A 72,089-nucleotide genomic window follows, 5' to 3' on the forward strand; every position below is an offset into this window, starting at 1 on the left:
ATCACTGACATGTGGGACCGGAGTGTGAGCAAACCGATCTCAATTGACGGCAAAATGGCCAACCCGCCGTTCCTTGAGAGAGACGAGGAGCGAGAACACACAGACGGGCTCGCACGGAGGCCAAGATATATTCGAGCGTGGTTGATCGACATCATCATTACATGTTCGATGTTTTTTAATAATACTATTGGGCCACCTTTTTTTGCACTTCTCCCAAATAAATGTGTACTTTATCAGAGATTAAAATAAAATAAGAGTGCATACGCTCCACCATGCGGTTCCAGTAGTAGTACTACTCGTACTACTAAACCTTGCGCTTGGCTCTTCACCTCTTCATGAAGTCGAACAATGATGGTACTACGGTGTATGCCTTTGGCAATCTGACATCGAATGAACTACTGCATGTCCACTGCCTGGGTGAGGGTAGTGTCGGTGTCAAAACCGGCGGATCTCGGGTAGGGGGTCCCGAACTGTGAGTCTAAGGCAGATGGTAACAGGAGGCGGGGGACACAATGTTTACCCAGGTTCGGGCCCTCTCGATGGAGGTAATACCCTACTTCCTGCTTGATTGATCTTGATGATATGAGTATTACAAGAGTTCATCTACCACGAGATCGTAGAGGCCAAACCCTAGAAGCTAGCCTATGGTTATGATTGTTGTTGTCCTACGGACTAAACCCTCCGGTTTATATAGGCACCAGAGGGGGCTAGGGTTACACAGAGTCGGTTACAAGGGAGGAGATCTACATATCCGAATTCCCAAGCTTGCCTTCCACGCAAAGGAGAGTCCCACCCGGACATGGGACGAAGTCTTCAATCTTGTATCTTCATAGTCCAACAGTCCGGCCAAAGGATATAGTCCGGCTGTCCGAGGACCCCCTAATCCAGGACTCCCTCAGTAGCCCCTGAACCAGGCTTCAATGATGATGAGTCCGGCGCGCAGATTGTCTTTGGCATTGCAAGGCGCGTTCTTCCTCCGAATACTCCATAGAAAATTTCGAACACAAGGATAGTGTCCGGCTCTGCAAAACAAATTCCACATACCCCCGTAGAGAGTATAATATTTCCACAAATCTAATCTGCTGACAACTTTTCATAACGTGACATCACGCCACGGCCCGGTCATTATTCGAACCGTTTTTCTCAACCAGCTACTGCACATATTGCGAGGCGGTTTTCTTGGCACGTCTTGTCGAAGCAGAGATCGTGTCCCCTTATCACGGGATTCTCATCAATACGGGTGTGGGTAACCCAACCGTGCCATCAATTACGGTGCTTGGGGAATAAGCGAGTTTACCAGGCACGTGAGGAGGCGCACAGTTTGCTCCGCCCTTATAAAGGGACAAGGACTCCTCCTTTTTACCCACGCATTCTTCTTCCCTGCCCATCCATTCTCGCGCACTCGAGCTCCAGCGCCCAAGTTCAGATTTTCTCCGCAAAACCACTCCAAACATGTCCGGAGCGGGAGGCAAGTGGATGGTCTCCGGTGTAAGGTCGTGTCGGACTCATCGTCCGATAACACCGAAGCGCCCTCCTCCCACGAAAACGAGGAGGAGGAAGAGGAAAGTTCTCCCCCCCAGCAGGGGGAGACAAGAAAAGGAAGGCCGCCCCGTCAGGGGAGGCCGAAGGGTCCAAAAAGGGAAGGACTCTCCTTCCGGACTGCTCCACGGCGGCCGCTTTTAGCGACAAGGAGTGGTTACCCAGGGACAAGCCCCTGGCGAAGTCGTAAGTATTCGGATACCATAATAGTTCTTGTTATGTTTTATTTTATTGCTTCTTATCATGCCGAACATGATCACGCAGTCCGTCCAAAGTCCATATCGACGTATCCTCTTCGGAGGAGTCTTTGAGCTCATCGGAGATGAAGAGCGATTCACTCCCGACCGCCTCCTCCCCCTGCCCTACGGACGACGTCGAGGTGTTGTCTCAAGGGGCACTGAACCAAGGGGAGACAGTTCCGGAGGCGCCCCAAGGCGACATTCCAGACGCTGGGCGCATGGGGAGCAAGATTCCCATGGGCTCCAATGACGAGGGCAGCAAGTTTGGCCCCGAGCCGAATACTGCGCCGGAACCTCCAGTGGTTCCGGACTCTGTCAGGCGACCCCTCGCTAAGAGGGGCAAGCCGTCCGTGCCGATGACCTCTGTCCATCCAGAGGCATCGGGCAACTTGCTGGAAGCGCTTCGCGGCGCTTCCATCGAAGAAGAGCACCGCACTATCATGAGTGCGGTGGTCGAGAAGGTTCAGTCCGCCAAAAGCAGGCTGACTGAAGCCTGTGCCGGCCTCCTAACAGGCTTTGAGGTAAGTAATCGAATTATAAGAAAATGTTACAGCATAGACAGTAGCCCCTGATGCTCTGTTTGGCGTTCGCAAAGAAAGGCCGGACAGAGGATCAAATAATAATCACAGGAGTCTAATTAGAGTATGTCTATGTGCATGAGCAGGCTTCGCTACTGGCCGCTGTCGCACGTACTGCGGAGGTCTCCGTACTGAAGCGGGACCTTGAGCGGTCCAAGGAAGAGCTCGGCCTTGCCAAGAGGCAGCTCGAGGAGAACAAAGGTAAGTGATACCCCGTCTGTGTATCGATAAAAAAAGAAGATGGTTGTTAAATCATAGGATCGTCATGAATTTTGCTAGGGGCCAGGACCGAAGTGGCGGCCCTGAAGAAGGCGTTGTCCGAGGCCAAAAGGCAAAGCGGCCAAGGAGCGCATCGAGCGCGAGAAGCATGAGACCCGAGTCGGCGAGGTTCAGCAAGAGCTCCAGGATTTCGTCAAAAAATACGAGTCCTTGGAGCATGACTCTAAGACGCAAGGGTCCGAGCTTGCGAAGGCCCTCGAGAACGCACAAAATGCCAAGTCCGAAGCCCAAAAGGCCCTTCAGGATATTAAGGCGGTCAAGAAGATAGCAGCGGGTAAGGCATTCATTATGCAAAGCAAGCATGTGAAGGAAACTTTCCTTTTACTTACCCGAATTCGGAGCTCTCCAGGAGCGTTCGCAGATCTGCCCAGCAGTGTGTCGGATGCCGCGGAGTTCTACCTGGCCGAGGAAGGGAGCTCGACGGAGAAGTTGGTCTGGTCTCAGTATACTGGGACCGAACATTCGATGCCCTTGAGCGACCAGTTGAAGCAACTGGTCGAGCTTCACAAGGCGGCCGAACTGGCCATCAGGGGCCTCATAGTCCGGATGTGGCCTGATGAGCCCCTGCCTGGCAGCTATTTCGGCCTGGTAAGGCGACTTGTGAATGCCTGCCCACGGCTTGAAGTCATAAAGCGGTCCGTCTGCATTGAGGGTGCGCGCAGGGCTTTTGCCCGGACGAAAGTGCACTGGGCTAAGATGGACGCCGAAAAGCTGATGAAGGAGGGGCCGCCGGAGGGCAAGGAGCATCGCCATCCCCAAAATTATTATGACAGTGTCCTGAAGGGTGCTCGCCTTGTGGCGGAGGAATGCACTAAGGATGTAATATTTGAATGAATGTACTCATGTGATCCTGTAATATGAAACTAGTTCATGTGCGCTATATAACGCTTGCTAATTTAAAATATTACCTTCTGTGCGGTCGTTTATAAAATTTGAGAGTTGGCGAGTCGTCGGCTTCTGCCCCCATGTAACTAGTACTGAGGTGTTCGGGATAAACCTGATCACTCTTTATCCCAATATTGGGTCCTTCGAAGGAGGTGTTCAGCACAACGAACCAGGCAATCGGACTATAAAGCTTTATCACTCTCACTTAGCCTAGAAGTCTACAATTTTAAATTTTGGCGAAGCCCCTAGTGTTCGGAAGGCCGAACTTGGGGCGCTATGCACGCCTAAATCGGACAAGGCCGATTCTTCGCCCGAAGCGGAAAAAATCTTTAAGGATTTGAGACCTCTCGAATAGCGACCAGCTCTCGCCGCATCATGACAGGCAGTTTACGGCTTTCTCTACTGAGGTGCTCGTCCAGAAGAACCGGGACACAATCGCAGTAGTTCTCCCAGTGCTACCTTAGCCGATATAGCGGAATGTAAGGTACCAAAACATGGGAGCCGGGCAAACCCAACTATTGACCCAAGACATGATTCGGAGCTGATGCATATAATGTTATAAGTTCGGGGTGCCGCACTGTCGAAAGTGTTCGGACTTTTCATGCCGTGGGGTACACTAAAGCCCCTGGCGCACTGGACGTATCAGGATGTACGGGTGCCATTTGTCGTAAATAAGCAGACAGGGAAAAAAGATAAAGAAATACAGTAATGAGCTAATGCTATTCTTTGTTATTTAAATGATACGTCAAAGCGTATGCATACATTTAGTGCAATAAGTAAGAAATAGGACTATTTGACATGTCCTATCCAAGGGCAAGCTGTGTGTGGGTATGCAAAACAGGTATATCGATCATTATCAGAGACCACCTGACGATTCCCTTATACGTCAAAGCTTCTTGCTTCCTTGGTGTGCCCTTCCCGTGACGGGTCCGATAATCTGCCGACCGGAGAGGGCCTTCAGAGAATATGGGCCTGAAAGGAAGAAAATGTTAAAGGTATACGGGTCCTGAAGCGGTTGAGCCGCATTGTGGGCCGTGCCATGGCCGTGCCTCCGTCTATGCCCATGGTATCTTGAGTGCGTAATTATGTACGCGCGGCGCAAATTTCGCCGCTTGGCTGGGACTAGGACGGAGGCCGAATTGCTAGGCGAGCTCTAAACGTGCCTGGCGATCCTCATGCAGGGTACTCCGGACTCGCTTGAAGGTGTCCAGGGTCTTTTTCGCCGAATTGGCGGTTTGCCTCATAAGGCTGCTTTCCGCTTCTGCTGCAAGGGCCGCAGTGTGCTCCTCCATGCGGAGCGAGCGCTCTGTGTTTCCATTAACTGTTATAACCCCGCGAGGTCCTGGCATTTTGAGCTTGAGGTATGCATAATGCGGGACCGCATTGAATCTAGCAAATGCGGTTCGACCGAGCAGTGCGTGATAGCCACTGCGGAAGGGGACGATATCGAAGATTAACTCCTCACTTCGGAAGTTGTCCAGGGATCCGAAGACCACTTCCAGTGTGATTGAGCCCGTGCAATAGGCCTCTACATCTGGGATGACACCTTTAAAGGTGGTTTTGGTGGGTTTGATCCTTGAGGGGTCTATACCCATTTTGCGCATTGTATCCTAATAGAGCAGGTTCAAGCTACTGCCACTATCCATAAGGACTCGAGTGAGGTGAAATCCGTTAATGATAGGGTCAAGGACCAATGCGGCGGAACCGCCATGACGGATACTGGTGGGGTGGTCCCTGCGATCGAAGGTGATCGGACAAGAAGACCATGGGTTGAACTTTGGGGCGACTAGCTCCATCGCATAGACGTCCCTCAGTGCGCGCTTCTGTTCCCGTTTGGGAATATGGGTTGCGTATATCATGTTTACCGTTTTCACTCGGGGAGGAAATTTCTTCTGTCCTCCTGTGTTCGGCGGCCGGGGCTCCTCCTCGTCGTCGTTGTGCAGCCCCTTTTCCTTGTTTTCGGCATTCAACTTGCCGGCCTGTTTGAACACCCAGCATTCTCTGTTGGTGTGGTTGGCTGGTTTATCGGGGGTGCCGTGAATTTGACACGAGCAATCGAGTATGCGATCCAAACTGGACGGTCCCGGATTGCATCTTTTGAACGGCTTTTTCCGCTGACCGGATTTAGAGACACTCAATCCGGCATTAACTACCGTGTCTTCGGCGTTGTCGCCATTGTTGCGGCGCTTGTGTCTGTTGCGACGCGGCCTGCCGTTGCCATCTTTGGCATCTGAATTGCCAGGGTTTCTTGATGTGTTGTTGCTGCAAGCTAGCCAGCTGTCCTCGCCCGCACAAAAGCGGGTCATGAGTGTCATGAGGGCTGCCATGGATTTTGGCTTCGCTTGGCCGAGGTGTCAGGCGAGCCACTCGTCGCGGATGTTATGCTTAAATGCCGCTAAGGCCTCGGTATTCGGACAGTTGACAATTTGGTTCTTTTTAGTTAGGAACCGAGTCCAGAATTTCCTGGCTGATTCCCCTGGCTGTTGGGTTATGTGACTTAAGTCATCGGCATCCGATGGTCGCACGTAAGTGCCCTGGAAGTTGTCAAGGAATGCGTCCTCCAAATTCTCCCAACTGCCAATGGAGTTTGCCGGCAGGCTATTGAGCCAATGCCGAGCAGGTCCTTTGAGTTTTAACGGGAGGTACTTGATGGCATGTACATCGTCACCGCGGGCCATGTGGATGTGGAGGAGGAAATCTTCAATCCATACCGCGGGGTCTGTTGTACCATCATATGATTCAATGTTCACAGGTTTAAAACCATCCGGGAATTCGTGATCCATTACTTCGTCAGTAAAGCATAAGGGGTGTGCGGCGCCTCTGTGCCCGGCTATATCGCGACGCAGTTCATACGAGTCTTGTCTGCTGTATTCGGCCCAGCTGGATTTGCTTTTAGTATATCCGGCGTGACGGTCGTCGTCACGCATTGGGGCGCGCCTCCATGATCCGTAGATCGATCTTGCCTGTCCTGCTTTGTTTTCCAATACGTCTCGCAGGTCCTGCGTGTTACCCCGGGCCTTGGTATTTTTGTTTAACTGGCGACGAGGTGCGGGCTGGACTTTGGCCTGATATGCCGCTTTGTCTCGGCCACGAGGTGGCCGGTCAGCCGCATCATACGCTGGAAGCGTAGGTTTTAATGCTTCCTCCTCGAGCTGGGGTAGCAACCTGTGCTTTGGGTAACTTTTGGTTGGGCGCTCGAGTTCGTATTCCTCGGCCGCCAGGACCTCGGTCCATCTATCCGCTAGCAGATCTTGGTCAGCTTGAAGCTGTTGTTGCTTTTTCTTCAGGCTTTTTGTTGTGGCTATAAGCCGGCGCTTGAAGCGCCCCTGCTCGATGGGATCCTCAGGCATGATAAATTCTTCGTCGCCGAGGCTAACCTCGTCTTCGGAGAGAGGCATGTAATTTTCGTCCTCTGATTCTCCGTTTGCTGCCTGTTCCTTAGGGCTAGCTGGCCCATCCTCCCGCTCGGAGCCTGGCTGGAAGGGATTTTCTTCGTCTTCGGCACTATCTGCAGCGTTATTGTCTCTTGTGCCGGTATCACCGCTTTTTCTATGGCGGGGCTTAGAGCGGCGCCGTTGACGCCGGCGCTTAGATTTCTTCTCGAGGGGATTATCCTTTGTTGCCTTATTGCCGTCGCTTTCTTTGGGGGTGTCCACCATGTATATATCATATGATGAGGTGGCAGTCCAGCGTCCTGTGGGCGGTGGTTCCTGTTCTTCTCCTACAACGTCGTCCATACCGTAGATGTCTTCGGAGCCAAAATCAAGCATGTCGGTTAAGTCGTCGATAGTGGCTATTAAGTGGGTGGTGGGTGGGGGAAAAATTTCTTCGCCGTCCGTTTCCCACTCGAGTCGGACATAGTTCGGCCAAGGGCCTTCTGACAAGGAGAGAGACCTTAATGAATTCAGCACATCGCCCAGGCGTGAGTGCTGAAAGATATCCGCAGAGGAAAACTCCATAATCGGCGCCCAATCAGATTCGACAGGCACGGACGCAGGCGGTTCGGAGCCCGTGGCCGGGACGAATCCAAGAGTCCGGCAACACAGGTCTCGTAGGAGGTGAAGTCAGTATTCGGCTCTATCGCCGCTGAGTGTGCGGCCTCCGTGGCGGGGTCCATCCACCCGTCCTCGGACGGCGCGATCTACTCCGGATCGAGGGCCGGAGTTGCCACAGGGGTGATCTCCCGAACACTGTCCGGCGGGAGAGCTAAGTCATGCTTGTCGTGACTATGCGACGAACCTGAAACGGGCTCGAATCCATCGAAGATCAAGTCTCCGCGGATGTCGGCGGTATAGTTTAAGTTTCCAAACCTGACCTGACAGACAGGGGCGTAGCTCTCGATCTACTCCAGATGGCCAAGCGAGTTGGCCCGCAGTGTGAAGCCGCCGAATATGAAGATCTGTCCGGGGGGAAACCTCACCCTGGATCGCATCATTGCCGATGATCGAAGGAGCCATCAAGCCTTACGGTGACGGCACAGTGGAACTCTCAATGAAAGCACCAATGTCGGTGTCAAAACCGGCGGATCTCGGGTAGGGGGTCCCGAACTGTGCGTCTAAGGCGGATGGTAACAGGAGGCAGGGGACACAATGTTTACCCAGGTTCGGGCCCTCTCGATGGAGGTAATACCCTACTTCCTGCTTGATTGATCTTGATGATATGAGTATTACAAGAGTTGATCTACCACGAGATCGTAGATGCTAAACCCTAGAAGCTAGCCTATGGTTATGATTGTTGTTGTCCTACGGACTAAACCCTCCGGTTTATATAGACACCACAGAGGGCTAGGGTTACAGAGTCGGTTACAAGGGAGGAGATCAACATATCCGAATTGCCAAGCTTGCCTTCCACGCAAAGGAGAGTCCCACCCGGACACGGGACGAAGTCTTCAATCTTGTATCTTCATAGTCCAACAGTCCGGCCAAAGGATATAGTCCGGCTGTCCGAGGACCCCCTAATCCAGGACTCCCTCAGGTAGGTTGCATTAGTCAAAAGCTTCTCCTCATCCTGCGAGCCACCAAGCTTGAGGTAGACGGAGTGGGTGTCAGTGAGCTTCACCTTGTCCTGCAAGCTTTTCCTCGTTCTGTGAGTTGACGGGACACACCAAAAAGTAGTGCTAGTCCATACTCCCTCCTTTCCGGTTAATATGGCTTAATCTTTTTGCGGGTAAATGAGAGAGCTTTATTCATATATAAGCATTCTTAGGACGACCAGCCAAGAGACTGGTCACTAGGAAGCGAGGTACCCCGCAAAAAAAGAAGAAGGAAGCGAGGTGTTTCATCAAGCCAGCTCTCGGCCACATTCAAAGTGCAGCAAGCACGGTTGACACAAAGATGCGCCGTAAGGTTTGCTGACCTGTTTACATGCTGAATAACAAGAAAAGAGAAAATATTACCGAGCGCTCCTATTTGTAACAGGATATGAGCCAGAATTAAGTGAGAATTGTGGCGAGTGTTCCATGCAATCAACTTCCATTATCACATGCGAGAACCCTCGAAGAGAACCAAATGTGTTGAAGATTGCTTTATCACATTTTAAAATAAAATAAGAGTGCAGATGCTCCACCATCCGATTCCTAGTAGTAGTACATACATCTATAGTAGTAGTACTAGTACTAGTAAACTTTGCGCTTGGCTATTCGCCTCTTCGGGAAGTCGAACAATAATGGTACTAGTATAGTGTATGCTTCTGGCAATCTGACACCGAATTAACTGTTGCACATCCACCGCCTGAGTGAGGTAGAGCTTGCATTAGTCAAAAGTTTCTCCTTGTCCTGCGAGCCACCGCGCGCAAGCTTCTCCCATCCTGCAAGCTTCTCCTCGTTCGGCAAGTTGACGGGACACAACAAAGTAATGCTAGTCCATACTACCTCCTTTCCGGTTAATATGGCTTAATTTGAAACGAGATAAATACACTGTCTATCACTGTATATTTGTAAAAATACGGGCACTGGACTTCATAATATGCTCATTGCGCTCAATATATACATTTTCCGGTGTTTGTACGGTCACTAGCTCACCCTGGCTAAGTATGTGTGTGCATGCACGTGTAGGTTGAGCACTTGAGCGTGACCGTGTGTGTTCCGTCGTGTTCTTGGACATGCATGCATTAGGGAGTCGCGCGAGTTTTTGCGTCCATGTGTACCTATAACTGTTGCATGCATGCATGAGGTTGTAGTCCCTCACATTCACATGTTCATAAGTTGATGCTTTGTCAAAATGTTGCATGCAAGGTTTAATCATTCATTGTTCATGCATGCATTCCCGATATTAATACGTTGGTAAAGACAATTTCTCGAGGAAAACGAGCCCATGAATTGAGTACAAAGGGGACCAATAAGCCAGGACGGAGGGAGTACTAGTAGTGAACCGGAAGGAGGGAGTAGGTACTAGTAGTACTATGTAACAACGTGCAGCAACAAAATTCCTCTATGCGCATCATATCTACGTGTCATGCAAGAAAATAGAGATAAGTACAAGTGAGACTCAGGAACGGTCATACACGTAGGGGGAGTATGTGTAGGGGCCACTCAGGAGCAGTCAAATCACACAGTAAGTTAGTCGGAAGAAGCAACCATCATTTCACTCTTCAATGACACGTACGCAATATAAAATGGTTGATATGGAGAGAAAAACAAAACTGCTCCACTATATATACACTAGCAGGAGCCTAAGCTACAAGCCTGCTTGCTTGGTTGCTCTCTTCACAAGCATAGAACCACGATGGCCACATCGCTGGTCACAGATACGGCCTGATCCCGCCGCGGGTGGAAGGGGACGATGTTCTGCGTAGACGCGGTCGATAGCCGTGAGGGAGAAAACCCATTGTTGGTGCGTCCTGATGGGGGGTCACCGCGGTATGGGCTGATGCCGCCTCCCAACCGCCCTTCTAGCTACAGCCCGACTGTCAGGACCCCGATCCTAAGTCACACCGATCTAGCATGTAACACATCATATCACTTTGCGGCCTCATGCACGGTATTCCCACGGGTGCCACCTTACCTGGCCCGGGACCGTTTGCGCCTTTTGGCTCACGTATATGATAGTGTCGCTAGCATCCATATGACAAAGAACCCGAGCCTACATGACTAGTCGTAAACCCAAAGTGGCACTAACTTACAGGGACAGGCATACATGACCCAGCAACGAACGTGTCGGTCATCAGCGAGTGAATCCGGGCTGTAGAAGCTGGGCTAACAGGACTCCGGAGAATCCGGGCTGTAGCAAGCTAACAGGACTCCGGTAGACACCGCGTGACATTTCCTCGAAGGGACAGACACAGGAACGAAGAAGGACACATGCCGGCCAGCCTAAGTGTTCTGGAGCAGTAGCAAGCTACCATGGCTCAGTGGAAGCACTAGGAGACATTTCCCGGTAAGAGAGGCTACCAAGGATAAACAACTAGGTTGTCGGATCCCACACATACCAAGCATTTCAGATCATACACACAATATGCTCGATATGTGCAAATACAACATGGCATCATAGCAAAACTCTACAACTCAAAGTATTTATTCATTAGGCTCCGAGGAGCCAAGTATACAAACATGGGTCTCATGACCCAACATACAGAGCATACAAGCAACAAGCACATGCGGAAGCTTAACTTGTCTGAGTACAGACAACTACAAATGAAAAAGGCTGAGAAGCCTGACTATCTACAAGACCCTGCCGAGGGTACAAGATCGTAGCTGAGGTAACAAGCTAAACGTCGAAGTCCACGCGGAACTACTAGTGAGACTGAAGTCTCTCTTCAAAAACATAAATTAAGCAAACGTGAGTACAAATGTACTTAGCAAGACTTACATCAGAACTATCTACATATGCTTCAGTATCAACAAAGGGGGTGGTGGAGTTTAACAGCAGCAAGCCAACTTTGACTCAGTGGCTATCCTGAACTACGACTGCAAGTAACTCTTTTGAGGTGGCGCACATGAGTCCACATATTCACCATATCAATACACCACTATGGATCCGCTCCCATCTCCCTACGAGAAGGCCATCCATAGCACTCACGCTTATCTTGCGCATTTTAGAGTATCCACTTTCACTTGTCTATGAATTGTACAGGCAACCCAGAAGTCCATTACCACGGACGCGGCTATTCGAATAGATGATGTTAACCCTGCAGGGGTGTACTTCTTCACACATGCTCTCGCCACTTACCGCCATGTACACGTCATGTATCTCGACAACCTTCAAGCGGAAGCCTGGCGAGGGTGTCGGCCATGATCTGACTAACCACGCAAGTCTCTAGTCCAGGTTTATCGCCTATTCGGGTTCCATCCGCAAGCAGATCCGGCTGGGGTGTCGCTCACGGCCCCAAACGATGTGAGCAGGGTTCCCAAGTCCACCAAACGGGCGACGCTTGGTACACCGTGCCACTACACCTAGTCTGTCCCAAGCCCACCTGTACCGGATGACACTTGGTAGACTACTAGCACTACCTACAAACACCAGAAAGTAATTGCAACTCCTAGACAGAGATCAGGTTGATTAATAAGTCGAGAGGGGCCGAGTTACCGGAACCCAATGTGTGGTATAGCTGTTCATGGATCACAAACACAGAACTCAGTTCTTGAGGACGGTTTGAATGATACAACCCATCATGTACTCCTACATGGCCTCTCGCCGCTACCTTCACCAAATCGTGTTCACACACTTAGCTCTCAACAGTAGGACATGTTCACCACATTCCAATTCATCCCCGATGAATCAGACCTGACTCAACTCTAAGCAATAGCAGGCATGACAAACAAGCATGAATGAGTAGGCACATCATGGCTCAAACAACTCCTACTCATGCTAGTGGGTTTCAACTATTTACTATGGCAAAGACAGGTCATGCAGAGGAAAGGGGTTCAACTACCGCAACATGTAATAGTTGAATCGTTGTTGTCCTAATGCAGTAAAAGAGAGCAAGAAAGAGAGAGTGGGACTGTATCAGAATGTTCAATGGGGGGGTTGCTTGCCTGGCACTTCTGAAGATAGTATAGCTCTTCATCGGTGTATCGATCTCATCATCGGAACATACGTCTACTGAGAGGGAATAACCACCGGTAACAGAGAGGAAACACAATCAATGCAATGCAACAATATGATGCATGATCATGACATGGCAATATGCTGTGATTTGAGCTAATGCAACTAACAGCGATTTAACTGAAGTTGGTTTGATACAAGATTCAAATTCAAACTCCATATGTGATTATTCAAATGCCATTTAATTAATTTGACCTGATCAGCAGGCATAAGTTGCCCAAACATGCATGAAAAAGGTACAGATGGATAGATTGGATTTTTCTGATAATTTTTCATATATAATTTATTGCATTTGGAGTTACGGTTGAATTTCTAAGATTTTTAGAAGTTTGGGCATTTTCTGAAAATAAATAAATCATTTAGATTTATCAAAAATCCAGAAAAGTAATTACTGCATCAGCACTACGTCATGCTGACCTCAGCAGGTCAATAGACCAGGTCCAGGTCAAACCTGACGTGCGGGGTCCACTGTGGTTAGGTTAAAACTTAACAGGGGTTTACCCCGTGGTTAACTAGGGGGTGGGGCACATATGTAAGTGGGTGAGGGGTTTAATTAGCGGGTGATTAGTGCCTCACTAAGTGGCCATGTCGGTGGTTAACCGCCGGTGACATACAGACGCGGCGGCGGCGCTCGTTTCGGCAATTCCGGCGACGAGAGGAGGCGGGGTTGGTCTCTACGGGTGCTGCGTGACGAGGAACGTCGGTTGGTGGTCGTGGGCGGTGCCGGGGTGGACTGCAGCGGCCACGGCGATGACAACAGCGGCGGCCGGAGCACGGCTATGCGCGGGAGCGGTGCTCTGGTGGGGTTTTGGACAAGCTGAGCTATGCTTAGGCTTCCTGTGAGCTCCACGAGCTCGAGGCCGTGCTCGGACGCGAGGACGGAGACCTACAATGATGATGGCGACAGGCGCGACGGTGGCAAGCTTGCGGCCATGGCGGCTAGTCTAGCTAGAGCTCGAAATCAAGCACGGGAGTGGAGGGGAAAGACGAAGGAGCTCACTGCGGTTCGGTGGAGAAGCACGGCGCGGTCGGGGAGGAGCTGGAGCAAGCGAATCGACGGCGGCGGTCGTCGGTGCCGAAGCTTGAAAACGACAAAGATGCCGGCGATGAGGGGCTCCCGAGGTCGTGGCCGTTGGCTTGTCGACGTGTGGTGATGAGGCGGATCCGATGGGCATGCTAGCTAGGTGAGGAAGGCTCGGTGGGCGAGGCGACAGTGGACGGCGGCGACGAGCTTCGCTCGATGGTGCTCGGGGAAGGGGGACAGACGAGGGATATGCACGGGAGAGAGGGGGAGAGTGACCAGGGGGTTGCGGGCGTCTCCGTGGCGCTCGAGTGAGGACGGGGGAGGAAGCAGGAGGTGGCCGCGAGCGAGCGCGCGCGACAGCAGCTCCCTGCCTGCCTGGCAAGAGGTAGCAGGTGACTGGCAGGGGCCAGTGGGCTGGGCCTCTGCTGGCCACCAGGTGGGCTGCACAGGTAACTCTCTCTTCTGTCTTTTCTATTTTCTGTTTTTCTATTTTGATTTAATTATTTTGCCACTATTTGCAATTCAAAAGATTTCAAACCAGTGCCAAAAATTCCTCTGAGTAACTTTATGTTGCACATTGGACATTTCCAAATGCACATAAAATATTTCAGGGCTTTTGGGAAAATATCCTACATATTATGAATATAATTCCCAATGCAAATAAAATAATGATTTAAATTCAGTGCCCAAAATATTCCTCGAAAATGTTCATTACTTTTGGTTTGGTGCAAAAACCTTTGCCAAATATAACCAACATTATTTAAGGCCATTTTGGAAACATTGAATGCATTTTCCAGGGTTCTTTGCCCTGCTTTTAATTAAAGTTTTGAGGCTTCAACAATCCTCAATTCAAGTTTCAGAAATTTAAATATGTGCCTGGATGCAGATGCAACTAACTACAAACAAAATTCTAGGGCTGTGACACCGACGTCCCTAGTACAACTTCCTTTTGGAGCCGGCATGCTCCGCTGCCGCAGCTCCCCACATAGCTCCATCTCCATGTGGATCTTTCTCTACTTCTACCGGCTTCTATTTGTGATGAGTTTATGTCTCATGAACTAGTGTCAGTACTATTATTCTAATCACACTTCTTCAATATCTTTGCCAACGGGGATGCTCAGCTCGATTTTAGTGGAACTACACAAAAGCATCGTATGATCCGAGGGTGCCAGCCGTCTTTCCTTCGACAGGTTCTACCTAGCCGGGAAATTAAATCATGTTTAGGGTTCAGGGTTTACGTCGTAGGGATCCCATCAGTAGTTTTTTTTACGCACTGTAACATCCCAAATTTTCAATTTGGTATGTTATACATAGATCATCATTGCATATCATGTTTTATTGCATTTTGACAAATCCTCGATAAATCCTAAGCAACTCAAGGACCCTCGGAGAGAGTTGGGGATTTTTCTTAAATTTTCATATTTGATATTTCATCAAATAATAAGACGAGGATTTTTGGTTATAATTATTTTTCTCTCCGGAAAAATATTTCATTTTAAAATAAACGAGAGGAGAAAATATGACTTCTCCAAAACAATTGAAATACTGGAGGAAAAATGTTAAAATCATTATTTGGAATTTATTTGGATTTTATTTGCAATTTTTATTGCATTAAAAATATTGCATGTTTTCAAAATATTTATTTTGAATTAAAAAAATGTTCACCCTATTCTAGATTTTCTAACAAAACGGGGAAAATTTATTTCATATTTTTCTAATTTTTATTCATTTTTCTACGAATTATTTTCCGCGGAACTTATTTTAAAAAAAAACGAGCGACGCCCGCTGGGCCGAAGCCCAGCCGAGCACCGGCCCGCCCGCGCCTCTCCTTCCTCCGCACGGGACGCCGCCGCCGCCATGATAGTGTCCGGCCGCCGCACGCCTCGCCTCGCCGCCCCCTCCCCCAAGCCACCCCGGGACCCCCCCTCCTATATATACCCCCCCTCTCTCTTTCCTCTCAGAGCCGCCGCCGCCGCCCTCACCGCCGAGAGCCGCCGCCGCCCGCATCTCGCCACGCCGCCGCCGCTGTAGCCCGCGCCGCCGCCGCCGGGAGCCGCCGCCCTCGCCTCGCCGCACCCCCCCCCCCGAGCCCCGCACCCCGCGCCCGAGCCCGGAGCCCCGCCGGAGCCCTCGCTAGAGTAGCCCCGATGAGGTACTGCCGCTGCCCCGTTGACTTTGCCGGTTTTCGTTTTAAAAAAAACCCTTCGTTTTAAAAAAAACTCTAGATCGGTTTTTTTCGGTTTTATTATTTTGCGAGCGTTCACCGAACCGTTCGTTTAAACGAACGCGTTCGTCGGTTTTTCTCTGCTAACGAACGTCCGTTATTTAACCGTTCGTCCATTTTTCTTTTTCGTCGGATTTTTCTCGTTATTTTCTCAGATTCGATTTCTGATCGAATCTTCGATTCTGTTTAACTTCTCGCTCGTTTATCGGAATCAGGCGATTCAAACGTCTAGAGTTTCGTCTCAAAATTCTCTTTCCGTTTAACCTACTCAAACAAGTTTTTGCAACAGTAAAATTTGACCTAGATCCAGATTAGTAAACGAAGTTTCTTTCTTTCACCGTTTGACTTTCGTTGCTTCTTTCGAGTTGATTCTTTTTGCAAACCGGAGTTCTTAAGTTGAACTTTCTGGTTGGATCTTTCATTCGAGTTTTACCTGTGCATTAGATGAGTACTGATTGTATGCTTGTTTGTTTGCGATAGAGTACCCGGAGTGTGCCGCTTGTTACTTCGACTCGTTAGCTTTTGCGGATCATCAGCAAGGCAAGTAACACTTTGATCATATCCCGTTCATACCCAGTTTTACTGCATTAGATCTGTTTTCCTCAAACATTGCATGATTAGGATCTAATTAAATTGAGGGTATTGGGAAGTAGTTGAGGTAGTACCTATTACCTGTTTTTCTTAACAAACCCTTGGGAGTTACTTCTACGTTGCTTTTAATATATTGCCATGCTATGCTCGTAGACGTGGATTTGGGTTTGAGTGATATTCACGACAGATGTGAGATTGTTAATAATGGTTCAACTTAAGGTGGCAACTAAAACTCACATCTGGGTGGATTGAGGCACCTGGAGAACCCAGTGTTGTCTGTTTGTATAAGGTCCGCCACCCAGGCTCAAAGGGATCATAAGATTATTCATGCTGGAAACTTCCGTGTGCAGCCACAAGCTATTATGGGCTCTAGCATAGTTGAGTAGGTTACATGATCTCTTGAAGAGGTGGGCTAGCAGATGTAGGGGAAAGTAGGTGTACCGGTCCATCCAGAGTAAAGAGTGATTGTTTCTGAAAGACTGTGTCTCGGTCATCCGTTTCTCAAACATCATGTAGTGCGAGAATCAAGTGGAGGCGATCGAGTCTTGTGGGGAAAAGTGCGCAAACCTCTGCAGAGTGTACAAACTGATCATGATTAGCCGTGTCCCCGGTTATGGACAACTTGAGTATCTAGTACTTGGATTATCATTTGAATCTCATCACCATGTTACTTATAATTAATTTTTTTGGGTTAATGATGACACTTAATTGGGATTGAGTTGGAGGTACCTTCTCAATGTTTCACAACCACCATGATAGTTAAATAAAATTTATTCCTTTGAAGTAGGATAAAAATTGGCTTTTCGCAAAACTGTAACCATAGAGCTTTCCACCAGCCATATATGCATATAGTATAGCATTATTATTGTTCATTGCTCTCTATGTGTTACTTTGCCAGCATATTCTATGTGCTGACCCGTTTTCGGGCTGCAACGTTTCATGTTGCAGACTTTTCAGACGACGAGTAAGGTGCCTTAGGTCGTGGTCTTATACTCAGTGATGCCGCTGGAGTGATGGACTCACTTATCTTCCAAGTCTTCCGCTGTTATCGTTATTAGATGGCCATAAGCCATGTTTATCATACTTAATCTCTTCGGAGATATTCGATGTAATAAGTGTGTGATTGCTACTCTGTTATAAATCCTCCATTTGTACTGTGCGTGTCAGCATTACTGATCCAGGGATGACACTGGTGCACAGCAGCACAGGCCATTTGAGGTCTGGTCGCTACAAAGTTGGTATCAGAGCACACGCTGACTGTAGGACACGACCACTAAGCTTAAGCCCTAGAAAGCTTCTCTCTTCTCATTTCTGACCCTCTCCACCTTCTACTCTTTTAGGAATGGCAAATGCAAGGAGCAAGTTCATGCAACCAGATGAAGACACGCCGTTTGGTCGACACTTGAAGGAAGTCACCAAGTACTTGAACATAGGAATACCAAGCATCACCGGAACCTACAACGCCACATTACCTGAAGAGGAGAGCTGGAAGATTCAAGTTATCAGTCCAGGAAGGATGTTTAGTGCCATGAGATTGGTTTTCGAAGCACCAACTTGGAGTTTAGGGAAGAGCATGGCCGCACACATCGCCATGGGACGCATTGGAGAAGTCTATCACCAGGAGCTTAAGGATACAATTTATCAGATTTGTGGACGTCGAGACGCGCAATGGGAGATGATCAAGACCAAGAAGGATGGATCAATTGCAGCTTTCATCCAGGAGCAGAACCAACATATTCGTCGCCAGGAGAACCAGATGTGCACGGACAAGGAAGAACTGAAGAAGGCATTAACGAAGATCAAGGAGCTCCAAGAAGAACTCAAGGCTACACGCAAAGATTATTTGGAGGAAATCAACGCACTAGTAGGGAAGATTGACGACCTGGAGAAGAAGATTGGAGCATTCGTGGGAAATCCAGTGCCAAAAGCAGAAGTCGACGAATGCACTTGCCCGGATAACTACATCATCATCGACGACACCGACTCGGAACCAAGTGAAGATGACTGGGTTGATGAAGCTGGAGCAGACATCATGGAGTCTTCAACGGATCAGAATTTCTAGTAGACCACCATATCAGTAGTAGTTTTCCCCCATTTAATAGTATAGTTCAAGCACTTTGTAACGCTAGTTAGATCAATTGTTTTGCCTTGTTTGAATTGATTGAGTGATATTGATTGAATTTGTCTCATGAGAATATGGGTAGTGTTTTCTCTCTAGACCTCATTCTATTCTCAAATCTCATCTTTTCTAAACCTATCAGATGCCTCCGAGACGCGACACCGGATTTGTTTTCCCGCCAGAGATCACCCAGTTGATTCAGCAACAGAATGCCCTGATGCAAGTGTTAGTGCAGAACCAAGGCAACAACAACAACAACAACCCACCGCCGCCACCACCTGTTGATCACTTAGCCCGTTTCTTAAGGCTAAACCCGCCGGTGTTTTCCAGTAGCACCGAGCCGATTGTAGCAGATGATTGGCTCCGCAAAGTTGGAAGGGAGTTGACCACTGCAGGATGCACAGATGCGGAAAGAGTGCGTTTTGCCGCACATCAGCTTGATGGACCCGCAGCATCATGGTGGGAGAACTATACAGCCACGCACCCTATTGACACTGTCACATGGGACCAGTTTCAGCAAGCTTTCCGTACAGCTCATGTTTCAGCAGGAGCTATGGCTATGAAGAAGCGTGAGTTCCGTAACCTACGCCAAGGAGGACGCACCGTAGGCTAGTATGTGGAGGAATTCAGTAAGTTAGCACGTTATGCACCAGATGACGTTGCTACAGATGCTGCCAAGCAGGAGAAGTTTCTTGAAGGACTGAATGATGAACTGAGTATGTAGTTGATGGTAGCAACCTTCAACAACTACCAGGAGCTGGTAGATAGAGCTCTCATGATTGAAGGGAAGCAACAGCAGATTGAAAACCGTAAGAGGAAGTATGGACAAGGGAAGTACAATTCTGGAGCCCAGCAGAAGCCACGATTTACCCCGAAGCCGGGAGGACAGTTTCAGCATACCCATGGAGGAGGTAGTTCGCACAACCATAATGGCTCCAAGAATGGTAATGGGAATGGAGGAGGAAACGGACAGAACCGCACCAACCCATCTACCCCAACCAAGAGGGATCTAAGTCACATTACTTGTTTCAAGTGCCAGAAGACTGGACATTATGCTACTGATTGTCCCGAAGCCCAAAATGGAAATGGAAATGGAAGCTCTGGTAAGAAGCCGAACCCGTTCAACAAAGGACATGTGAACCACGTGAGCGTGGAGGAGATTGAAGCTCAGCCTGATGCAGTAATAGGTAAGTTTTTGGTTAAGTCATTTACTGCAACCGTTCTTTTTGATACTGGTGCATCGCATTCATACATATCAAGGGGATTCATGAATAAGTTTAAGATGTCCACCCAAGTTCTCAAAACCCCTATGTTAGTAACCTCGCCAGGAGCAGAGTATATGGCCACCCAAGGATGTTTTCAGATACCATTGGCCATTGGTAGGCATGTTTTCCCCTCAGACCTCATTGTTTTGGAATCGCAAGGTTTGGATGTGATTCTGGGAATGGATTGGCTATCGTTGTATGGAGGAAACATCGATTGTGCCAGCAAGACGATTTTGCTTACCACCCCGGAAGGAAAAAGGATCAAGTATGTATCCCGGCATATGCCGAAGAGGACTCAAGTCAATTGCTTATCAGGAGTTGTACAGGAGGAAGTACCAGTGGTGAAGGATTATCCGGATGTATTTCCAGAAGAGTTGCCAGGCATGCCCCCAGATAGAGACATTGAGTTCTTGATTGAACTTTTGCCAGGCACAGGGCCAATATCTAAGAGACCGTACAGGATGCCCGCAAAGGATTTGGAGGAAATTAAGAAGCAGATCAAGGAGTTACTGGATAAAGGCTATGTTCGCCCAAGTTCGTCACCTTGGGGATCCCCAGTACTTCTAGTGGAGAAGAAAGATGGATCACTGAGGATGGTTGTTGATTACCGAGGATTGAATGAAGTGACCATAAAAAACAAGTACCCAGTGCCGATGATCAATGATTTGTTTGACCGGTTACAAGGAGCTAAAGTATTTTCCAAGATCGATCTACGATCAGGGTACCATCAGTTAAAGATTCGAGAGCAGGATATACCCAAGACGGCATTTACCACCAGATATGGATTGTATGAGTATACCGTTATGTCATTTGGTCTGACTAACGCACCTGCCTATTTCATGAACCTGATGAACAAAGTGTTTATGGAGTTTTTGGATAAGTTCGTCGTGGTGTTCATTGATGATATTTTAATCTTTTCCAAGGATGAAGAAGAGCATGAGGAGCATTTACGATTGGTGCTTGAGAAGCTCAGAGAACATCAATTATATGCCAAGTTCAGCAAATGTGAGTTTTGGTTGAAGGAAGTTGGATTCCTTGGACATGTTATTTCTGGAGAAGGAATAGCAGTAGACCCTGCCAAGGTTGACACAGTGACAAGTTGGGAATCACCCACGACAGTTGGAGAAATCCGGAGTTTCCTTGGACTTGCAGGATACTATCGGAGATTTATCGAGAATTTCTCAAAGATTGCTAAGCCCATGACTGAGCTATTGAAGAAGGACACCAAATTCAATTGGACTGAGGAATGTGAAGCTAGTTTCCAAGAGTTGAAGAAACGATTGGTTACCTCACCAGTGTTGATTCTGCCCGATCAACGCAAGGATTATGAAGTTTATTGCGACGCTTCTCGTCGAGGACTTGGAGCAGTGCTAATGCAGGAAGGAAGAGTTGTGTCGTATGGTTCACGACAACTTAAACCCCATGAGAAGAATTATGCTACACATGATTTGGAATTAGCAGCCATGGTGCATGCATTGAAAACATGGAGACATTTTCTCATCGGAAACCATTGTGAGGTGTACACGGATCACAAGAGTTTGAAGTATATTTTCACGCAGAAGGAGTTAAATCTCAGACAGAGGAGATGGTTGGAGCTCATTAAAGATTATGATATGAGATTGCATTATCACCCTAGAAAGGCTAACGTAGTAGCAGACGCGTTGAGCCGCAAGAGTCATGTCAACACCCTCATGACAGGAGAGTTACCTCAGGAGTTAACCGAGGACCTTCGCGAGCTATGTTTGGAGATAGTCCCTAGAGGCTATTTAGCGACATTGGATATTCAGTCTACCTTGATGGAAAGGATCAGAGAAGCTCAGAAGACACACAAGGAGATTGAAGAGATAAAGGAGAAGATGAGCAAAGGAAAAGCCAAGGGATTTCGTGAGGATGAGCACGATACCTTATGGTTTGAGGACCGCGTATATGTGCCAAATGATCCGGAGATCAGGAAGTTGATTTTGCAAGAAGCCCATGATTCACCATACTCGATTCACCCAGGGAATACCAAGATGTATTTGGATTTGAAGAATACTTTCTGGTGGACCGGAATGAAGAAGGATATTGCGGAGTATGTAGCAGTTTGTGATGTATGTCAGAGACTGAAGGCAGAGCATCAGAAGCCAGCAGGATTGCTGCAACCATTGCCAATACCCGAATCGAAGTGGGATAAAATAGGCATGGATTTTATCACAGGATTACCCAGGACTCATTCAGGCTATGACTCGATATGGGTTGTAGTCGACCGTTTGACGAAAGTGGCTCATTTCATTCCAGTGAAGACCACTTACACCAGTGCTAAGTTGGCAAAGATATACATGACCAGGATCGTATGTTTGCATGGAGTTCCGAGGACCATTGTATCAGACAGAGGAACCCAATTTACCTCAAAGTTTTGGAAGCAGTTACATGAAACATTGGGAACCAGGCTGGAATTTAGTACAGCTTTCCACCCACAGACAGATGGACAGACTGAAAGAGTCAACCAGATTTTGGAGGACATGTTGAGAGCATGTGCACTAGATTATGGATCTAGTTGGGACGACAATTTGCTATATGCGGAGTTTTCGTATAACAACAGTTATCAAACCAGTTTGAAGATGGCCCCTTTCGAAGCCTTGTACGGAAGGAGGTGTAGAACACCGTTGTTATGGGACGAAGTTGGAGACCGTCAGTTGTTTGGACCAGATTTGATTAAGGAGTCTGAACAGAAAGTGAGGTTGATTCGCGATAGGCTCAAGGTAGCCCAGTCCAGGCAGAAGAGTTATGCCGATTCTAAACGAAAGGAGACCGTTCACGAAGTCGGAGACGGAGTGTATCTTCGAGTATCACCACTTCGAGGAGTGAAGCGCTTTGGAGTTAAGGGAAAGCTAGCGCCCCGTTTTATCGGACCATACAGAGTGTTGGAACGTATGGGAGAAGTTGCCTACAAGTTGGAATTGCCCGAAGGATTGTCTGGAGTACATGATGTATTTCACGTTTCGCAGTTAAAGAAGTGCCACGCAGAGATGGCTGAGATACCACTAAGAGATACCGTGCCACTGGAAGCGATACAGTTGGAAAGTGATTTGACTTATGAGGAGAAGCCAGTTAAGATTCTCGAGTATGCCAGCCGAGTTACCCGCAGCAAGGTTATCAAGTTTTGCAAAGTCCAGTGGAGTCACCACACGGAGGATGAAGCCACCTGGGAGCGAGAGGAAGATCTACGGAAAGACCACTCCCACCTGTTTTCTAGCCAACCCGAATCTCGAGGGCGAGATTCATCTTAAGGGGGGTAGGTTTGTAACATCCCAAATTTTCAATTTGGTATGTTATAGATAGATCATCATTGCATATCATGTTTTATTGCATTTTGACAAATCCTCGATAAATCCTAAGCAACTCAAGGACCCTCGGAGAGAGTTGGGGATTTTTCTTAAATTTTCATATTTGATTTTTCATCAAATAATAAGACGAAGATTTTTGGTTTTAATAATTTTTCTCTCCGAAAAAATATTTCATTTTAAAATAAACGAGAGGAGAAAATATGACTTCTCCAAAACAATTGAAATACTGGAGGAAAAATGTTAAAATCATTATTTGGAATTTATTTGGATTTTATTTGCAATTTTTATTGCATTAAAAATATTGTATGTTTTCAAAATATTTATTTTGATTTAAAACAATGTTCACCCTATTCTAGATTTTCTAACTAGATGGGGAAAATTTATTTCATATTTTTCTGATTTTCATTCATTTTTCTACGAATTATTTTCCGCGGAACTTATTTTAAAAAAAAGACGAGCGACGCCCGCTGGGCCGAAGCCCAGCCGAGCGCCGGCCCGCCGGCGCCTCTCCTTCCTCCGCACGGGACGCCGCCGCCGCCATGACCGAGTCCGGCCGCCGCACGCCTCGCCTCGCCGCCCCCTCCCCCAAGCCACCCCGGGACCCCCCTCCTATATATACCCCCCCTCTCTCTTTCCTCTCACAGCCGCCGCCGCCCTCACCGCCGAGCGCCGCCGCCGCCCGCATCTCACCGCGCCGCCGCCGCCGGGAGCCGCCGCCCTCGCCTCGCCGCACCCCCCCCCCCCCGAGCCCCGCACCCCGCGCCCGAGCCCGGAGCCCCGCCGAAGCCCTCGCCGGAGTAGCCCCGACGAGGTACTGCCGCTGCCCCGTTGACTTTGCCGGTTTTCGTTTTAAAAAAAACCCTTCGTTTAAAAAAAACCCTACATCGGTTGTTTTTTCGGTTTTATTATTTTGCGAGCGTTCACCGAACCGTTCGTTTAAACGAAGGCGTTCGTCGGTTTTTCTCTGCTAACGAACGTCCGTTATTTAACCGTTCGTCCGTTTTTCTTTTTCGTCGGATTTTTCTCGTTATTTTCTCAGATTCGATTTCTGATCGAATCTTCGGTTCTGTTTAACTTCTCGCTCGTTTATCGGAATCAGGCGATTCAAGCGTCTAGAGTTTCGTCTCGAAATTCTCTTTCCGTTTAACCTACTCAAACAAGTTTTTGCAACAGTAAAATTTGACCTAGATCCAGATTAGTAAACGAAGTTTCTTTCTTTCACCGTTTGACTTTCGTTGCTTCTTTCGAGTTGATTCTTTTTGCAAACCAGAGTTCTTAAGTTGAACTTTCTGGTTGGATCTTTCATTCGATTTTTACCTGTGCATTAGATGAGTACTGATTGTATACTTGTTTGTTTGCGATAGAGTACCCGGAGTGTGCCGCTTGTTACTTCGACTCGTTAGCTTTTGCGGATCATCAGCAAGGCAAGTAACACTTTGATCATATCCCGTTCATACCCAGTTTTACTGCATTAGATCTGTTTTCCTCAAACATTGCATGATTAGGATCTAATTAAATTGAGGGTATTGGGAAGTAGTTGAGGTAGTACCTATTACCTGTTTTTCTTAACAAACCCTTGGGAGTTACTTCTACGTTGCTTTTAATATATTGCCATGCTATGCTCGTAGACGTGGATTTGGGTTTGAGTGATATTCACGACAGATGTGAGATTGTTAATAATGGTTCAACTTAAGGTGGCAACTAAAACTCACATCTGGGTGGATTGAGGCACCTGGAGAACCCAGTGTTGTCTGTTTGTATAAGGTCCGCCACCCAGGCTCAAAGGGATCATAAGATTATTCATGCTGGAAACTTCCGTGTGCAGCCACAAGCTATTATGGGCTCTAGCATAGTTGAGTAGGTTACATGATCTCTTGAAGAGGTGGGCTAGCAGATGTAGGGGAAAGTAGGTGTACCGGTCCATCCAGAGTAAAGAGTGATTGTTTCTGAAAGACTGTGTCTCGGTCATCCGTTTCTCAAACATCATGTAGTGCGAGAATCAAGCGGAGGCGATCGAGTCTTGTGGGGAAAAGTGCGCAAACCTCTGCAGAGTGTACAAACTGATCATGATTAGCCGTGTCCCCGGTTATGGACAACTTGAGTATCTAGTACTTGGATTATCATTTGAATCTCATCACCATGTTACTTATAATTAATTTTTTTGGGTTAATGATGACACTTAATTGGGATTGAGTTGGAGGTACCTTCTCAATGTTTCACAACCACCATGATAGTTAAATAAAATTTATTCCTTTGAAGTAGGATAAAAATTGGCTTTTCGCAAAACTGTAACCATAGAGCTTTCCACCAGCCATATATGCATATAGTATAGCATTATTATTGTTCATTGCTCTCTATGTGTTACTTTGCCAGCATATTCTATGTGCTGACCCGTTTTCGGGCTGCAACGTTTCATGTTGCAGACTTTTCAGACGACGAGTAAGGTGCCTTAGGTCGTGGTCTTATACTCAGTGATGCCGCTGGAGTGATGGACTCACTTATCTTCCAAGTCTTCCGCTGTTATCGTTATTAGATGGCCATAAGCCATGTTTATCATACTTAATCTCTTTGGAGATATTCGATGTAATAAGTGTGTGATTGCTACTCTGTTATAAATCCTCCATTTGTACTGTGCGTGTCAGCATTACTGATCCAGGGATGACACTGGTGCACAGCAGCACAGGCCATTTGAGGTCTGGTCGCTACACGCACTCTCACAACTTTTGTCTTTACTTGTTGAGGGAGTCCTGGACTAAGGGGTCCTCGGGCGTCAGGCCTGTTATCCATGGGCCGGACTGGTGGGCTGTGAAGACATGAAGGCTGAAGACTGTACCCATGTCCGGATTGGACTCTCCTTGGCGTGGAAGGCAAGCTTGGCGACCAACTATGAAGATTCCTTCTTATGTAACCGACTCGATGTAACCCTAGATCCCCCCGGTGTATATATAAACAGGAGGGTGTAGTCCGGAAAGGATATACTCATTACCATAGTCATACAGGCTAGGCTTCTAGGGTTTAGAAATTACGATCTTGTGGTAGATCAACTCTTGTAATACTCATATTCATCAAGATCAATCAAGCAGGAAGTAGGGTATTACCTCCATAGAGAGGGCCCGAACCTGGGTAAACATCGTGTCCCCTGTCTCCTGTAGCCATCGACCCTAGACGCACAGTTCGGGACCCCCTACCCGAGATCCGCCGGTTTTGACACCGACATTGGTGCTTTCATTGAGAGTTCCACTGTGCCATCAACGAAAGGTTCGATGGCCCCTTCAATCGTCAATAGTGACGCCGTCTAAGGAGAAACCTTCCTCCCCGGAAAGATCTTTGTGTTCGGCGGCTTCGTACTGCGGGCCAACTCGCTTGGCCATCTGGAGCAGATCGGTAGCTACGCCCTTGGCCATCAGGTCAGATTTGGAAGCTTGAACTATGTCGCGGACGTCCGTGGAGACCTGATCTTCGACGGATTCGAGACCGCGGCGGTCGCTGCCCCTCGCTCCGATGAACATGACTTAAATCTGTCATCGGATCACATCCAGAAGATGGTTCCTGTTGCTGCAACGGCCTTAGGGCCGAAGCAGATCGTGCCATCCGAGGCCACAGAGTCCGCGGCGTTGGAGCCGCACACAGACTCCACACCCTGCAATATTTGCGTCAACGGAACTCCGGACTCGTCTCCGGCTATAAGTTCCGGACCACGTACGCCTGCGGACACCGAGCTGGATCGGTTATCGATTTTTGAATTCAGCGCCGCAGACATCTTCCAGCACTCACCTTTGGGTGATGTGCTAAACTCTTTAAAGAATTTGTCCTTGGAGAAGGACTCACAGCCGAACTATGTTCGGTTCGAGCTAGAGGCTGATGATGGAGAAGTTCGCTTCCCACCCGCCACCCACTTCATAGCCACTGTCGAGGACTTAACCGACGTGCTTGATTATGGCTCCGAAGACATCGACGGTATGGACGACGATGCCGACAAGGAGCAAGGCCAAGACCCTCCATTCACTGGATGTTGGATGGCCACCTCTTCGTACGATGTGTACATGGTTGACACACCTAAAAAAGCTAGCGACGATGACAAAGAAGACCCAGTTGCGAATAAACCTTTTGAGACACAGTCCAAGCGCCGACGCCCACTACAAAAAAAATACACTTCCGTGATGATACGTGTTTGTCACAGTAGGTCGCGTTTTTTGTCATGCATGTACATCCATGACAAATTTATGACAGAATCAAGATAGTCATACCTGTGCTGTCGTAGAAGTGTTCCATGACATTACCAAAATTATCATCACGAAAGTGTCCACTTCCATGACGATAAATCGCGCGTCACAGAAGTGCTTTCGTCAAGGGTGACCGACACGTGGCATCCACCGTAACGGAACGCTGTTAAGCTATCGGGTTGGGTTTTGGATCCGATAACCCGTTAACAGCCTCGACCAATGGGGATTTTCCACGTGTAAAATCATCATTGGCTGTAGGAAACACGTGTCGGCTCATCGTTGGGACAGATGTCATCCACTCATTGGACAGAAGGCGCCTATGATACGTCGACACGTGGCACGGCCCAACAGAGGCCCATTCCGGTGAAAAGGCCGGCCCGTTTGACTTGGTCAAAAGGTGGCGGGCCGACCCATGGAAAGCCTGTTAACGGCATGTTCGCATATGGCCCATTTACAGCCCGCTAACCCAAGGCCCGTTACGCCCTATTCGAATTAAGCCCAGTAGCGTCATCTGGGCCATCCAATATGATTCCAGCCCGTTTTCACTTCTGGCCCATGACGTCTTTCGGCCCATATGAGGCCCTATGTAACTCTTGGCCTATTAACGGCCCGTGGTGAAACTGGCCCGTAATGAACAGTGTATCACTTTACACCCATTAACGGCCTGTGGTGAAACTGGCCCGTAAAGAACAGTGTATCACTTTATACCCATTAACGGCCCGTTATTCCGTTGGGCCGTTTCCAGCCCATGTTATCTTTCGGCCTTCTCAGAGCCCATTTATTCTTGCGCTATTTTCCAGCATTCATTTACTTACGGCCCGTTACTGTCATTTTCTGCTTGTGGGCCAAATTCAGCCCGTGGTTACAGTCGGCCCGTTTGTGGTCCGTTAATACGTTGGGCCGTTTTCATAGCGTCATCAAATACGGCCTATTAATGATGGCCCGTTACGGTCGGCCCATGAACGGATGATTCCAACTCTAGCCCGTTTACGGCGAGAATGCGGTCTGTTTGGCCCATGTTTGGCCAATCGATCATATGGCCCGTATAAGGCCCATTGATGATACGGCCCGTAGAAGGCCCATTGTTTCTACGGCCCGTAGAAGGCCCACTGTTTCTACGGCCCGTAGAAGGCCCACTGTTTCTATGGCCCGTAGAAGGCCCACTGTTTCTACGGCCCGTAGAAGGCCCGCTGTTTCTACGGCCCGTAGGAGGCCCAGTGTCACTACAGTAAATATTAGCCCATGGTTATTGTGGCCTAGTTTTAAAAAATAGGTTATTGCGGCCACTAGCAAACCGCAGAAAAAGAACTGCACTGACTACAAGCAAACAAATAAACAAGACAAGGAAATAAATAAGCAAGCAACTTACACTAGGCTATCACGGCTATTACACATATTACATCCATTGGGCATCAAAGTTCGCCACCAGTGCAAATATAGGGAACACAGCAGCATATAAACGCCGCAGCAAAACAAGTCCAGAACTGAAACCACTTCAGAAGAGCTCAAGAAACAATATCCTGGGTACCCATAATGCTGGCAAGATGCTTAGCAAGCTTATTAACTTTATCTTGTTTGGCGCTTAAGTCCTCCAGCGCTTGTTGTTGCACCAGAAAGTATGCATCTGAATTCTGCAGGGACTTCCTCAGTCCTTCGGCTTCCTGTCGCATAACATCTGATCGATGTCTTTCAACTTGAAGTTGAGACTCAAGAAGCCGAACTGATTTAGGCAACGAGTTCGAAGAGCTGGTGCCAGCAGTGGTAGCCAGTAACTCGAACACTACATCAAGACAGGACTTTGGGGTTGTCTCAGTGTCTTCAATATAGTTTTTATCAGCTTTCTTGGAGACCAACAGGGATGTCTCACTATCTTGAACCTTATCTGCATTACTTCCTTTACCATTGCATAACAGGGTACTCTTCTCCAATATTTTATCCGCGTTCTAAAATAGAAACAAACAAACACATCTCAGGTTTACAATGTAGTATATGAAACTCATTTTGGTAAACCAGTTCAGTAGTAAGGTGGACAGGATAACAACATGAAACAAACATATATCTATGTAGTATGGTCACTGTATGGTCTATATCATTCTAGTTTATGTTGCCAAATCAAGATAGATACAGTTCGAATCATATCTATTTAAGACAAAGCAGCATAGACAGAATATAAGTGTGGGAAACTACACAGCAATAACAACACTTGTAATGTGCATGGCATGAGAACATAACTGTTTATTCAATTGAAACTGAAATCAACATAGAGCAAGTTACAACAGCAAACAGCCAAACACGTTGAAGAAACAGGTTTAAAACATACCTGTTGCGCCATTGGAGTTTCAATTGCATCCTTCAAATTTGAAATTAGTTGGTATTAGTAAATACAGTGATGCAAGAGCAAAGTAGTATGAACCATGGCTACGGAACCTGACCTGAGAACAATTCTTCTTCTGCTTTAAGTGTTGGCTTTGGGTTCGGAGTGGTGGTCCTCGTGATTTGAGCACTGCAGTTGCCTTACTAACTGCTCGTGTTTGCGTGCTCTGTGGTGGAGACGGTGTTGTGTCAACGGGGACTGGGTGTCTATCTGCTGGGGTTGGGGTTAGAAGGGGTGTAGCTGGTTCTCTGTCCAACTGGGTAGGGGTACAATCTGCATGAGTGTGGGTTATGTGTGGTGGGGCTGGTTCTTGGGCAAGTACAACCGTGGTTCTATCTGCATCGACAGGTAGCACGATCTTTTCTGAAGATCGTGTTTTTACTCCCACAGATACTGCCATCACTCCCTCCAATTGAAATGGCTGATAAACAAGAAAAGTAATTGAATGTACGGACATTGTAAGATAGACAGGTGCAATGGATAGTAGGGAAGAAAACAGGGCATGAAATAATTCACATTTATGTTGTCTAAGCAAACAGAATAGCAGGACATAATTTCACATATATGATGGCTAATTAAACAGGATAACATGACACAATTTCACATGTATATGGCTAACTAAACAGGATAGAATGACATACTTCAAAATATGATGACTATGTAAACAGGATGACATGATATAACTATACGATGTGTCTATTAAAGTGGTTGGCATGCCATAAATCACAAACATGCCGTCGATGGAAACATGATGGCATGATATAATTCACGGATAGAATGACATAATTTAAAATATGATGACTATGTAAACAGGATGAGATGATATAACTATATTATGTCTTTAGAAAATGGGTTGGCATGCCATAATTCAGATACATGCTGTCTATGTAAACATCATGGCATGACATAATTCAAATATATGATTTATATACTAAGGAAGTGAGCAGAGGGCAATCGCATATATGATGTGTCAACTAAGGAGATGGCATTCAATATTGTGTATATGATGTAAAAACTAAGCATTGCAATACAACATATGCATTATATGAGTAATATAACCCTGCCAAGTTTGAGCATACACCTCAGGGGGATAATAGGACTGGTCATCTGCCTCTGAATCCTCCTCTGAAGAGCTATCTGTAACCAGCAAGATATCTGCTTCAACAGGTAGCATTGTCTGCTCTGAAGACCTTGTTTTCACTCCAGATTTCTCCATCACCAATTCAAATGGCTGATGCACAGGAAGAGCAGTTGAATATACAAACATTGTCAACAAAAGCAATGAGAAATACAAAAAAAGGACGGCATGATATAATTCACATATATGACGCTTGCCTAAACAACATGTCATTGCATAATTCACATACATAATGCCTTGCAACAAGATAACATTGCATAATTCACATATATAATGTCTTGCAACAAGATGGCATTGCATAATTCACATATATGGTAATTAGACACTAAACAGGTGGCATTCACACAAAGCATGTCTAAACTAAGCAAATGACATAGCAATGCAAGATACCATACACACGATATGAGCAACATAACCCTGCCAAGTTAGGGCATGCACCTCGGGGGGAAATATGACTGGTCATCTGTCTCTGAATCCTCCTCTGAGGAGCTATCGGTAACCAGCAAGACATGCACTTCGTCAGATAGCATTGTCTGCTCTGAAGACCTTGTTTCCACTCCAGATTTTTCCATGACCATGCCGAATGGCTGATGCACAGGAAGAGTAATTGAATGTACTAAAATTGTTGACAAATTTAACACGTAATAAAAAAATGATGGCATGATATAATTCACATATAAGATGACTGGCTAACCAGGGTGGCATTGCAAAATTCACATATATGATGCCTGGCTAGACAAGATGGCATTGCATGATTCACATATACGATAAAGAAACTAAACAGATGGCATTGACACAAAGCATGTCTAAACTAAGCAGATGACATCTTTAATGTATACAGTAAGCAATGCAAGGCACCATATGCATGATATTACCAACATCAGCATGCCAAGTAGAGCGAGGACCTCATGGGGTAAATAGGAGTGGTCTTCTCCTTCTGAATCCCCCTCAGAACAGTTGTCTTCCTCTTGATTACGATCCGAAATGGGTGGAGGGGGGCTGCCTTTGTGCCCACCATGGAACGACGTCTGCATGAAATTTTATTGCCACGCAAGGCTCGTCTCTTTTGCTCTACATGATCAGTTCCATTGTGTACAATAACTGGCATGCATAGGAATAAAACATAGTGAGATTATGTAAGGAGTGCATGCACAAATCCAGAGTGATGGTAGCAAACTGTGGATAGACCCAAAACCAATGATAGCGGAAATTTCTAGTAAAAGGAAAATCCGTCGACTTTATAAGTTGTGAGGGTTCAAGTCCCTCTAATTTTGCCTGACAAACTTCGAAGGCAAAATCCTTCCAAAAAATTTCAGATAATAGCTTTAGTTAAAAAATACAGATAATGGCTCCTTTAATGTTTGTTTGCACCCAACATGAAACTCATAGTAGACACCGGAGATTAACCAGATAGTAGACAGATAGTACTGATTGCTGCCCCAATATGTACCCCACAACCATTTAAAAACTCAAGTTTCAGCATTAGTTTGGACCTGACTCGGAGTCTAATAGGTGAACACGACGATAATGTAGCATGTCATCATATTAAGCGACGCATAACGTAAGCAGACACGGAAGAGTGCGACCTCTCTTGCGGACTCGTGTAGTCCTCAAGGTCATCTGCTCAGTTGATGATGGTAATGCAGTTGTCGTGGCTGCCGGCGGCGGGGAAGAAGATCTGAGGCGGCGAAAGACAGTCTGGAGAGCGGATCCCTGCTGTGGTGAACCCTTCCGTCGTTGGAGCAGCTGAGCTGGGGCGGAACACAACGCCGCAAGAGCAGGACAAACCACACAAGGTTTTCTTTGACACATATCTGTAACAGAATTAATTGAGTAAGGGCTTGTTTGAATTTGAGGATTCTAACAATGCAGGGATAGAAAATAGACATGAATAGGATAGGAATGCACGTGCACAATAGAGAATTTAAAAACACAAGATTTCTGCCAATCTGGGTGTTTGATTCACAACAATTGGAAGATCACAGGATGCAAAAAAGCATGGTGAGATTAAGTCAAACCACAAGAAAATGTACGGTTATAATGCTATTATGCTACTATCTCTTACTCTTGTGCTTGATGAATAGGAATATGAAAAGGAGGAGAAGTGGAAATTAGAATTCCTACGATTTTTCTTTCAAGGAGACACTAAAGGAACAAATCCTACAGTTTTCCTTTGCTCCATTCCTTTGCACCAAATTCATGAAAAGTACTACCATAAGAAACTTTCCAATTCCGATGTTTTTCATTCACTTTTCCTTTCAAGCACTGGCGATTCTAGTAGACAGGCTTGAGCAAGGAAAATCCTACACTAAAAAAATGTTTTTGTGCTACTTCTATTACTTTGGACCCAGGCCACTGCCATACTAGCTCAACTCCCAGGCCCATCGACAAATGCACAGCTCAAATGCGCAGAGATAAATAATGATGGCATTCAAGAGAGTCCATCACGGATAGCTAAGTTGCGTGGTACCTCACTGCTTGTCATATAGTAGGATAAAATAATCGTATTTCCCGTTACTACGAGTGCTCAGTGGACAATATATATAACATGTAGAGTAAAAAAGAGATGCAACAAGTGTACAACCTCTTTGGCGAAGCCATGTCGATCTCAGCGTGATTGGGTTGGCCGGTGAGGATGCTCCGGCTGACTTGGCTGTCGGAGGAGGGGAAGAAGATCTTAGGCGTCTGGAGATGGAGCCCGAGGTACTGCTCCGCTGTGATGGATGGTTTCGTCGTTGGAGCAGCTCCGGTGAGTTGTACGACGCCGAGGCTGAAGCAGAACAAGAGAGACAACGAACAACGTTAACCTGAGTGGAATTCTAATAGCATCTCCAATACATGACGTAAAATACATAAACACAAAGTGCTAGATCTAAAATACATCAGCCGCTCATCTCTGAACTTAACTGTCGAAACTGAATTAATTGTCGAAACTGAACTTAACTGTCGAAACTGAACTTAACTGTCGAAACTGAACTTAACTGTCGAAACTGAATTTTGCTGTCGAAACTGAACGCACTAGCAAGGTGAGGCTACATGTCGGTCGACTGACTTTTTCATCTCTAGTCAGTCGATTTTGCAGCCGTTGGATACGAAATCAAGGGCCTGCGGTTCATCTTCAACCTCCACTCCCCTGAGCCGCCAGCCACCACCGGCCAAATAGCAGCCCCCCGCCGCCCGAGGCCAGCGGTGCGCCGCCCCGCCCGCCCCGAAAACACTCCCCACCGCCGGTCCGCCGCCGCCCCGGCCATCCCTCTAGGCCCCCCCGTGCCGAGCTTTTTCTCCGGTGATCCCCACGCCACCGCCCCGCCAACGCCCCGCCACCGTCGGCGACCACCGCCCCCATCCTGAACCCTAAGATAGATAGTGGGGTACCTCTCCGGCGAGCCCCCCTCCCCGCTGCCGCTGGTTCTTCCTTCACCCCGGCGAGCCCCCCACCCCCTGAAAATCGACTGACCCAAAAGTCAATTCAGTCGACTGAAGTGTAGCTAAATTGGAGTAGCATCGCAAGCAAGAGCAAGAGTGAGAGCAGCAGCGCGAGCAAGAGCAATAGCAAGAGCAGACTAGGCAGGGGACCGAGAGCAAGAGCAGAGCAGCAGCGCGAGTGAGAGCTAAAGCAGCAGCAGCTCCTACTGATGTGGACATCGCCGCCGAGTGAGAGACATCATGGAGGAAGTGGCCGGCGACGCCGCCGTGGATGGAGCCGCGCCGTGTCGGCTCGGGACCGAGCGCCGGCAGCACCGTGAGATCGAATCAAGAATAAAATGCGGCGATTAGTGTACAACCTCTTTGGTGGCGCCGATTAGGCCGCAGCTTCATCCAAGGAAACGGTGATGATGATGCTCTTCCGGTGGTGCAGGTGAAGACGGCGGTGTGGGAATGGAGGTGGCGCGAAAGACGAGGGGAACATCGGGGCAGCTCCTTGGAGGTGGAGGACGGGGTGGCTGAACCGGCGGGACAATGAGATCGACGACGGATCCTCATCCGGTACGGTGGATGAGGGACGTCGAGGTGTTGCTGTGGACGACGTCGTCGGGGAAGAGGCTCCGGCTGGGTGGCGGACGGAGCAGGGTGTGGGGTTTCGTCGCGGGTTTTCGCGGCCTCGGTGTACGAATGGGTAGGCGGATGGGATGGCAGTGGGGAACCATGGCTTAGAGACGCGCTTGTCTGAAATGTGGGGTAAGTTACGAAAGTAACCCCACCGATTTGAGGCGGTTCTTTCGGTTCAGGGGTACCATGGGCATTTCGCGTGTCGGGATTTCACAGGAGGTGGGAGTTTTCGCGCGCGTTGTAATTTCAGAATAGCAAGGTGCGGGTTGAGATGGAGGGAGTTGTCGGAGCACAACGAGACAAAGATATATCTTAAATATTTCGGGCTAACAAGGCGCGGGTTGAAGAGGCGGGAGTTTCGCAGCACGATAGACATAGACGCTAGCTTGAATTTTCGGCATAACAAGGCGCGGCTTGAAATTTCGGAACAACAAGCTTAACGTGTACCCAAAAAAAGAAAATTTGCACCTCAACACGCACAACACACACACACAAACACCATTTAGACTAGAGTAAGGTACACGTGCATTGCACGCATGAGATTTGGCAACCAAATTATGAATAAATACCACATTATAGCATGCGAGCTTTGAGTCATATATGCATGATGTAGATGTTCGTTTAATTCTTATAGTTCATTTCATTCAAAATCATCTAGTTTTTATAAGAAAGCTAATCTATTTTAAGATTCATGGAATTGTGCATCGTAAGACATAAAGTAAAAAACAAATAATGGCAAATCATGTAGAAAAACATTTGGGCAATTCTGATACGGAAGATTCTAGAACAAATAAGAAGTGCTTGTGTTTTGATGTTTGTGCATTTTGCTTAAGTTCAACCATGGAGTCTTCTAGATTATACATGTGGTGAAATCTGGTGGAATCTAGATGATATCCAACGGCCAGTAGTGCTCAAATTTGCCATCTTTGGACCATCGGATTCGCCTCATCCAACGACCATCTTTCAAAGTTAAAGTTACCCGCACACAATATAAAAATATATATAATATATATAGGGGTATAGATATAGATATGTGATGCGAAAGCCGCCCATGATCTCCAATTAGAATAGTGTGTCCATGCACGGATGCGACGTGGCCAAATGATGTCTGCCATCGGTATCTCAAATTCAAATCAGTCTGACCTTGTTCAATGTGTATACATTACAACATGCTCGTTTCCAAACCACACCGCGCAGATCTCCGTTATATTCATGCATGCATGGGTTTCAAACATCAGGATCTCTTATTCAAATATTTGAATTCAACTTTACATTGATTATGACCTCACCTATTCTTTTACACCCACAAAGTAGTCTTCTATTTATAATTGTACCACTAACTTTCTCTCGTGCATGCATGCACACACATTACCAGTCGGCAATATCCATCGCACGCATAAATTCTTTTTCTTCAGGTCGGTCTCCCATGAAGGCACACACCCACACACATCCCCCTCTCCATCATATCGGGAATTCTTTATCTCTCACGCGTGCATGCACAACGATCGATGTTCCTCTATGTATGTGTGTATATAGCTAGGTCTTTCATAGTTTTCCACACAAACCGATCAATCGATATATCCAGTGAGGTCTCACCCTCTTTCCCACGTCCACATCGATCAATCTATACCTCTCTATATAGGATTAACATATATAGCTAATACACCCACATTAATTATATATATCCAACGTCCCCCTCTCATCATCCATGCCTTCCGCTTCATCTCTTAGACGCGTGCACAATGGCGAAGACAAGGGGCAGTAAGGGCCCTGCCCCCTCCCCCCCAACATCACTATATATCGAGGCTAATATGAATGTGATCATTAGACAATTGCTGCTAAAAATGGTTTAAGTTCATGAATTGACCCTCCTCGTAAAGGATTAGCAATGCTTGGCCCCCTAGCTCATTTATTTTTCACGGCTCCGCCACTGCGCGCAACAGCGCACGTGTTCACCCCTTCTCTCTAAATATCAATCCCGCACTTGTGCATTCCTTCATAGTCTCCCTCCACTTGGCCCCTCGCACCATCTTCTAGCCCCCACCGGATTTTGCCACATGTACAATCTAGCAGACTCCATGGTTGAACTTAAGCATAATGCACAAACCTGAAAACAACAGTGATTCTCTTTTGTTCTAGAATCTTCCGTATCATAACTGCCCAAACTTTTTTTCTAGTTGAATTGCCTTTTTTTTACTTTATGCTTTACAACGCACAATTCCATGAATCATAAAATAGAGTAAGGGCTTCTTTGATTCAAAGGATTCTCAATGGAATTTTGGAGGATTCTAATCATTAGGAATTTTTCCTATCTTGGTTGTTTGATTCATAGGATTGTAAACCATAGGAATTTTTCCATATGATTCATTTGCACTAGATTTCATAGGAAACATCCCATCCACTCAAACCTCTTTGAAAGAATTTTGCGTTACTTCTATGCACAATCAAACACTCGTACAATCCTGTAGGATTCAAGACAACATTCCACTATAATCCCATGTTTTTCCTATTCCCGCGTTCTTAGCTTTTTTATAAAAACTAATTGATTTTGAATGAGATGAACTATAAGAATTAAACGAAGGGCTACATCAGGCATATATGACTCAGAGCTTACATGCTATAGTGTGGTATTTATTCATAATTTGGTTGCAAAATCTGATGCGTGCAATGCACGTGTACCTTACTAGTACTTCGAGTATGTGCAAAACACGTAAATTAGAATACCAATGGCACGCTATACAGTGTCTCTCTTACAGTTCATGAAGCCACGTGGCACATGTGGAGGCGTTGTCGCGACCTCCTTGCGTGGATTGATCACAGTGGCGTGCTGTTGGTTCCAGAAGAATGTACTCGTCCTCCCTGAGCCATACTGGCAGTACATGCACGAAGCGAAGATGTGCACGCACGCCACGCACGCACGCACTCATTCCCTCGCACCCATACGCGGGTACACGGGCGGACGCAATTTTGTACCAAGATCCACCCCATGTGATAATTTGACGCGTGTAAAGTCGTTCACTTCATTGATGGTCAATTAATACAGCGCATGCAAATTGAGTGGACGTGAGGGCGGAAGAAAGACATTATTACTCCACTGCACGCATGCGAGTAGTTAAATCGTGGGTTGCTAGTAGTACTTCCATTGGTCTCCTTCGTATTTTGTGCCAATTTTTGACAGTAACATAATATTTACGCATTTGAGCAGTGTACTACTTGAAAGTTATGTTCCGCTAAACTCATCGGGAGTCGTTTCGGGCCTCGAAACCAAAACCATCAATTAATCTTTACCTTGTTCCCATCACATTCGAAAGCCTGCTCACACCTACTAGTACGTACCAAACCTGAACGTGTTCCCACTATGCAGGTATTAGTACTAGTGCTAGTACTTAGGTTATAAAAAGGGGAACTACCTAACCAAAAATTACTATACCTTTCCTCCTCATAAGTGCTTCTTCTTTGTCCGTCGTTGCCATGGCCGGTCAGCAGAGCTCTAGGTCGAGAACTACTCGTAACAAGGGAGCGGCAACCAAGGCCGCAGAAAAAGAGAGGGCTCACCGCCACGCAGAGACCTCGAAAGATCTCTCACGGGCAGGCGATGGCTCCCAGGAGCGCCCTAGCCGCGGAGGCGAACATGCCGAGCCAGCGGAGCTGGAGTCGTTATCCCTCGACGGCATGCCCGATCAACTCAATAAGCAGAAGGAGTTCATCCAAGGCTTGATGGAGTTGCTGAAGGAGAGCCTCGACGACATGCCTGTTGAGCTCAATCAGCAGGGGGAGTTGACCGCCGGCTTGGTGATGCTGCTGAAGAAGAGCATTGCCTCGGAGAAGAAGGCGACCGGCGAAATCCTGCGACTTCAGGAGGACAAGGCGAAGCTCTGCCACGAGATCGACCTGTTGAAGGAGAAGAACGCCGGCTGGAAGAAGCTGCATGAGAATAGTAGTTCCTCGATGAAGATGCTGTAGGCCCTCGTCATGGAACAGAAGGAGGAGTTGGCGAAGCTCCGCATCGAGCACCCGGCTGTTGTCAAGGTACGTAATGCGGCCGTGGAACAGATGAGGAAGGCTCGCGTCGAGAAATCCCGCGTCATGGACAGAATGAAGAAGATGGCGGAGGAGACGCGCAAGGAGATGGAGGTCGTGGAGGCGATGAAGAAGCAGTTACGACTCCACGGCGAATTAGATCATTTGGGGTGATAATCTTCCTTCTTCTTTTGCTCCTGTGTTTCATCTTTTGCTTCGGGTGTTTCACCGCACGTGTCACGTTCTCTGCGAGGCATGAATAGAACAATGTTTTTTTTTTGAGGGAATGAATAGAACAATGCTAATAATGAGATGACTAGCAAATTAGATCATTTTTTATCGCCATATGGCACTGGGCTGCCGTGTTTCGTGCTCCTCCGTCGCAGTACTACTCCAGTGGAAAACTTGAGTATACCGCACGGTTCTTTGCTCCTCCTCGATCAGGTCGTCGGTGCATTTGTACGAGCAGTCAAATCACAAGGCCCCGCCTTCCAGCAGTAATGAGCCGTCAAATCACAAAGGCCCTCGCCTCTCGTGAAACCGACCAAGCTAGACTGCCCCGTGTGACGCCCGGGTAATTAGACTACAGTAATCCCACGTTAACGATGCCACGTCACCTCTGTTAGTGTTGCTAACCTCCCGCTAGATCAAAACGTTTCAAAAGCATATTTAAATTTTTGACAAATAATAAAAGTTTTCAAACATTAAAATATAAATGTTCGGTTTGTACTAAATATTACATAGATAATTATGGTGTAGAAGACACAATTTTATAAAATTCATAAATATTTTAAATTGAATGAAAACAGAAGAGAAAATAAATAAAAGAAAGAAAATACAAAAGAGAAAAAAACAAAAGACGACAAAAGAAAGAAAGAAGAGAAACCCCCCGGGCTTCGGCCCAGTTGACCACCGGCCCAACTGGGCCAAGCCACCAGCCCACACGGCCACCCCACACCCGCAGCCTACACCTAACCTCTCCCCCGTGACCTAACTGCCGCACCCCACATCCCCCCACGATCCCCCGATCTCTCTCCCCTTCCCCGCGTGGATCTGGATCGGGGGCGCTCGCCCCCGAAAATGGTGCCCCGACCCCATCGCCTCGTCGCCTCACGGACGCTGCCCGGAGCCCGCGCCGCCGCCTGGACCTCGCCGGCCCCCGCCCTCATCCTCGCGCTCCCGTCCCCTCTCCCTCAGCGGCGCCCCTCGCCGCGCCTGCCGCGTCGCCCCCGACGGCCCGTCGCCGTCCATCGCCGCCCGGAGCCACCACGACGGACTGCCTCCCCGTCAACGCTATTCGAATAGCCGTGTCCCTCGGTAAAAGGACGACCCGGAGTTGTACCTTGACCTTATGACAACTAGAACCGGATACTGAATAAAATACACCCTTCCAAGTGCCATATACATCTCGGTGATCGCTCTCTAACAGGGCGACGAGGAGGGGATCGCCGGGTAGGATTATGCTATGCGATGCTACTTGGAGGACTTCAATCTACTCTCTTCTACATGCTGCAAGATGGAGGCTGCCAGAAGCGTAGTCTTCGACCGGATTAGCTATCCCCCTCTTATTCTGGCATTCTGCAGTTCAGCCCACTGATATGCCCCTTTACACATATACCCATGCATATGTAGTGTAGCTCCTTGCTTGCGAGTACTTTGGATGAGTACTCACGGTTGCTTCTCTCCCTCTTTTCCCCCTTTCCTTTCTATCTGGTTGTCGCAACCAGATGCTGGAGTCCAGGAGCCAGACGCCACCGTCGACGACGACACCTATGACACTGGAGGTGCCTACTACTACGTGCAGCCCGCTGACGACGACCAGGAGTAGTTAGGAGGTCCCAGGCAGGAGGCCTTGCCTTCTCGATCGTTGCTACTTTTGTGCTAGCCTTCTTAAGGCAAACTTGTTTAACTTATGTCTGTACTCAGATATTGTTGCTTCCGCTGACTCGTTTGTGATCGAGCACTTGTATTCGAGCCCTCGAGGCCCCTGGCTTGTATTATGATGCTTGTATGACTTATTTATGTTTTAGAGTTGTGTTATGATATCTTCCCGTGAGTCCCTGATCTTGATCGTACACATTTGCGTGCATGATTAGTGTACGGTCAAATCGGGGGCGTCACACCCCGCCCTCTAGCCTTTTAAAAAAGTGTATACTTTTGTACAGCAGTAGTATCGATGGATTGCGCCATGGAGCAAAACTTGAAATTAAAAAAAAGGTGGTACATATAGAGAGCGCTCGTCGCCAAATTATGCATATAGTACTATTAAAAAGGCTAGTCACAATAATGGTGTCCAGCACAACCCACCCCTCAAATAAAACTAAGAGGGTGCTTGGATACGTTTTAGTCCCATGACTAAAAGTAGTGGGACTAAAACATGCTAGCCTCACCCATGCTTGGATCCAAATACTAAAAAGGCTAAAATCAAGTTAATGAGCATTGATTATCCTCCAAACCCTCCAATACAGAACTCGCCTGTGTCAAAGGAGAGGAGTTAAATGCGTAGAGAGAGGACTAATCCACATTTTAGTAGGGGTACCCAAAAAATTTAGTCTCAAGACTAGTTTTAGCCCCTCTTTAGTCAGGGGTGCTTGGAACTTTAGCCTCTTAAAGAGACTATTTTTAGTCAGAGTAAAATAAGTCCCTTGGATCCAAGCACCCTCTAAGCATCCTGGAATTCTTTGACAAAACTAAGCACCCTGAAATTCTTTGACAACTAAACTGCTGGCTATATGATGTTGGCCATATATATTGTACGTATATAATGTGAAGAAACGAGTGGTAGTACTATACCAACTAAAAGATGAGATGTAAGAAATACTAGTATGAACATACTGAAGAGTTAAAGTAACAAGAAGAAACATAACATAGTTCTGCTGGGGGCTCAGCACAACACACCCCTCAAATTAAATTAAGCACACCTGAAATTAAACTTTGCAACTATTCCGGTAGACACTGCATTAGAACCACCATGAGCAACGACACTACCACCTTACTCAGAGTCCTCGTCAACGTCCTCGACTTCGTCCTTGTCCCTCTTCCTCTTGGCCAATACTTCTTTGCTTGAACCGCACACTTGGCTGTTGCTCTTCATCCAACCCTTGTAGATATTGAAGCAAAGGTAGCCATCCATTGCAGCGTAGTGGATGTGGTCTATATCTAGTACATTCCGCTGCCATACATGACGATGAAACGTGTATGGAGGTTTCTCCAGTTTACCGTACGAAGGATGAACCATGGCTCCTGCCAGGGTCAGCATTGAAGGCTGACGAGAGGACACCAGCCGATTCTTCTGGAGGTCGAAGGTGTTGCCTACAACGAGGCCTATCCGATGCAGGACTTCTTTGTCGTTACCAAAGTCTACAGTAATGAATTTGACTAGGTTGCTCTCGAGGAAGTCCTTAAAATCCTGGCACTCAACGTCGGCATGGCATATGTGGTAGACCAAGCATAAGTCATGCACGCAAACCTGGATCACGGCGGGCTTCTTCCTCTCTTCGTCCTTTAGATCCTTCTCTCATCCCAGGACTGTGGTGTACTCAACATCTAGCCCAGCGACCCACTCATCACCTGAGTCTTCGAACATGCGTCTGAAGCGAGAAAGGCATACTTTCACCGTCGCGGAAGAACGGGTGTACATGACGTCGAACTCATCGCCGGTGATGGTTCTAACCTTGTACTCACCGCCCATCGTGGAGATTTGGGATGCCATGGATTTGGGAGGAGGGTTAGGATTAGTGGAACTGCTGTAATGTGAATGGACGGGACGACTAGGAGCGAACCGCCATAGTATTGAAGGACGTGCGGGGACGAGCAGGAGCGAACTGCCAGCGTGCGAACGGCAGGGTAGTGGCTTTCCATTCTCCCATGATACGGGCTTCCGAGAGCCCTTGGATCTGAGATCGAACGGTTGCATGGCGTGATTCTAGACCTATGGGTGAATATCCTATCCTGGAGGGTTATTCTGCAAATTTTCAGCAACTTAGCATGCGACCGTTTGATCTCAGATCCAAGGGCTGCCAGCAGCCCGTATCATGGTCGCGCCTACCACGACCGTCGCGTCGCTCACGCGGTCGCGCCCTTGGAGATTTAACACGGTGCGTTAGGCTATCTGATGTTGGCATGTCATACATAGTCATCACTTAGTCACTCATACTACAACAAAGTTGGCTATAAGGTTGGCTATAAGTGTAATTTTTTTATACTCCTCTCTATCTCTTTCTTCGTACTCCCTCCGTCCCATAATATAAGAACGTTTTTGGCACTACACTAGTGCCAAAAACGTTCTTATATTATGGGACACAGAGAGTACTAGTATTTATTGCATTTGCCAAGGAGTGACCTCTTCCAATGAAATGGTGTTGCTAAGTTTGCTTCATTTAATTAGCTATAGACTCAAAATTATATTTTCACCTAGGTACACGCGCTTAGCACCGTTTCTTCCTTGGGTCACCAAACTAGTCTCTCTCTTCTTGATTAACTTGCCACATCAGACTTTATGCCTATGTGGCAAGCTTAAGCACCTGTAGGAGCAAGTAAAAGTAAGTACAATAGTGCGCTTTACATGGCATTTTTGCATATGTGGAGGAAAGAGAGGCAAGGAAAAAGAGGAGAAGTGGGCTCTCATGCAAGAGCCAGCCTCTACTACATGGTGGAGCATTGGGAGAGGCACCTATATGGAGGTGGTCAGGAATCGGGAGACTCACGCCGGTCGTAGCGCCGCAGTTAAAATGATAATGGCAAGTCAAATCACGGGGCCCCACCTGTCCAGCAGTAACTCGCTATCAAATCACACAGCCCTACGTTTGCAGCAGCCTACTCCCTCGTCTTCTCGCGTCTCTATCGAACCGACTAGGCGGAACTGCCCCGCCTACCGCGCAGGAAAAGCCCCGCCCTCGACTTTTAAATAGTATACAGTATACTAATTTTGTATCCATGGATTGCACCCGCGCCATGGAGCAAAGCGTCTAGAAAATGGCGGTACACATGTACGGAGTATACAACACGCCCGTCGCATTCGCGTCGCACCCCAGATGGTCGGTCGGTCTGGCACGCTGCTCTCCGAATGGAACGCGCGTCATATTGCGTTTGCACACACATGTGGGACGGCAATTGAGAACCGACCATAGGCACACTCCCCGGCCCCGCAAGTCGGGTGACTTAATAGAAGAGGGAGACGAGCGATAGTACTAGAGAAGTGTTGTACTACGTTGGTGCCTGGACGATCCCTGCAAGACATGAAAGATCAGTTCATCCATGCATGTGACCAGACTCCATCAGACACGCCTGGATTGGCTATCGTCTACATATCGTGCAGGCTGTGTTGTACATGGCTGTAGTTGTGGTGAGAAATCTAAAAAAAGGTTTCTTGTCATCCCGCAAAATTAGGTGTCGTGTGCTTCGGATCACTGCGAGGGTTAAACAACGACAACTGAGTTGGGCTAGTCATTGGGGGCACATGCACGAACAGTGACTACTCGGCTGCCATCTAGGTCAGCCGGCTATGTTAATTAGGACATCTATCGACGGACCCCTTTTCTACGAGTTTATCTTTAATTTGAGCTTTGTTCCTCGTCTAGTTTGTCCGTCGGGATTCATGTTGTCTCCTTTGGGCAGTGAGGTTATGATTTCTTATCATGTGGCATTTTTTCATGTTATATGTTATAATTCGGCGCTTCAGATCAAAAGACGACAACTGCGCCTCCGGGCCACGTGCATGAAGACTTCTCGACAGTCATTGACGAGGTCAAGCCGGCTCCAGTAGACAAAAGAAAACTAGTACTACTCCACTATATAGGCAGGAGCCTCCGCGCTTGCTTGCTAGTGTTGCTCTCTTCACACTGTCCCGGCCTCTCCAGATATAAACACGACAGCGGTGGCCACACACACTCTCTCTCTGCTCACTGCTGGTCACAGATCCAGCCGGATCCTCTCCACCGGGGAAGGTGAGAAGGTGCAACGTTCACGCGGTCGTCCTCGGCGACGGCTCTTACCCACTGCTGGGCGCGTCCCGATCAGCCTGCCTTGTCGTTCTCTCCCAAGCACCGCTGGCGAGGGAGGGCCTCCGACCCCTGCTTCCTTGTTGCCGTAGTGTGGGCAGATCCGGCCTCCCGCCGCCCACCTAGCGACATCCCGGCGACCATCAGGTATAACTTCCTTCGAAATCGGCCTTGCTCTACTTCCCGAGCTCCTGACATCGCTGCATTTGTATCTTTTACTATTTCTCAGGCCCCCTCGTAGATAGGATCGATCGGCTGTTCAAAAACCACCTAATTTTTTTACGTTTAAGAGGTAAAACTAGTTCATGCACTCGAATCTAGAACTACTTGGTTCAAACAAGGAAGAAAGTGGGTGGGGTGGGGGAGGATTTGTTACCTGAATCTAGGACTTGGTCAAAAGAGGAAATAATGGGGGCGAAAAGTAGCAGAGACTGGCTATCCAACTGGTCTCTAGGTCTAATAGGGAATAAAGGGAAACGCAGTACAAACTCAATATAAACCCGATCTATTGGTTGAAAAAGGAAAGAAAGTGGGGATTGGGGGACAAGTCAACAGAGTAAGTCCAGCACTAGATTTGCTAGCCTCACACAGTATAAGGTGGCTATACCGAACAAAAATGGGACCAACCCAGATATCCTGTTCTGATGTTTGTTGCCCCGAGCCACTCTTATGTAATGCCACTGGTAAAATGTAGCAGTCGCACTGTTAAAAGTAAGGACACGTTAAACCAATGTAATGCCTCCAGTAATATGAATCAATGGCACTTCTTTACATGTCCTGCTAAAATTTCCCATTAAGATAAGTTGGTTCTTTTCGTTAGAAATGCAACTGTCCTGGTCCGCCTACTCTCCCGTGCCCAAAGTAATGTCGTATTTAACGGTTGTCATAGTTAATCCTAATGCCCACACTAATATCTAGCAATGCCAGTGCTTTAGAAATTGCTACTGTCCTTGTAGGATTGCCATTCAGATAAGGAACATGCTTCTTTTCATTTGATGCATGTTTCATCACTTGTTACTCACCCTCCTTTCCACCTTTTTTGTGCAAACAGAGATATACATTTCACGCTCGATCTTAGTTGAACTGCACAAATGATATCCAAATTATAGTTGAGCATTCCAGGAGCTTCACAACCAACCTTGATGTTGCTCAATTTGATTGAAACTAATGAAGAAGAAGCTCTGTGGGTTTTGTTTTCTGATGGAAATGGAACCGGGGCTGTAGCCCTTTTCTTAAAAAAATTGAAGAAGAAGCTGCTAGCTCACGGGACATTGCTTCATTTTAGGTGAACTGCACCAAAAGGTCCCATGAATTGAATCATCCATGTTGGTGACTGAAAGAGCCAGCTTCAGCATCCCAGTCTAAGCACCCCTGGCCTCCATCCTTGCGACGCACGGTACACCTCGTTTGCCACCTGCTCGACCCTAGTGTCACTGATAAAATCAAGTAATAATACAGTTAAAATAGAGCGAGTGTCATCTCTATCATTTCATTTCCAATGTAGATAAAGAAAGTGCTTCTCTTTGTTAATGTATGTTTCATCAACTAGTCCCATTGTTAATGTTTAAGCGTTTCTGCAAACTGGGGTGCTTAATTTTAGTTGATATGTACAAAAATAGAGATTTGAATGTCTCAAGGCGCCTCCTTGTACTACCGCTATACACTGATGTTCATCACTGGCAGAAGGTGTATCTGGGAGACTTGGGACGATGTCCAGTATGAGGCGTACCGTATGAGGCGTCGCAGGGCCCATCTCGCCCTCGCAGCATGGCATACTATGATACTATCGCAATATTTTCTTCTATTTTTTGTGTGTTTCATCAACTAGTGCCACTATAATGTAATCACGCTTTTTCATTATCTGTGCAAACAGGGTTATTCAGCTGCATTTTGGTGGAACTGCACAATGAAGGAAATATGCCCTAGAGGCAATAATAAAGTATTATATATTTCCTTATATCATGATAAATGTTTATTATTCATGCTAGAATTGTATTAACCGAAAACATAATACATGTGTGAATACATAGACAAACAGAGTGTCACTAGTATGCCTCTACTTGACTAGCTCGTTAATCAAAGATGGTTATGTTTCCTAGCCATAGACATGAGTTGTAATTTGATTAACGAGATCACCTCATTAGGAGAATGATGTGATTGACTTGACCCATTCCGTTAGCTTAGCACCCGATCGTTTAGTATGTTGCTATTGCTTTCTTCATGACTTATACATGTTCCTCTGACTATGAGATTATGCAACTCCCGTTTACCGGAGGAACACTTTGTGTGCTACCAAACGTCACAACGTAAATGGGTGATTATAAAGGTGCTCTACAGGTGTCTCCAAAGGTACTTGTTGGGTTGGCGTATTTCGAGATTAGGATTTGTCACTCCGATTGTCGGAGAGGTATCTCTGGGCCCACTGGGTAATGCACATCACTATAAGCCTTGCAAGCATTGTGACTAATGAGTTAGTTGCGGGATGATGTATTATGGAACGAGTAAAGAGACTTGCCAGTAACGAGATTGAACTAGGTATCGAGATACCGACGATCGAATCTCGGGCAAGTAACATACCGATGACAAAGGGAACAACGTATGTTGTTATGCGGTCTGACCGATAAAGATCTTCGTAGAATATGTGGGAGCCAATATGGGCATCCAGGTCCCGCTATTGGTTATTGACCGGAGAGGTGTCTCGGTCATGTCTACATAGTTCTCGAACCCGAAGGGTCCGCACGCTTAACGTTACGATGACAGTTTTATTGAGTTTTGATGTACCGAAGGAGTTCGGAGTCCCGGATGAGATCGGGGACATGACGAGGAGTCTCAAAATGGCCGAGACGTAAAGATCAATATATTGGACGACTATATTCGGACTTCGGAAAGGTTCCGAGTGATTCGGGTATTTTTCGGAGTACCGGAGAGTTACGGGAATTCGTATTGGGCCTTAATGGGCCATACGGGAAAGGAGAGAAAGACCCCAAAGGGTGGCCGCACCCCTCCCCATGGGCTAGTCCGAATTGGACTAAGGAGGGGGGGCGCCCCCTTCCTTCTTTCTCCTCCCCCCTTCCCTTCTCCTACTCCCACAAGGAAAGGAGGAGTCCTACTCCCGGTGGGAGTAGGACTCCCCCCTTTGGCGCGCCTCTCCCCTTGGTCGGCTTCCTCCCCCTTGCTCCTTTATATACGGGGGCAGGGGGCACCCCAGAGACACAACAATTGATTCTTGAGATCTTTTAGCCGTGTGCGGTGCCCCCCTCCACCAAATTACACCTCGATAATATCATTGCGGAGCTTAGGCGAAGCCCTGCGTCGGTGGAACATCATCATCGTCACCACGCCGTCGTGCTGACGAAACTCTCCCTCAACACTCGGCTGGATCGGAGTTCGAGGGACGTCATCGAGCTGAACGTGTGTAGAACTCGGAGGTGCCGTGCGTTTGGTACTTGATCGGTCGGATCGTGAAGACGTACGACTACATCAACCGCGTTGTGATAACGCTTCCGCTGTCGGTCTACGAGGGTACGTGGACAACACTCTCCCCTCTTGTTGCTATGCATCACCATGATCTTGCGTGTGCGTAGGAAATTTTTTGAAATTACTACGTTTCCCAACACACAAATGTACGTATGGAACCGCCATATATGCAGAGTGCGAGGTGTGCCAAGTAAAAAATTACCGACACCAACCATGCTGCATGCACGCATTGGCATCCACCACCACCAGTGGGATGTGTGGCGCAGACGGCGACCCTGTGAAGCTAGCTAGGACCAACTAGCGGCGACGGCGACATCCATGGCCAAATATCTGCAACAGAGCGAAAAGGCGGCGATACTCCCGGAGGGAGTCGTGCCGGAGTACATAGAGCTGCTCCTCTGGGCCATGGAGCAAACAGATTCACCGAATCCGATCGTGAGGGAGCGGTGGTGGGAGTATCGATCCCAGATGGAGCATCCACCAGAGATTGAAGGATCGAGCATCTACAGGGTGCCGTTTGTGAGGGTGTCCTGCCAGAGCGAGCCGGTGGAGTCTTCGTCGACCGAACCCAACTACAAGAGGAGAAAAGCAGTTGGCCCGACGACGCTTCCCCGCCATCGTCTCCCTCGCCGTTCACATCGTCTCACGGGGCAGCTGCCTGCCGCCGAGGAATAGGAGGGGGCTGCCCCCCCCCCAGCCCAATAGTCGGGCAGGTTGTGAATTGTCAGGAGGAGCTTAGGGTTGTCAACATTTGCAGGTTGTGAATTGTGTTTTGCGTTGTGTATTTTGAGAGTACTTTCAGATATGAATGTCTTTTGAATTTCAGATTTGCAGTATTGATCATATGAAGTATTTTATGAATTCTAGAGATCTATTTTTAGCACTTAAAAAAATGTAGTTTCATAGGAGTATAAAAGTGCAGACAATGTAATTCTCAGAGAAGAAACTACAAGTTTCAGTTTCAGATAAGAAACTGCAAGTTCAGTCTCAGATAAGAAACTGCAACTTTCAGAGGCAGAGCATTTATATTAACACGGCCTTTTCAAACAGGGTTAACATCATGTTGGAAGTTCTATTCATGGTCGAAAATGGAACTACCAGCCAGTTAACATCATGCTGATCAACATTCATGCATAGCACATCTTCATATGATGCACAGTCAAAATGCCCACACAATGTCGAGTGTGCGAAACACAGAGAAAACGAGGGACGGAGTTTTGGCAAGTGTTGGACATGGTTTTGGGCTGCCCCGTCTAGGCCTTCTCCCTCCTCCCCGCGGCCGGCTCTGCTGCCGCGCAGGCCTCACCGCCCCACCGTACTCCCATCCCTGGCCTAGCCATCCCTCTACTCACCCACACCTGCTGTTATTCTCCAGCGACGACAGACGAACCAGTAAACCCTCGTACAGTCGTACTCCCCTCTGCGTGGGAAACAACTGCCGAGTCTTCCCTGCCTCCGTGTCGTTCCATTCCTAGGCCTCGCCGTCGTCCACCGCCCTGGTGCTCTCGGCGCGGCCTGGTTAGCGTGGTCAACGACCGACATGCATCTGAAGTGGATTGTACGTGGAGAGGCCGACAGCTGGGTCCACGGCCACATGCAAGGAAATGCCTCCTTATTACGTACAAAATAATGATTCCTCCACCTGACATCAGGGACCCACCGAAAGGGCCTCTGTATTTCGCGAAAAAACGTTACCGCCGCTGACAGCTCGGACCCACCAGATATATCTTCGCACGCAAGGAAGTGCCTCCTTATTACGCACAAAAAATGAATACTCCCCCTGCTAGCTGGGACCCACCATGGTGGGAGGCTGACTTGTGGGCCTACTAAGTTGACTGGGACGGGGGCCTTTGTCAACTTTAGTCAATATGAACGATTCTAGTTCCAGTGACCGTACGATGACCATCCAACGGCTGTAGTGCTTCTTCAACCTCTGGTCTTCTTGCTCCAGCCGCCCAAAGCAGCGCCGGTCGTGTCGCATTCTCCTGCCTCCCGTGGCCGGCTGTGCAGCCGCGGAGGCCTCACCGCCCCCTACTATTCCCACTGCTGGCCAGGCCCTGCGGCGACGGCAGCCTCACACCGCAGCCAAACCAGTGAACCCTCGTACTCCTCTCCGCGCGGGCTTCCACTACCGCATCTTCCCTGGCTCCGCGTCGTCCCCTTCCTAGGCCTCGCCGTCATCCACCGCCGTGGTGCTCTCCGCGCGGCGTGGTAAACATGGTCAAGACACGACTTCCATCGGAAGAGTACTGTACGTGGAGAGGCTGACAGCTGGGTCCACGGCCACAGCCCAGTTTTTTGTGATTTGCCAAGTTAGTCACTTTGCCAGGCCTGTTGGGCTGCAAATCTTTCAAGACGAGGAGAGCTTTCATTCGGCTAGCCGAGAAAATGACCCATCAGTAAGGAGAAATGGGATGTACATTTTTAAAACACATCAAACCGGCAATTAGTTTCAAATATCTTTTTTTTCATTTCGAGATTTTAAATTACATTAATTTTTATGCATGGAGAATTTGTTGGATTTTATATTGATATACATTTATTTTTAAAATCAGTTTGAATGTGAGTCGAAATTTCGGGATTAAAAACAGTTCGGACCGCACCGAAATATGCAAAATTTCGTATAATTTTTTAACCGTGGCCACAATATGGGCTGTAATGCTAACAAAAAGAATATGGGCTCCAAAAAACCTTAATAACTAGCAAATGGGCTGTAAATTATTAGAAATAATGGCAGATGGGATGTATGCTCTTTTCCACAGATTTGAGTCTTTCCTAAAAAAAAGGTTGACGCACAAGCAGTGACTGTTGGATGGCCATCCAACGGCCGTCGTGCTTCTTCAATCTCTGCTCTTCCTGCTCCAGCCACTCAAACAAGCGCCGGCGGGACTGCCTGCTCCCTCCTCCCCGCGGCCGGCTCTGCTGCCGCGTAGGCCTCACCGCCCCACCGTACTCCCATCGCTGGCCTAGCCATCCCTCTACTCACCCACACCTGCTGTTATTCTCCGGCGACGGCAGACGAACCAGTAAACCCTCGTACAGTCGTACTCCCCTCCGCGTGGGAAACAACTGCCGAGTCTTCCCTGCCTCCGTGTCATTCCCTTCCTAGGCCTCGCCGTGATCCACCGCCCTGGTGCTCTCGGCGCTGCCTGGTCAACGTGGTCAACGACCGAGATGCATCTAAAGTGGACTGTATGTGGAGAGGCCGACAGCTGGGTCCACGGCCGCACCCAAGGAAATGCCTCCTTATTACGCGCAAAATAATGATTCCTCCACCTGACATCAGGGAACCACCGAAAGGGCCTCTGTATTTCGTGAAAAAACGTTACCACTGCTGACAGCTCAGACCCACCAGCTATATCTTCGCACGCAAGGAAGTGCCTCCTTATTACGCACAAAAAATGAATACTCGCCCTCCTAGCTAGGACCCACCATGGTGGGAGGCTGACTTGTGGGCCTACTAAGTTGACTGGGACGGGGGCCTTTGTCAACTCTAGTCAATATGAACGATTCTAGCTCCAGTGACCGTACGATGTCCATCCAACGGCCGTAGTGCTTCTTCAACCTCTGGTCTTCTTGCTCCATTGGCCCAAAGCAGCGCCAGTCAAGCCGCATGTTCCTGCCTCCCGTGGCCGGCTGTGCTGCCGCGGAGGCCTCACCGCCCCCACTATTCCCACCACTGACCAGGCCCTGCGGTGACGGCAGCCTCACACCGCAGCCAAACCAGTGAACCCTCGTACTCCTCTCCGCGCGGGCTTCTACTGCCGCGTCTTCCCCGGCTCCGCGTTGTCCCCTTCCTAGGCCTCGCCGTCGTCCACCGCCGTGGTGCTCTCCGTGCGGCGTGGTCAACGTGGTCAAGGAACGACTTCCATCGGAAGAGTATTGTACGTTGAGAGGCTGACAGCTGGGTCCACGGCCACAGCCCAGTTTTTTGTGATTTGCCAAGTAAGTCGCTTTGTCAGGCCTCTTGGGCTGCAAACTTTCAAGACGAGGAGAGCTTTCATTCGGCTGGCCGAGAAAATGGCCCATCAGTAATAAGAAATGGGCTGTACATTTTTAAAACACATCAAACCGGCAATTAGTTTCAAATATCTTTTTTCATTTCGAGATTTTAAATTACATTAATTTTTATGCGTGGAGAATTTGTGGGATTTTATATTGATATACATTTATTTTTAAAATCAGTTTGAATGTGAGTCAAAATTTCGGGATTAAAAACAGTTCGGACCGCACCGAAATATGCAAAATTTCGTATAATTTTTTAACCGTGGCCACAATATGGGCTGTAATGCTAACAAAAAGAATATGGGCTCCAAAAAACCTTAATAATTAGCAAATGGGCTGTAAAGTATTAGAAATAATGGCAGATGGGTTGTATGCTGTTTTCCACATATTTGAGGCTTTCCTAAAAAAAGATTGACGCACAAGCAGTGACTGTTGGATGGCCATCCAACGGCCGTCGTGCTTCTTCAATCTCTGCTCTTCCTGCTCCAGCCGCTCAAACAAGCGTTGGCGGGACTGCCTGCTCCCTCCTCCCCGCGGCCGGCTCTGCTGCCGCGCAGGCCTCACCGCCCCACCGTACTCCCATCGCTGGCCTGGCCATCCCTCTACTCACCCACACCTGCTGTTATTCTCCGGCGATGGCAGACGAACCAGTAAACCCTCGTACAGTCGTACTCCCCTCCGCGTGGGAAACAACTGCCGAGTCTTCCCTGCCTCCGTGTCGTTCCCTTCTTAGGCCTCGCCGTCGTCCACCGCCCTGGTGATCTCGGCGCGGCCTGGTCAACGTGGTCAACGACGGACATGCATCTGGACTGGACTGTACATGGAGAGGCCGACAGCTGGGTCCACGACCGCACGCAAGGAAATGCCTCCTTATTCGCGCAAAATAATGATTCCTCCACCTGACATTAGGGACCCACCGAAAGGGCCTCTGTATTTCACGAAAAAAACGTTACCGCCGCTGACAGCTCGGACCCACCAGCTATATCTTCGCACGCAAGGAAGTGCCTCCTTATTACGCACAAAAAAATGAATACTCCCCCTGCTAGCTGGGACCCACCATGGTGGGAGGCTGACTTGTGGGCCTACTAAGTTGACTGGGACGGGGGCCTTTGTCAACTTTAGTCAATATGAACGATTCTAGCTCCAGTGACCGTACGATGTCCATCCAACGGCCGTAGTGCTTCTTCAACCTCTGGTCTTCTTGCTCCAGCCGCCCAAAGCAGCGCCGGTCGTGCCGCATGCTCCTACCTCCCGTGGCCGGCTATGCTGCCGCGGAGGCCTCACCGCCCCCTACTATTCCCATCGCTGGCCAGGCCCTGCAGCGACGGCAGCCTCACACCGCAGCCGAACCAGTGAACCCTCGTACTCCTCTCTGCGCGGGCTTCCACTGCCGCGTCTTCCCCGGCTACGCGTCGTCCCCTTCCTAGGCCTCGCCGTCGTCCACCGCCGTGGTGCTCTCCACGCGGCGTGGTCAACGTGGTCAAGGAACGAATTCCATCGGAAGAGTATTGTACGTGGAGAGGCTGACAGCTAGGTCCACGGCCACAGCCCAGTTTTTTTGTGATTTGCCAAGTAAGTCGCTTCGTCAGGCCTGTTGGTCTGTAAATCTTTCAAGACGAGGAGAGCTTTCATTCGGCTGGCCGAGAAAATGGCCCATCAGTAGAGAGAAATGGGCTGTACATTATTAAAACACATCAAACCGGCAATTAGTTTCAAATATCTTTTTTTTCATTTCGAGATTTTAAATTACATTAATTTTTATGCGTGGAGAATTTGTTGGATTTTATATTGATATACATTTATTTTTAAAATCAGTTTGAATGTGAGTCGAAATTTCGGGATTAAAAACAGTTCGGACCGCACCGAAATATGCAAAATTTCGTATAATTTTTTAACCGTGGCCACAATATAGGCTGTAATGCTAACAAAAAGAATATGGGCTCCAAAAAAACTTTCATAATTAGCAAATGGGCTGTAAATTATTAGAAATAATGGCAGATGGGCTGTATGCTGTTTTCCATAGAGTTGAGACTTTCCTAAAAAAAGGTTGACGCACAAGCAGTGACTGTTGGATGGCCATTCAACGGCCGTCGAGCTTCTTCAATCTCTGCTCTTCCTGCTCCAGCCGCTCAAACAAGCGCCGGCGGGACTGCCTGCTCCCTCCTCCCCGCGGCCGGCACTGCTGCCGTGCAGGCGTCACCGCCCCACCGTACTCCCATCGCTGGCCTAGCCATCCCACTACTCACCCACACCTGTTGTTATTCTCCGGCGATAGCAGACGAACCAGTAAACCCTCGTACAGTCGTACTCCCCTCCGCGTGGGAAACAACTGCCGAGTCTTCCCTGCCTCCGTGTCGTTCCCTTCCTAGGCCTCGTCGTCGTCCACCGCCCTGGTGCTCTCGGCGCGGCCTGGTCAACGTGGTCAACGACCGACATGCATCTGAAGTGGACTGTACGTTGAGAGGCCGACAGCTGGGTCCATGGCCGCACGCAAGGAAATGCCTCCTTATTACGCGCAAAATAATGATTCCTCCACCTGACATCAGGGACCCACCGAAAGGGCCTCTGTATTTCGCGAAAAAAATGTTACCACCCTGACAGCTCGGACCCACCAGCTATATCTTCGCACGCAAGGAAGTGCCTCCTTATTACGCACACAAAAATGAATACTCCCCCTGCTAGCTGGGACCCACCATGGTGGGAGGCTGACTTGTGGGCCTACTAAGTTGACTGGGACGGGGGCCTTTGTCAACTTTAGTCAATATGAACGATTCTAGCTCCAGTGACCGTACGATGTCCATCCAACGGCCGTAGTGCTTCTTCAACCTCTGGTCTTCTTGCTCCAGCCGCCCAAAGCAGCGCCGGTCGTGCCGCATGCTCCTGCCTCCCGTGGCCGGCTGTGCTGCCGCGGAGGCCTCACCGCCCCCTACTATTCCCACCGCTGGCCAGGCCCTGTGGCGAGGGCAGCCTGACACCGCAGCCGAACTAGTGAAGCCTTGTACTCCTCTCCGCACGGGCTTCCACTGCCGCGTCTTTCCCGGCTCCGCGTCGTCCCCTTCCTAGGCCTCACCGTCGTCCACCGCCGTGGTGCTCTCCGCGCGGCGTGGTCAACGTGGTCAAGGAACGACTTCCATCGGAAGAGTACTGTACGTGGAGAGGCTGACAGCTGGGTCCATGGCCACAGCCCAGTTTTTTTCGTGAGTTGCCAAGTAAGTCGCTTTGTCAGGCCTGTTGGGCTGCAAATCTTTCAAGACGAGGAGAGCTTTCATTCGGCTGGCCGAGAAAATGGCCCATCAGTAATGAGAAATGGGTTGTACATTATTAAAACACATCAAACCGGAAATTAGTTTCAAATATCTTTTTTTCATTTCGAGATTTTAAATTACATTAATTTTTATGCGTGGAGAATTTGTTGGATTTTATACTGATATACATTTATTTTTAAAATCAGTTTGAATGTGCGTCGAAATTTCGGGATTAAAAACAGTTCGAACCGCACCGAAATATGCAAAATTTCGTCTAATTTTTTAACCGTGGCCACAATATGGGCTGTAATGCTAACAAAAAGAATATGGGCTCCAAATAAACCTTAATAATTAGCAAATGGGCTGTAAATTATTAGAAATAATGGCAGATGGGTTGTATGCTGTTTTCCACATATTTGAGGCTTTCCTAAAAAAAGGTCGACGCACAAGCAGTGACTGTTGGATGGCCATCCAACGGCCGTCGTGCTTCTTCAATCTCTGCTCTTCCTGCTCCAGCCGCTCAAACAAGCGCCGGCGGGACTGCCTGCTCCCTCCTCCCCGTGGTCGGCTCTGCTGCCGCGCAGGCCTCACCGGCCCACCATACTCCCATCGCTGGCCTAGCCATCCCTCTACTCACCCACACCTGCTGTTATTCTCCGGCGACGGCAGACGAACCAGTAAACCCTCGTACAGTCGTACTCCCCTCCGCGTGGGAAACAACTGCCGAGTCTTCCCTGCCTCCGTGTCGTTCCCTTCCTAGGCCTCGCCGTCGTCCACCGCCCTGGTGCTCTCGGCGTGGCCTGGTCAACGTGGTCAACGACCGACATGCATCTTAAGTGGATTGTACGTGGAGAGGCCGACAGCTGGGTCCACGACCGCATGCAAGGAAATGCCTCCTTATTACGCGCAAAATAATGATTCCTCCACCTGACATCAGGGACCCACCGAAAGGGCCGCTGTATTTCGCGAAAAAAACGTTACCGCCGCTGACAGCTCGGACCCACCAGCTATATCTTCGCACGCAAGGAAGTGCCACCTTATTACGCACAAAAAATGAATACTCCCCCTGCTAGCTGGGACCCACCATGGTGGGAGGCTGACTTGTGGGCCTACTAAGTTGACTGGGACGGGGGCCTTTGTCAACTTTAGTCTATATGAACGATTCTAGCTCCAATGACCGTACGATGTCCATCCAACGGCCGTAGTGCTTCTTCAACCTCTGGTCTTCTTGCTCCAGCCGCCCAAAGCAGCGCCGGTCGTGTGCATGCTCCTGCCTCCCGTGACCGGCTGTGCTGCCGCGGAGGCCTCACCGCCCCCTACTATTCACACCGCTGGCCAGGCCCTGCGGCGACGGCAGCCTCACACCGCAGCCGAACCAGTGAACCCTTGTACTCCTCTCCGCGCGGGCTTCCACTGCCGCATCATCCCCTTCCTAGGCCTCGCCATCATCCACCGCCGTGGTGCTCTCCGCGCGGCGTGGTCAACGTGGTCAAGGAACGACTTCCATCGGAACAGTACTGTACGTGGAGAGGCTGACAGCTGGGTCCACGGCCACAGCCCAGTTTTTTTGTGATTTGCCAAGTAAGTCGCTTTGTCAGGCCTGTTGGGCTGCAAATCTTACAGGACGAGGAGAGCTTTCATTCGGCTGGCCGAGAAAATGGCCCATCAGTAATGAGAAATGGGTTGTACATTTTTAAAACACATCAAACCGGAAATTAGTTTCAAATATCTTTTTTTCATTTCAAGATTTTAAATTACATTAATTTTTATGCGTGGAGAATTTGTTGGATTTTATATTGATATACATTTATTTTTAAAATCAGTTTGAATGTGAGTCGAAATTTCGGGATTAAAAACAGTTCGGACCGCACCGAAATATGCAAAATTTCGTATAATTTTTTAACCTGGGCCACAATATGGGCTGTAATGCTAACAAAAAGAATATGGGCTCCAAAAAAACCTTAATAATTAGCAAATGGGCTGTAAATTATTAGAAATAATGGCAGATGGGTTGTATGCTGTTTTCCACAGATTTGAGGCTTTCCTAAAAAAAGGTCGACGCACAAGCAGTGACTGTTGGATGGCCATCCAACGGCCGTCGTGCTTCTTCAATCTCTGCTCTTCCTGCTCCAGCCGCTCAAACAAGCGCCGGCGGGACTGCCTGCTCCCTCCTCCCCGCGGCCGGCTCTGCTGCCGCGCAGGCCTCACTGCCCCACCGTACTCCCATCGCTGGCCTAGTCATCCCTCTACTCACCCACACCTGTTGTTATTCTCTGGCGACGGCAGACGAACCAGTAAACCCTCGTACAGTCGTACTCCCCTCCGGGTGGGAAACAACTGCCGAGTCTTCCCTGCCTCCGTGTCGTTCCCTTCCTAGGCCTCGCCGTTGTCCACCGCCCGGGTGCTCTCGGTGCGGCCTGGTCAACGTGGTCAACGACCGACATGCATCTGAAGTGGACCGTACGTGGAGAGGCCGACAGCTGGGTCCACGACCGCACGCAAAGAAATGCCTCCTTATTACGCGCAAAATAATGATTCCTCCACCTGACATCAGGGACCCACCGAAAGGGCCTCTGTATTTCGCGAAAAAACGTTACCGCCGCTGACAGCTCGGACCCACCAGCTATATCTTCGCACGCAAGGAAGTGCCTCCTTATTACGCACAAAAAAATGAATACTCCCCCTGCTAGCTGGGACCCACCATGGTGGGAGGCTGACTTGTGGGCCTACTAAGTTGACTGGTACGGGGGCCTTTGTCAACTTTAGTCAATATGAACGATTCTAGCTCCAGTGACCGTACGATGTCCATCCAACGGCCGTAGTGCTTCCTCAACCTCTGGTCTTCTTGCTCCAGCCACCCAAAGCAGCGCCGGTCGTGCCGCATGCTCCTGCCTCCCGTGGCCGGCTGTGCTGCCGCGGAGGCCTCACCACCCCCTACTATTCCCACCGCTGGCCAGGCCCTGCGGCGACGGCAGCCTCACACCGCAGCCGAACCAGTGAACCCTCGTACTCATCTCCGCGCGGGCTTCCACTGCCGCGTCTTCCCCGGCTGCGCGTCGTCCCCTTCCTCGGCCTCGCCGTCGTCCATCGCCGTGGTGCTCTCCGCGCGGCGTGGTCAACGTGGTCAAGGAACGACTTCCATCGGAAGAGTACTGTACGTGGAGAGGCTGACGGCTGGGTCCACGGCCACAGCCCAGTTTTTTTGTGATTTGCCAAGTAAGTCGCTTTGTCAGGCCTGTTGGGCTGCAATCTTTCAAGACGAGGAGAGCTTTCATTCGGCTGGCCGAGAAAATGGCCCATCAGTAATGAGAAATGGGATGTACATTTTTAAAACACATCAAACCGGCAATTAGTTTCAAATATCTTTTTTTCATTTTGAGATTTTAAATTACATTAAGTTTTATGCGTGGAGAATTGGTTGGATTTTATATTGATATACATTTATTTTTAAAATCAGTTTGAATGTGAGTCGAAATTTCGGTATTAAAAATAGTTGGGACCGCACCGAAATATGCAAAATTTCGTATAATTTTTAACCGTGGCCACAATATGGGCTGTAATGCTATCAAAAATAATATGGGCTCCAAAAAAACCTTAATAATTAGCAAATGGGCTGTAAATTATTAGAAATAATGGCAGATGGGTTGTATACTGTTTTCCACAGATTTGAGGCTTTCCTAAAAAAAGGTTGACGCACAAGCAGTGACTGTTGGATGGCCATCCAACGGCCGTCGTGCTTCTTCAATCTCTGCTCTTCCTGCTCCAGCCGCTCAAACAAGCGCCGACGGGACTGCCTGCTCCCTCCTCCCCGCGGCCGGCTCTGCTGCTGCGCAGGCCTCACCGCCCCACCGTACTCCCATCCCTGGCCTAGCCATCCCTCTACTCACCCACACCTGCTGGTATTCTCCGGCGACAGCAGACGAACCAGTAAACCCTCGTACAGTCGTACTCCCCTCCGCGTGGGAAACAACTGCCGAGTCTTCCCTGCCTCCGTGTCGTTCCCTTCCTAGACCTCGCCGTCGTCCACCGCCCTGGTGCTCTCGGCGCGGCCTGGTCAACGTGGTCAACGACCGACATGCATCTGAAGTGGACTGTATGTGGAGAGGCCGACAGCTGGGTCCACGACCGCACGCAAGGAAATGCCTCCTTATTACGCGCAAAATAATGATTCCTCCACCTGACATCAGGGACCCACCGAAAGGGCCTCTGTATTTCATGAAAAAACGTTACCACCGCTGACAGCTCGGACCCACCAGCTATATCTTCGCACGCAAGGAAGTGCCTCCATATTACGCACAAAAAAATGAATACTCCCCCTGCTAGCTGGGACCCACCAAGGTGGGAGGCTGACTTGTGGGCCTACTAAGTTGACTGGGATGGGGGCCTTTGTCAACTTTAGTCAATATGAACGATTCTAGCTCCAGTGACCGTACGATGTCCATCCAACAGCCGTAGTTCTTCTTCAACCTCTGGTCTTCTTGCTCCAGCCGCCCAAAGCAGCGCCGGTCGTGCCGCATGCTCCTGCCTCCCGTGGTCGGCTGTGCTGCCGCGGAGGCCTCACCGCCCCCTACTATTCCCACCGCTGGCCAGGCCCTGCGGCGACGGCAGCCTCACACCGCAGCCGAACCAGTGAACCCTCGTACTCCTCTCCGCGCGGGCTTCCACTGCCGCGTCTTCCCCGGCTCCGCATCGTCCCCTTCCTAGGCCTCGCCGTCGTCCACCGCCGTGGTGCTCTCCGCGCGGCGTGGTCAACGTGGTCAAGGAACGACTTCCATCGAAAGAGTATTGTACGTGGAGAGGCTGACAGCTGGGTCCACGGCCACAGCCCAGTTTTTTTATGATTATCCAAGTAAGTCGCTTTGTCATGCCTGTTGGGCTGCAAATCTTTCAAGACGAGGAGAGCTTTCATTCGGCTGGCCGAGAAAATGGCCCATCAGTAATGAGAAATGGGATGTACATTTTTAAAACAATCAAACCGGCAATTAGTTTCAAATATCTTTTTTTCATTTCGAGATTTTAAATTACATTAATTTTTATGCGTGGAGAATTTGTTGGATTTTATATTGATATACATTTATTTTTAAAATCAGTTTGAATGTGAGTCGAAATTTCGGGATTAAAAACAGTTCGGACCGCACCGAAATATGCAAAATTTCGTATAATTTTTTAACCGTGGCCACAATATGGGCTGTAATGCTAACAAAAAGAATATAGGCTCCAAAAAAACCTTAATAATTAGCAAATGGGCTGTAAATTATTAGAAATAATGGCAGATGGGTTGTATGCTGTTTTCCACATATTTGAGGCTTTCCTAAAAAAAGGTTGACGCACAAGCAGTGACTGTTGGATGGTCATCCAACGGCCGTCGTGCTTCTTCAATCTCTGCTCTTCCTGCTCCAGCCGCTCAAACAAGCATCGGCGGGACTGCCTGCTCCCTCCTCCCCGCGGCCGGCTCTGCTGCGGCGCAGGCCTCACCGCCCCACCGTACTCCCATCGCTGGCCTGGCCATCCTTCTACTCACCCACACCTACTGTTATTCTCCGGCGACGGCAGACGAACCAGTAAACCCTTGTACAGTCGTACTCCCCTCCGCGTGGGAAACAACTGCCGAGTCTTCCCTTCCTCCGTGTCGTTCCCTTCCTAGGCCTCGCCGTCGTCCACCGCCCTGGTGCTCTCGGCGCGGCCTGGTCAACGTGGTCAACGACGGACATGCATCTGAAGTGTACTGTACGTGGAGAGGCCGACAGCTGGGTCCACGACCGCACTCAAGGAAATGCCTCCTTATTCGCGCAAAATAATGATTCCTCCACCTGACATCAGGGACCCACCGAAAGGGCCTCTGTATTTCGCGAAAAAAACGTTACCGCCGCTGACAGCTCGGACCCACCAGCTATATCTTCGCACGCAAGGAAATGCCTCCTTATTAAGCACAAAAAAATGAATACTCCCCCTGCTAGCTGGGACCCACCATGGTGGGAGGCTGACTTGTGGGCCGACTAAGTTGACTGGGACGGGGGCCTTTGTCAACTTTAGTCAATATGAACGATTCTAGCTCCAGTGACCGTACGATGTCCATCCAACGGCCGTAGTGCTTCTTCAACCTCTGGTCTTCTTGCTCCAGCCGCCCAAAGCAGCGCCGGTCGTGCCGCATGCTCCTACCTCCCGTGGCCGGCTGTGCTGCCGCGGAGGCCTCACCGCCCCCTACCATTCCCATCGCTGGCCAGGCCCTGCGGCGACGGCAGCCTCACACCGCAGCCGAACCAGTGAACCCTCGTACTCCTCTCCGCGCGGGCTTCCACTGCCGCGTCTTCCCCGGCTCCGCATCGTCCCCTTCCTAGGCCTCGCCGTCGTCCACCGCCGTGGTGCTCTCCGCGCGGCGTGGTCAACGTGGTCAAGGAACGAATTCCATCGGAAGAGTACTGTACGTGGAGAGGCTAACAGCTAGGTCCACGGCCACAGCCCAGTTTTTTTGTGATTTGCCAAGTAAGTCGCTTTGTCAGGCCTGTTGGGCTGCAAATCTTTCAAGACGAGGAGAGCTTTCATTCGGCTGGCCGAGAAAATGGCCATCAGTAATGAGAAATGGGTTGTACATTATTAAAACACATCAAACCGGCAATTAGTTTCAAATATCTTTTTTTTCATTTCGAGATTTTAAATTACATTAATTTTTATGCGTGGAGAATTTGTTGGATTTTATATTGATATACATTTATTTTTAAAATCAGTTTGAATGTGAGTCGAAATTTCAGGATTAAAAACAGTTCGGACCGCACCGAAATATGCAAAATTTCGTATAATTTTTTAACCGTGGCCACAATATGGGCTGTAATGCTAACAAAAAGAATATGGGCTCCAAAAAAACTTTAGTAATTAGCAAATGGGATGTATGATGTTTTCCACAGAGTTGAGGCTTTCCTAAAAAAAGGTTGACGCACAAGCAGTGACTATTGGATGGCCATCCAACGGCCGTCGTGCTTCTTCAATCTCTGCTCTTCCTGCTCCAGCCGCTCAAACAAGCGCCGGCGGGACTGCCTGCTCCCTCCTCCCCGCGGCCGGCTCTGCTGCCGTGCAGGCGTCACCCCCCCACCGTACTCCCATCGCTGGCCTAGCCATCCCTCTACTCACCCACACCTGCTGTTATTCTCCGGCGACGGCAGACGAACCAGTAAACCCTCGTACAGTCGTACTCCCCTCCGCGTGGGAAACAACTGCCGAGTCTTCCCTGCCTCCGTGTCGTTCCCTTCCTAGGCCTCGTCGTCGTCCACCGCCCTGGTGCTCTCGGCGCGGCCTGGTCAACGTGGTCAACGACCGACATGCATCTGAAGTGGACTGTACGTGGAGAGGCCGACAGCTGGGTCCATGGCAGCACGCAAGGAAATGCCTCCTTATTACGCGCAAAATAATGATTCCTCCACCTGACATCAGGGACCCACCGAAAGGGCCTCTGTATTTCGAGAAAAAAATGTTACCACCGCTGACAGCTCGGACCCACCAGCTATATCTTCGCACGCAAGGAAGTGCCTCCTTATTACGCACAAAAAAATGAATACTCCCCCTGCTAGCTAGGACCCACCATGGCGGGAGGCTGACTTGTGGGCCTACTAAGTTGACTGGGACGGGGGCCTTTGTCAACTTTAGTCAATATGAACGATTCTAGCTCCAGTGACCGTACGATGTCCATCCAACGGCCGTAGTGCTTCTTCAACCTCTGGTCTTCTTGCTCCAGCCGCCCAAAGCAGCGCCGGTCGTGCCACATGCTCCTGCCTCCCGTGGCCGGCTGTGCTGCCGCGGAGGCCTCACCGCCCCCTACTATTCCCACCGCTGGCCAGGCCCTGCGGCAAGGGCAGCCTGACACCGCAGCCGAACGAGTGAACCCTTGTACTCCTCTCCGCGCGGGCTTCCACTGCCGCGTCTTTCCCGGCTCCGCGTCGTCCCCTTCCTGGGCCTCGCCGTCGTCCACCGCCGTGGTGCTCTCAGCGCGGCGTGGTCAAGGAACGACTTCCATCGGAAGAGTACTGTACGTGGAGAGGCTGACAGCTGGGTCCACGGCCACAGCCCAGTTTTTTTTGTGAGTTGCCAAGTAAGTCGCTTTGTCAGGCCTGTTGGGCTGCAAATCTTTCAAGACGAGGAGAGCTTTCATTCGGCTGGCCGAGAAAATGGCCCATCAGTAATGAGAAATGGGTTGTACATTATTAAAACACACCAAACCGGAAATTAGTTTCAAATATCTTTTTTTCATTTCGAGATTTTAAATTACATTAATTTTTATGCGTGGAGAATTTGTTGGATTTTATACTGATATACATTTATTTTTAAAATCAGTTTGAATGTGAGTCGAAATGTCGGGATTAAAAACAGTTCGAACCGCACCGAAATATGCAAAATTTCGTCTAATTTTTTAACCGTGGCCACAATATGGGCTGTAATGCTAACAAAAAGAATATGGGCTCCAAAAAAACCTTAATAATTAGCAAATGGGCTGTAAATTATTAGAAATAATGGCAGATGGGTTGTATGCTGTTTTCCACATATTTCAGGCTTTCCTAAAAAAAGGTCGACGCACAAGCAGTGACTGTTGGATGGCCATCCAACGGCCGTCGTGCTTCTTCAATCTCTGCTCTTCCTGCTCCAGCCGCTCAAACAAGCGCCGGCGGGACTGCCTGCTCCCTCCTCCCCGTGGTCGGCTCTGCTGCCGCGCAGGCCTCACCGGCCCACCGTACTCCCATCGCTGGCCTAGCCATCCCTCTACTCACCCACACCTGCTGTTATTCTCCGGCGACGGCAGACGAACCAGTAAACCCTCGTACAGTCGTACTCCCCTCCGCGTGGGAAACAACTGCCGAGTCTTCCCTGCCTCCGTGTCGTTCCCTTCCTAGGCCTCGCCGTCGTCCACCGCCCTGGTGCTCTCGGCGCGGCCTGGTCAACGTGGTCAACGACCGACATGCATCTTAAGTGGATTGTACGTGGAGAGGCCGACAGCTGGGTCCACGACCGCATGCAAGGAAATGCCTCCTTATTACGCGCAAAATAATGATTCCTCCACCTGACATCAGGGACCCACCGAAAGGGCCGCTGTATTTCGCGAAAAAAACGTTACCGCCGCTGACAGCTCGGACCCACCAGCTATATCTTCGCACGCAAGGAAGTGCCTCCTTATTACGCACAAAAAATGAATACTCCCCCTGCTAGCTGGGACCCACCATGGTGGGAGGCTGACTTGTGGGCCTACTAAGTTGACTGGGACGGGGGCCATTGTCAACTTTAGTCTATATGAACGATTCTAGCTCCAATGACCGTACGATGTCCATCCAACGGCCGTAGTGCTTCTTCAACCTCTGGTCTTCTTGCTCCAGCCGCCCAAAGCAGCGCCGGTCGTGTGCATGCTCCTGCCTCCCGTGACCGGCTGTGCTGCCGCGGAGGCCTCACCGCCCCCTACTATTCACACCGCTGGCCAGGCCCTGCGGCGACGGCAGCCTCACACCGCAGCCGAACCAGTGAACCCTTGTACTCCTCTCCGCGCGGGCTTCCACTGCCGCGTCATCCCCTTCCTAGGCCTCGCCGTCGTCCACCGCCGTGGTGCTCTCCGCGCGGCGTGGTCAACGTGGTCAAGGAACGACTTCCATCGGAAGAGTACTGTACGTGGAGAGGCTGACGGCTGGGTCCACGGCCACAGCCTAGTTTTTTTGTCATTTGCCAAGTAAGTCGCTTTGTCAGGCCTGTTGGGCTGCAATCTTTCAAGACGAGGAGAGCTTTCATTCGGCTGGCCGAGAAAATGGCCCATCAGTAATGTGAAATGGGATGTACATTTTTAAAACACATCAAACCGGCAATTAGTTTCAAATATCTTTTTTTCATTTTGAGATTTTAAATTACATTAAGTTTTATGCGTGGAGAATTGGTTGGATTTTATATTGATATACATTTATTTTTAAAATCAGTTTGAATGTGAGTCGAAATTTCGGTATTAAAAATAGTTGGGACCGCACCGAAATATGCAAAATTTGGTATAATTTTTAACCGTGGCCACAATATGGGCTGTAATGCTATCAAAAATAATATGGGCTCCAAAAAAACCTTAATAATTAGCAAATGGGCTGTAAATTATTAGAAATAATGGCAGATGGGTTGTATACTGTTTTCCACAGATTTGAGGCTTTCCTAAAAAAAAGGTTGACGCACAAGCAGTGACTGTTGGATGGCCATCCAACGGCCGTCGTGCTTCTTCAATCTCTGCTCTTCCTGCTCCAGCCGCTCAAACAAGCGCCGAAGGGACTGCCTTCTCCCTCCTCCCCGCGGCCGGCTCTGCTGCTGCGCAGGCCTCACCGCCCCACCGTACTCCCATCCCTGGCCTAGCCATCCCTCTACTCACCCACACCTGCTGGTATTCTCCGGCGACGGCAGACGAACCAGTAAACCCTCGTACAGTCGTACTCCCCTCCGCGTGGGAAACAACTGCCGAGTCTTCCCTGCCTCCGTGTCGTTCCCTTCCTAGACCTCGCCGTCGTCCACCGCCCTGGTGCTCTCGGCGCGGCCTGGTCAACGTGGTCAACGACCGACATGCATCTGAAGTGGACTGTATGTGGAGAGGCCGACAGCTGGGTCCACGACCGCACGCAAGGAAATGCCTCCTTATTACGCGCAAAATAATGATTCCTCCACCTGACATCAGGGACCCACCGAAAGGGCCTCTGTATTTCACGAAAAAACGTTACCGCCGCTGACAGCTCGGACCCACCAGCTATATCTTCGCACGCAAGGAAGTGCCTCCATATTACGCACAAAAAAATGAATACTCCCCCTGCTAGCTGGGACCCACCAAGGTGGGAGGCTGACTTGTGGGCCTACTAAGTTGACTGGGACGGGGGCCTTTGTCAACTTTAGTCAATATGAACGATTCTAGCTCCAGTGACCGTACGATGTCCATCCAACAGCCGTAGTTCTTCTTCAACCTCTGGTCTTCTTGCTCCAGCCGCCCAAAGCAGCGCCGGTCGTGCCGCATGCTCCTGCCTCCCGTGGCCGGCTGTGCTGCCGCGGAGGCCTCACCGCCCCCTACTATTCCCACCGCCGGCCAGGCCCTGCGGCGACGGCAGCCTCACACCGCAGCCGAACCAGTGAACCCTTGTACTCCTCTCCGCGCGGGCTTCCACTGCCGCGTCTTCGCCGGCTCCGCGTCGTCCCCTTCCTAGGCCTCGCCGTCGTCCACCGCCGTGGTGCTCTCCGCGCGGCGTGGTCAACATGGTCAAGGAACGACTTCCATCGGAAGAGTACTGTACGTGGAGAGGCTGACAGCTGGGTCCACGGCCACAGCCCAGTTTTTTTGTGAGTTGCCAAGTAAGTCACTTTGTCAGGCCTGTTGGGCTGCAAATCTTTCAAGACGAGGAGAGCTTTCATTCGGCTGGCCGAGAAAATGGCCCATCGGTAATGAGAAATGGGTTGTACATTTTTAAAACACACCAAACCGGAAATTAGTTTCAAATATCTTTTTTTCATTTCGAGATTTTAAATTACATTAATTTTTATGCGTGGAGAATTTGTTGGATTATATATCTATATACATTTATTTTTAAAATCAGTTTGAATGTGAGTCGAAATTTTGGGATTAAAAACAGTTCGAACCGCACCGAAATATGCAAAATTTCGTCTAATTTTTTAACCGTGGCCACAATATGGGCTGTATTGCTAACAAAAAGAATATGGGCTCCAAAAAAACCTTAATAATTAGGCTGTAAATTATTAGAAATAATGGCAGATGGGTTGTATGCTGTTTTCCACATATTTGAGGCTTTCCTAAAATAAAGGTTGACGCACAAGCAGTGACTGTTGGATGGCCATCCAACGGCCGTCGTGCTTCTTCAATCTCTGCTCTTCCTGCTCCAGCCGCTCATACAAGCGCCGGCGGGACTGCCTGCTCCCTCCTCCCCGCGGTCGGCTCTGCTGCCGCGCAGGCCTCACCGCCCCACCGTACTCCCATCGCTGGCCTAGCCATCCCTCTAATCACCCACACATGTTGTTATTCTCTGGCGACGGTAGACGAACCAGTAAACCCTCGTACAGTCGTACTCCCCTCCGCGTGGGGAAACAACTACCGAGTCTTCCCTGCCTCCGTGTCGTTCCCTTCCTAGGCCTCGCCGTTGTCAACCGCCCTGGTGCTCTCGGCGCGGCCTGGTCAACGTGGTCAACGACCGACATGCATCTGAAGTGGACCGTACGTGGAGAGGCCGACAGCTGGGTCAACGACCGCACGCAAGGAAATGCCTCCTTATTACGCGCAAAATAATGATTCCTCCACCTGACATCAGGGACCCACCGAAAGGGCCTCTGTATTTCATGAAAAAACGTTACCGCCGCTGACAGCTCGGACCCACCAGCTATATCTTCGCATGCCAGGAAGTGCCTCCTTATTACGCACAAAAAAATGAATACTCCCCCTGCTAGCTGGGACCCACCATGGTGGGAGGCTGACTTGTGGGCCTACTAAGTTGACTGGTACGGGGGCCTTTGTCAACTTTAGTCTATATGAACGATTCTAGCTCCAGTGACCGTACGATGTCCATCCAACGGCCGTAGTGCTTCTTCAACCTCTGGTCTTCTTGCTCCAGCCACCCAAAGCAGCGCCGGTCGTGCCGCATGCTCCTGCCTCCCGTGGCCGGCTGTGCTGCCGTGGAGGCCTCACAACCCCCTACTATTCCCACCGCTGGCCAGGCCCTGCGGCGACGGCAGCCTCACACCGCAGCCGAACCAGTGAACCCTCGTACTCCTCTCCGCGCGGGCTTCCACTGCCGCGTCTTCCCCGGCTCCGCGTCGTCCCTTTTCTAGGTCTCGCCGTCGTCCACCGCCGTGGTGCTCTCCGCGCGGCGTGGTCAACGTGGTCAAGGAACGACTTCCATCGGAAGAGTACTGTACGTGGAGAGGCTGACGGCTGGGTCCACGGCCACAGCCCAGTTTTTTTGTGATTTGCCAAGTAAGTCGCTTTGTCAGGCCTGTTGGGCTGCAAATCTTTCAAGACGAGGAGAGCTTTCATTCGGCTGGCCGAGAAAATGGCCCATCAGTAATGAGAAATGGGATGTACATTTTTAAAACACATCAAATCGGCAATTAGTTTCAAATATCTTTTTTTCATTTCGAGATTTTAAATTACATTAAGTTTTATGCGTGGAGAATTTGTTGGATTTTATATTGATATACATTTATTTTTAAAATCAGTTTGAATGTGAGTCGAAATTTCGGGATTAAAAATAGTTCGGACCGCACCGAAATATGCAAAATTTGGTATTATTTTTTAACCGTGGCCACAATATGAGCTGTAATGCTAACAAAAAGAATATGGGCTCCAAAAAAACCTTAATAATTAGCAAATGGGCTGTAAATTATTAGAAATAATGGCAGATGGGTTGTATGCTGTTTTCCACATATTTCAGGCTTTCCTAAAAAAAGGTCGACGCACAAGCAGTGACTGTTGGATGGCCATCCAACGGCCGTCGTGCTTCTTCAATCTCTGCTCTTCCTGCTCCAGCCGCTCAAACAAGCGCCGGCGGGACTTCCTGCTCCCTCCTCCCCGCGGCCGGCTCTGCTGCTGCGCAGGCCTCACCGCCCCACCGTACTCCCATCCCTGGCCTAGCCATCCCTCTACTCACCCACACCTGCTGGTATTCTCCGGCGACGGCAGACGAACCAGTAAACCCTCGTACAGTCGTACTCCCCTCCGCGTGGGAAACAACTGCCGAGTCTGCCCTGCCTCCGTGTCGTTCCCTTCCTAGGCCTCGCCGTTGTCCACTGCCCTGGTGCTCTCGGCGCGGCCTGGTCAACGTGGTCAACGACCGACATGCATCTGAAGTGGACCGTACGTGGAGAGGCCGACAGCTGGGTCCACGACCGCACGCAAGGAAATGCCTCCTTATTACGCGCAAAATAATGATTCCTCCACCTGATATCAGGGACCCACCGAAAGGGCCTCTGTATTTCGCGAAAAAACGTTACCACCGCTGACAGCTCGGACCCACCAGTTATATCTTCGCACGCAAGGAAGTGCCTCCATATTACGCACTAAAAAATGAATACTCCCCCTGCTAGCTGGGACCCACCATGGTGGGAGGCTGACTTGTGGGCCTACTAAGTTGACTGGGATGGGGGCCTTTGTCAACTTTAGTCAATATGAACGATTCTAGCTCCAGTGACCGTACGATGTCCATCCAACAGCCGTAGTTCTTCTTCAACCTCTGGTCTTCTTGCTCCAGCCGCCCAAAGCAGCGCCGGTCGTGCCGCATGCTCCTGCCTCCTGTGGTCGGCTGTGCTGCCGCGGAGGCCTCACCGCCCCCTACTATTCCCACCGCTGGCCAGGCCCTGCGGCGACGGCAGCCTCACACCGCAGCCGAACCAGTGAACCCTCGTACTCCTCTCCCCGCGGGCTTCCACTGCCGTGTCTTCCCCGGCTTCGCGTCGTCCCCTTCCTAGGAATTGCTGTCGTCCACCGCCGTGGTGCTCTTCGCGCGGCGTGGTCAACGTGGTCAAGGAACGACTTCCATCGGAAGAGTACTGTACGTGGAGAGGCTGACAGCTGGGTCCACGGCCACAGCCCAGTTTTTTTGTGATTATCCAAGTAAGTCGCTTTGTCAGGCCTGTTGGGCTGCAAATCTTTCAAGACGAGGAGAGCTTTCATTCGGCTGGCCGAGAAAATGGCCCATCAATAATGAGAAATGGGATGTACATTTTTAAAACACATCAAACCGGCAATTAGTTTCAAATATCTTTTTTTCATTTCGAGATTTTAAATTACATTAATTTTTATGCGTGGAGAATTTGTTGGATTTTATATTGATATACATTTATTTTAAAAATCAGTTTGAAAGTGAGTCGAAATTTCGGTATTAAAAATAGTTCGGACCGCACCGAAATATGCAAAATTTCGTATAATTTTTTAACCGTGGCCAAAATTTCGTATAATTTTTTAACCGTGGCCACAATATGGGCTGTAATGCTAACAAAAATAATATGGGCTCCAAAAAAACCTTAATAATTAGCAAATGGGCTGTAAATTATTAGAAATAATGGCAGATGGGTTGTATGCTGTTTTCCACAGATTTGAGGCTTACCTAAAAAAAGGTTGACGCACAAGCAGTGACTGTTGGATGGCCATCCAACGGCCGTCGTGCTTCTTCAATCTCTGCTCTTCCTGCTCCAGCCGCTCAAACAAGCGCCGACAGGACTGCCTACTCCCTCCACCCCGCGGCCGGCTCTGCTGCTGCGCAGGCCTCACCGCCCCACCGTACTCCCATCCCTGGCCTAGCCTTCCCTCTACTCACCCACACCTGCTGGTATTCTCCGGCGACGGCAGACGAACCAGTAAACCCTCGTACAGTCGTACTCCCCTCCGCGTGGGAAACAACTGCCGAGTCTTCCCTGCCTCCGTGTCGTTCCCTTCCTAGGCCTCGCCGTCGTCCACCGCCCTGGTGCTCTCGGCGCGGCTTGGTCAACGTGGTCAACAACCGACATGCATCTGAAGTGGACTGTATGTGGAGAGGCCGACAGCTGGGTCCACGACCGCACGCAAGGAAATGCCTCCTTATTACGCGCAAAATAATGATTCCTGCACCTGACATTAGGGACCCACCGAAAGGGCCTCTGTATTTCATGAAAAAACGTTACCGCCGCTGACAGCTCGGACCCACCAGCTATATCTTCGCACGCAAGGAAGTGCCTCCTTATTACGCACAAAAAAATGAATACTCCCCCTGCTAGCTGGGACCCACCATGGTGGGAGGCTGACTTGTGGGCCTACTAAGTTGACTGGGACGGGGGCCTTTGTCAACTTTAGTCTATATGAACGATTCTAGCTCCAGTGACCGTGCGATGTCCATCCAACAGCCGTAGTGCTTCTTCAACCTCTGGTCTTCTTGCTCCAGCCGCCCAAAGCAGCGCCGGTCGTGCCGCATGCTCCTGCCTCTCGTGGTCGGCTGTGCTGCCGCGGAGGCCTCACCGCCCCCTATTATTCCCACCGCTGGCCAGGCCCTGCGGCGACGGCAGCCTCACACCGCAGCCGAACCAGTGAACCCTCGTACTCCTCTCCGCGCGGGCTTCCACTGCCGCGTCTTCCCCGGCTCCCCGTCGTCCCCTTCCTAGGCCTTGCCGTCGTCCACCGCCCTGGTGCTCTCGGCGCGGCGTGGTCAACGTGGTCAAGAAACGACTTCCATCGGACGTGGACTGTACGTGGAGAGGCTGACAGCTGGGTCCACGGCCGCAGCAAGGAAGTGCCTCCTTATTACGCGGAAAATAATGTTTCCTCCACCTGACAGCTGGGACCCACTGGACGGCCCACTGTATTTTGCGAAAAAATGTTTCCCCCTGACTGTTGGGACCCACCAGCTACATCTTCGCACGCAAGGAAGTGCGTCCGGGCAAAAAAATGATTCGCCCCCTGACTATTGGGACCCACCAGCTACATCTTCGTGGGC

Source organism: Aegilops tauschii, chromosome 3 (genome assembly GCF_002575655.3).
Source record: "Aegilops tauschii subsp. strangulata cultivar AL8/78 chromosome 3, Aet v6.0, whole genome shotgun sequence".
In the NCBI taxonomy this organism is placed as follows: Eukaryota; Viridiplantae; Streptophyta; class Magnoliopsida; order Poales; family Poaceae; genus Aegilops; species Aegilops tauschii.